Here is a 72,089-nt window from a genome sequence, read left to right on the forward strand (position 1 = left end):
TATATACAGAGCCTAAGGTTGCTGAGCCTGGGTCAGCCCGTGCGCTGGTGGTACCCCAGGACTTCAGAGCCTTCCTACTGGGGCTGGCTCACGATGTGCCATTGGCAGGGCATTTGGGGCAGGACAAGACCTTTGAAAGGCTTGTCACCCACTTTTATTGGCCTCAAATGCGCAGGAGTTCAGATACTCACTGCAGGACATGCCAGACTTGCCAGGCAAGTGGAAAGAGTGGAAGGAAGCAGAAGGCTCCACTCCAGCCATTCCCTGTGGTCGGTACCCCATTCCAGCGAGTGGGGATTGACATTGTAGGGCCACTGGACCCCAGGACAGCGATGGGCAATAGGTTCATCCTGGTCCTGGTGGACCATGCCACCCGGTACCCGGAAGCCATTCCTCTAAGGACAGTGACGGCCCCCGTGGTGGGACGGGCACTGATGGGAATTTTCTCCCGAGTGGGATTCCCTCTAGAAGTGGTGTCTGACCGAGGTACCAATTTCATGTCCAAGTACATGAAATCTCTGTGGCAAGAGTGTGGTGTAACCTACAAGTTCACCACCCCTTACCACCCCCAAGGAAACGGGTTGGTTGAGAGATTCAACCGAACCCTCAAAGGCATGATAATGGGCCTAGAAGGAGCCATGAGGCGTAAGTGGGACGTCCTCTTACCATGCCTTCTCTTCGCTTACCGTGAGGTGCCACAGAAGTCTCTGGGGTTCAGTCCCTTTGAGCTTCTGTATGGCCACCCAGTCAGAGGACCTCTAAGTCTGGTCAAGGAAGGCTGGGAGCAATCTCCCAGGAAGCCTCCCCAGAATGTATATAGTTACATGCTGGCCTTCAGGAATCAGACTAGGCGATTCAGGCAACTTGCTGAGGCAAATCTGGAAGCCAGCCAGGAGGAGATGAAGCGGTGGTACGACCAGAATGCCACTCTGGTAGAGCTTCAGCCTGGACAGAAAGTATGGGTCTTGGCCCCCGTGGAGCCGTGTGCGCTCCAGGATAAGTGGACCGGTCCCTTTGAGGTGGTGGAGCGCAAGAGTCCTGTTACCTACGTGGTGGGCCTGAAGTCTCCTAGGAACCCCTTAAGGGTCCTACATGTCAACCGCCTCAAGCCCCACTTGGAGAGGTCCCAAGTGGGCATGCTCTTGGCAACAGATGCTGGAATGGAAGAGGAGACAGAACCTCTTCCTGACCTCCTGTCAGCCAAGGAGCAAGATGGGTCAGTGGATGGTGTCATCCTCTCTTCCACCCTGACCCCTGAGCAACAGGATGATTGTCGCCAGTTGCTGGGACAGTTTTCTGACCTGTTTTCCCTGGTCCCTGGTGTCACTGATTGGTGCGTCCATGATGTGGACACTGGGGATAGTCCACCTGTGCGGCACAAGGCCTACAGGGTGACTGACAGGGTGAGGACATGCATCAAGGAGGAGGTCTCCAAGATGTTTGCACTCGGGGTAATTGAGTCTTCTAGCAGTCCTTGGGCCAGCCCCGTGGTCTTGGTCCCAAAGGCTGCAGCGCCGGGAGCCACACCCGAACTCCGGTTCTGTGTGGACTACAGAGGACTCAATTCGGTCACTAGGACAGACGCCCACCCCATCCCCAGAGCTGATGAGCTCATCGATCGGCTAGGGGCTGCCAACTACCTCAGCACGTTTGATTTAACGTCTGGGTATTGGCAGATCGCCTTGACCGAGGGGGCCAAAGAGAGGTCAGCATTTTCCACCCCAGATGGGCACTACCAGTTCCGGGTTATGCCATTTGGGATGAAGAATGCCCCTGCCACCTTCCAGAGATTGGTCAACCAGGTGTTGGCTGGGCTGGATTCGTTCAGTGCAGCCTACCTGGATGACATCGCAGTGTTCAGCTCCACTTGGGAGGAACACTTGCGTCACCTCGGGGAAGTGTTGATGGCGCTGCGCAAGGCAGGCCTCACGATCAAGGCGAGTAAGTGCCAGATCGGGCAGGGTTCCGTGGTGTACTTGGGACACCAAGTTGGGAGTGGCCAGGTGGCACCCCTTCAGCCCAAGATAGAAACCATCCTGAATTGGGAGGCGCCCAAAACCCAGACGGAGGTGAGAGCCTTCCTAGGTCTCACCGGGTACTACAGGAGGTTTGTCAAGGGGTATGGCAACATGGTTGCCCCCTTGACAGCGCTGACTTCGAAGAAGCAGCCCAGGAAAGTGATTTGGACTGACACCTGTCAGAAAGCTTTTGAGGCCTTGAAAACTGCTATGTGCACGGCGCCTGTGCTCTTGGCTCCCAACTTCTCCAAAGAGTTTATCGTTCAGACAGACGCTTCAGAGCATGGTGTGGGGGCTGTTCTTTCACAGATTAATGAGGAGGGCCTAGATCAACCCGTAGCCTTTCTTAGCAGGAGGTTACTTCCACGGGAACAAAGGTGGAGTGCTATTGAGCGTGAGGCATTTGCTGTGGTCTGGGCGCTGAAGAAGCTAAGACCCTACTTGTTTGGGTCTCACTTCCGGGTTCAGACGGACCACAGGCCCCTCAGATGGTTGATGCATATGAGGGGTGAGAATCCAAAGCTGTTGAGGTGGTCCATTTCCCTACAGGGTATGGATTTCACGGTGGAACATCGCCCTGGTACAGATCACGCCAATGCTGACGGTCTGTCCAGATTTTTCCGCCTTAGTGACGAGGAACTCCCTGGGGTAGGGTAGTTCTCCCCACTTTTCAGCTGGAGGGGACACGTGTTAGACCTGGCACCTTGGCGTGAGTCTCCCTTCCTCTTTTTGTCGCTGTGCCTCATGTGTTTTTATGGTGTTGGCCGCTCAGCGCGCTGTGCCACTGCCAACCAGTGTCGCGGTGCGAGTGCTCCCTATGTAAATTGTATATGTTGGTTGGATTCCATGATTGGATTGTTTGATTTACTGTCAGACCCCAGTAAAGTGCGCCAGGGGCGCCAGGGCATGTAAATGGAACACCGCTGGTGGGCTTGCAGCACTGGTTGTGCCACCCACAGAAGCGGCCGGTAAAATATGTCTGAGGTCTGCCATCGCAGAACCTGCGTGCAGTCTGGTACTGACATGCTGACCGGCAAGTGCCCACACTTGCCAGTCCCTAAAACCTTCCCTTAGCTGCATGTTAGTCACCCCTCTGGTAGGCCCACGGGCAGGGTGCGTTGTAAGCCTAAGGTAGGACAAGCCTGGATGCGTGGCATGTCCTAGTAGTGAATGACCGCCATCTTGTTGTTCACTACTGCAAGGCTACCCTGTTCTCATAGGCCAGTATGGGCGGCCTGGATTGTTACACCCTATGATCCTAACCGACCCAGGGAACATGGTAGAAGATCGAGTTTAGTATGCCTGAACTCTGAATAGTAAGGTACATCTTTTCGCAAGGTTTATTTTAATATTCCGGGTTTGCAAATGCCGCTTTTAGAAAGTTGGCCTTTGCTTGCCTAAACCTTTCAGCCGCCTCTGCGTGATGTGTATCTGATGTCTGGCTGGTATGAGTGACAGGGCTGGGGGAACCCAGATGGGCAGGGCTATGTAGCCTGGTAATGAATAGGACGATCGACAGGTGGATGGGTGGGAGGAGTGCTCCTAGGCTCTGAATAGGCCAGTGCTCTGCTACCTCAATGCCGGCTCCGCCCCCTGTGGAGCGTCTGATGACTCTGCCCTGCACTCTGAAAGAAGAAGCCTGCATCGCGTAAACAAAGTGCTCAGAAACCGGACTGAACTAGGCAAGGGCCCCCCTGGCCTGGGAGAACAAAAGATTTGCTGTATAAATGGAGGAGCCCTGCTCCTGAGAAACTAGATCCGCTTTTGACCAAGAAGAATCTCTGCCTGAGGAGGAGGCACCGGGAAAGCTGTAGGAGGAAGACTGTCCCTATCCTGGGGGATTGGCCTGCAGTGGTGACCTTGCTGCCAAGGGAGAGAAGAGAAACTGTTGCTGAAGACTTTCACTTTACTTTTACTTTCAAGACTTGTGCTTTTCCAAAAAGATCTCCAAGGGCTTGGAACTGAGCTTGCCCCCTGAACTGAGCCCCAGGACCATTGGGCTCTACCTGATCTTCACTCGCCTGCTGCTGGACTGTGGTGTCCTTTCCCTCGCCGGAGCTGTGACCCTCGTGCCCCAGTCCCTCCTTGAGCCGTGACCAGGACTGCTTAGCCGCCCCTGCCTTGGGAAGAGCCTCGCTCGATCGGAGCCGCTCCCCCTACGCTGTGCTGGGCTGCCCCGTCACCTCGCTCGTTGGAGGCTCGCTGTGCACCTTCACCCTCCCGCCGGAATCGGCGTTTGTGAGCATCTCCAAGCCTCGGACGGCCCGGACGCATCTGCGTGCCCGGCTGCCCCGCTTTGTTCACCCGCCACCTGCAACACCCCGCTCTTGTCGTGAGCCTGAAGATCAGACACCCTCGTGAAGTGTGGGAGCCCCGGACGCCGCCTCGCTCTTCTGTCGAAGAGCCGCTGAAATCCCGCACCCGCCTTTGCGTCAAGAAACAAGGTACTGTACTTACAAACTCGACCGCGAGCTCGCATCGGATCCAGGGTCCGCAACGTTCTTACTTCCCTGTCATCTGCTGTGTGCTCCCTGGGCGCTGCCTCAGCACGAAGTGCGCTGAGGCCTACAGTTACCTTGTGCCCGCCTAAAGAACTTTCCGTAAAACAAAGAGAACTTGACCGTATTTCCAAGAATTGTGGCCCCATCAGTTCAACGTTACTGGGCCTTGTATTTGAATCTGCTGAATCTACATAAAAGCTTATTTTTATATACTTCCTGATTGGTGTCCGTTTGTGGTGCATGCAAGGGGTTTACTGTATGTGTAATTGCATTTGCTTAACCGTGTACGCCTGAGACTTAGCCTAGACTGCTCGCGCCACGCACCTAGAGGGTGAGCAGGGGTTATTCTGGGGAGTCATCCTTCGCCCTGACAAGAAGTAAAGGGTCCCTGCTTGTTGTGGGTTCACACCTGCGTCAACCAGAGCCCCCTCATTTCTAACAGCTTCCTTGATCAAAATGGTGGTACTGCCCCAGGTATTATGCTTGTTTATTAATATTACGTATAATCCAGGTCGGGCCTTTTTCACAATGCTTAAGGCGGAAATGATCAGGCTAGTATGGGGAGGCAAACAGCCTCGTCTGCAGTGGGGAGTGCTCACTAGACCCTTCGCACAGGGTGGCTTTGATATTCCGGATTTTGAGTTATATTACACTTGCGCACAAGCACATTATGCTTATTACTGGTTTCACCCTTCCCGATATATTCCACAAATTGAGGCTGAACATTGGCTGGCGGATCCACTACCACTTGAAGGTATTTTGTTTAACCCCCCTGTGCTCCGAGACGCAGCGCCTACTACACTCACTTGCACATTAAATGCCTGGAACCGCATAATGAAATTGTTGAAGGGCCCCATGCTTTATTCTCCACTTCTTCCATTGGCGTATCATCCGCGCATGCCACTCATGCAAGAAACAGGATTGCATAAATTCAGAAGATGCACTAATATTGCCACTTGGGGTGATCTATACCATAAGGGGAAATTTAGGACACTTGCTCACCTTTTTAAAGACGCTCAACCAACCCCCCTAGAAGTCTTTCTTTATGCACGGTTACATCAAGGTCTTCGATCTGTCACACCAAATTTCCCGCATGAGCCTTCCACATTAGCTCCTTTGCAGCGATTGATACGTGCTGACTCCCGCGACATATGGTTTCTATACTATACTATATGGTGCAGATGGCGTACGTCAGGCCCCCATGCCCTGCTAGAGCATATTGGGATGCAGAATTGGGACTCACCCTCACCGACGATCAGTGGACATACTGTAGCAAGCTCACTGAGAGGGTCGTTGCTAGTCATAAGCTGCGCATCAGACACTACAAATTTTTGCACCGTTTGTACTATACTCCAGTAACATTGTGTAAGTATAAATTGTCTGATTCGGATCATTGTGCCCGCTGTGGTGCCCCGGGGGCGGACTTCTTACACTTGACATGGGACTGCCGTGCAGTTAATGATTATTGGGGCGTGGTGTTTGACGCCCTGGATCTAATGACTATGCAATCCCTGGAACGCACCCCCCTAACCGCTCTACTGGGCTATACTAAACATGTTGCTAAACCCCGTCGTAAATTTCTAGCCATGGCCCTCCTTTTGGCAAAGCGGCGTATCGCATGCAGATGGGGCAGAGGACGTGCACCGAAATTTAAGGAATGGCTCGCCGACTTAATGTACTGTCAGGAGCAATTCACTAATTATTCAGATCTTCTTCCCCGGACATCATGCCCTAGGGATATATGGGACCCCTTTAAAGCATATCTTCTCGCTTATCCTCCACAAGTGTCTGGAGACGCTACACCTGAGCCGCATTCATAGCAACATTCCCTCTTGCTGTCCGGGGACTCCTCAGTGACTTGCCCCCCCGTTTGCATTGTGGCCTGCATTTCATGCATACTTTGAGTCAATATAGAGGAGGACGGATGGGAATTCTACCGTGCCAGTGTTGATTGAGTATTGCTCCAAATCCTTATGCCGGGGGGTATGGTTGCTTCGGGGCTGTGAACTGCCATGTAGGCTGGAATGTGCAATACCCACTGCAGCACGGATGGACGGACTATGCCACTACTGAGGGGAGTGTTTTGTAATGTTTTAGCCATGATGTACTATTATTGGAGCGACATGATATATGAGCGGGTTCATATCACATGTGTATTCATATCTTCTTAAGACTGTAATGTTGTATGTTGGTCATGCTGTAACATGTAAAAATCAAATAAAAACAGTTTACACAAAAAAAAAAACAGATGCCAACACAGCCAACACCCCACCAAAAAAAACGCCCCCCATCCCACACTGCCGCCCAAGAAGCATCTGTCATCCTAACAATAACAGAACACACATAAAATAACATGACTGGAGTCTTCTACTTAGATTGTCCCTATGGAAGCTGAATCGATAGGATAATGGGCTGCTGACAAAGCAAGTCACATCAACTCACATGGCAAGTCCTTGATTCAGCCGGCTTGGTGCTGAACATTGCTCCCCTGAGGAAGAAGTTTTGGCCGCCCAATGTTGAAGTCTTTTGTCAAGACTGTCCGCACCCATGGCAAAGGAGGTGGATGAACCATCTATATGAGCCCTACTCCTGCGGCACCCCCTCTGCCTGGTGTGGCTTCGGGGACAAGCTCTGGCCACATGGCACCTTCCCGGAGCGACGCATCCCAGGATAGAGGGGTATCCATGCAGAATTCGCTGTACCATTACCCATTTCCAAGCTGCCTCAGGAGTATTGAAGAAGAAGGATTTCGAAGCATAAAGAACTTTGAGCTGAGCTGAGAAAAGGAGCATGTATTGGACATTAAAAGACCTCAGCTTCTGTTTGACAGCTTCAAATTATCTCTGAAGCTGCGGGACAAGGCGTGTGTAGCCAGGGAAGATGTAAATCGTGGCAGACTAAAGTTAAGGGGGCCGATTCACAGAACTAACTTAAGACAAAATCCTAAACTTTCTACTTTTGGTATTCACAGAAGTTAGGAATTTGTCTTAAGACAGTCTTAAGACAGTCTTAAGACAGTCTTAAGACAGTCTTAAGACAGTCTTAAGACAGTCTTAAGACAGTCTTAAGACAGACTTAAGACAGACTTAAGACAGACTTAAGACAAAATCCTGTCTTAAGTCTGTCTTAAGACTGTCTTAAGACTGTCTTAAGACTGTCTTAAGACTGTCTTAAGACTGTCTTAAGACTGTCTTAAGACTGTCTTAAGACTGTCTTAAGACTGTCTTAAGACTGTCTTAAGACTGTCTTAAGACTGTCTTAAGTCTGTCTTAAGTCTGTCTTAAGTCCGTCTTAAGACTGTCTTAAGACTGTCTTAAGACTGTCTTAAGTCTGTCTTAAGTCTGTCTTAAGTCTGTCTTAAGTTTGTCTTAAGACAAACTTAAGACAAAATCCTAACTTCTGTGAATACCAAAAGTAGTAAGTTTAGGATTTTGTCTTAAGTTAGTTCTGTCAATCGGGCCCAAGGTGTCCCCTCTCTCTGGCAGAGCAAAGGATGTTACCTCAATCCCAATAATTTAGGATTTTGACAATAAGGGGACGAGGAGGAGGGGGTTCTTTGGCAGTGATCTGTGGGCTCTCCCAATGATGAAGCAGGGCAACAGGAGGCCCTCCGGGACACCAGACAAGAGCCATTGTTCCAAGACGTTTTTGGGGTCCCTCGCCTCAAACTCCTAGGAAACCCCACAAACCTCAGATTGTTTCGCCAGGCTAGGGAGATCTCCGCCTTAAGGGTCATTACGGATTCCTCCAGAACGGATATGCACCCCTCAGTACCCGACATCCAGTCGGCCACACTGCACAAGTCTTGTTGCAGGAGTGCAACGAGGACCTCAACTTCACCAATCTTCATTTCCAGCACCAGCCAGGAGGTCTGAATGGCCTGTAGTATGCCCAAGAAGTCCAGGGGCAAGGCCTTGATACGAAACTGCTGTCCCCACCATCTGATTTGGCAGCCTGGGGGTGGGTAAACTTATCGATTTTGGTCTGTGAGTGAGTCGGTGGGAGACCTCCATGCCTTATGGTGAGCCCTGGAATGGCAGAAGGGCGTAGCAGAATTATCAAGAGAGGGCTGCAATGAAGCAGGAGGCTATAGAACTGTGTGGAAAAGTGGCCAGTCCACTAAATCTAACCAACTGACCAGCTTACTCAAGGACTCGTTTGCGGTCCTGGTAGCACGAGCAGTCGGGGCAAAGTGTTATGGGTCTAGCCACTGCCCAGCTTACCTCACAGTAAACCACAGTTCAGTTATGGATTGCGCGCAATGAGGTATAATGTCAGCTAATGCTGTTTACCATGTGTAAGTGTTTTTTCATAAATTACATATTGTGTAATGTTATGCCCAGAACTGGTTAAAAAAAAACCTTACTATATTTGTTGTATTGATAGCAAGCCGAACACGTGGTAAACACGAGTTGCATACACGAGTATGATAATGTGAGAGGCACTGGCATTCTTCTCCTACACACGCACACGTGTAAACTGTCAAAACGTGCTGCACGTGTAGGAAATCAACAGCCATTGAAGCGAGGGTTTTAAACCGCTCCCACTCTTTGAGACTTGCTTAGCCTCATTGATCGGCACCACTTACCTGACTCAACTTCCTCGTCGGCGGCGTCTCTGCACGGGTTCCCCTTCCTAGCTCTGTCATCCTCCGGCTGTCCTTGCTTCTGGCTGGTGTTCACTCTAGTTTCTTCCTCCTTCCTGTTTCTTGGCTGGAGAGTCACAGACCCTGTTAAAGGAAACACAAAAGAATATAAAACGATCCGAACGGTTGCACAACTAACGCAAGGTAAAACAGTCAACCCACTCCCAATGTATTCCGGTGAGTGAAAACCCTTTCTTTTTCTTTAATTAAGCTCTAAGAGCTCGGACCATTTGTGCATACAGTAAATTAATCTCAAAAGGATTAAGTGACTTTATTACCACTCAAGACAAATATTACGGTGGGGATTAACAAAATAATTATGCTGAACTGAGCACCCAAAGAAATGAGACATTGGCACAAAGACTATTCTCCTGTAAAGACATTATAAGTGTTTGACACTCTGTGCAAGCTTTTATTTGATGTTTATTTGCTTGAATGCATTTTATTCTCTCATCTGAGAAGGTTCTTTAACCAATGATAAAAGAGGTTATATTCAGAGAACAACAACTTGCAATTATATAAAACAATCTAACAATATTAGGTATGCTATATTAAGTGTACTACAGAATATGTAAAACATGCTCTGAGATCTTCATGTAATATCTCATTTGTACCCTCACTCTCTCTTTATGGTCAGTGGCAATACAAAGAACAGTTTCTCTGAACGAGGGTAGTACACGTTCTGAAATTCCTGATTCCCCAAGATCCAAAGTATCTCCAGGTATTCCAAGAGAGAGAACCATCCGGTGCAGGGAGGCTGTCTGGTATTGTCATTTTTCTTGTCTCTCTTTCTAGTCCCAAACCCCTTTACGCCTGGGGGCTTCCGGATTGGCGGTGGGTGTTTATACATATTGCCTTTCCGTTTGGCCCCAGAGAACTGGGGGACTTATCGTCGCCAAAGGAGAACAAGCTGGAGTGCAACCTACAGTTCTTTACTTCAGTTAAACCCCTCACTCCCAGACAAATTAGATAGTTACACTTTTTCAGCGAATTTGACTTCCTCATGACATACCGTCCAGGGAAGAAACAAATTGTATCTGATACCTTGTCCAGGTTAGAGGAAAAGGACAACAAAGATAAGTGATCTCTACCACAAAGTATAATACCTGCTAATAAAGTTGCGGCTATAACACAGACTGACACCTTTTAGCTGGAAGTTAAAAACGTATCTCAAACCATAGATACGCCTAGCATGGTTACAAAAGGCACAGAACACAATAAAAGAAGGATATATTTTCCATGATAACAGATTATTCATTCCACAAGAAAAGCTGACACAACAAATCTTGGTCTGGCATCACGATTCAGGCATTGTAGGGCATCCAGGCATGCATAAAACACTGGAGTTGTGTTTAAGAAACTTCTGATGGGATAACATTCGGAAAGATGTACAGGAATATGTTCAAGCCTGTCCCACTTGTGCCTGTAACAAATCGCAACACATATCCCCAGCCGGTCTGTTGCACTCTTTACCTGTTCCATCTACACCTTGGCATACTATCAGTGTAGATTTCATTACTGACTTGACAAAATCACACAATTACATTACAATTCTAGTAGTGGGAGACTTGGTCTCCAAAATTAGTCATTTCATTCCATTAAAGAAATTACCCACAGACACAGAATTTAGTGATATCTTTCTCCACCAGATAGTAAAATGACATGGTCTTCGAAGCAAAATAATTTCTGATCGAGATCTCCAGTTCACCTCAAAGTTTTGGAAGACCTTAGGTGCAACATTGGGAATTGAAGTAGCCCTGTCATCCACTTTCCATCCGCAAATGGATGGTCAAACAGAAAAGGTAAATCGGTATTTAGAACAAAGCCTACACTGTTTAACATCTACCCTTACTTCTCAATGGGACCAAGCTCTTCCTTTAGCTGAGTTCTCGTATAACAATAGCACTTATGCTACTCTAGGTTGTTCTCCTTTTTATTTCCTAACTGTTTTCACCCACGCTCAATTCTAATCTTACCTCCATCACAAACCAATATCATACCCTCTGTCTCTGAAATATTAAACTAGTTACAGACCATACAGGACAAAGCACGGAAAAGTTTAGCCTGAAATAAAATAAGCACCAAAATACAAACTGACAAACACAGAACTCCCGAACCAGCTTATAACATTGGTGACCTAGTTTGATTGTCCACTCGTAATATCCATCTAGATGGCCCTACAAAGTTGAAACCACAACTTATAGGTCCTTTTCCTATTAAGCAGATCCTGAATCCAGTCACGATACAATTGCGTTTACCAGATGAATATTCAATACATCCAGTATTCCATGTATCCCTCATTAAACCATACCTTCCAATGATGCGTAAAGACAATCCCCCAACTCCAGTCATAGTGAATACTCATCTAGAGTATGAAGTACAACGCATTCTTGATGTCAAAAGAGTGCAGGGCAAATTATACTATTGCCTTGATTGCAAGGGTTATGACGCCTCTGAACGCCCATGGGAGCCTGCGTCTTATGTGCATGCCACTAGGCTAGTCTGACGTTTCCATGCTCTGCATCAAGACAAACCCTGCCCAGTGAGAAGACCTTTGGGGGTGGGGGGAACTGTTATGGGTCTAGCCACTGCCCAGCTTACCTCACAGTAAACCACAGTTCAGTTATGGGTTGTGTACAGTGAGATATAATGGTAGCTAATGCCGTTTACCACGTGCAAGTGACATATTGTTTAATGTTACGCCCAGAACTGGTTAAAAAAACCTTACTACATTTGTTGTATTGATACCAAGCCGAACACAGAGTAAACACGAGTTGCATACACAAGTATGTTAACGTGAAAGGCACTGACATCCTTCTCCTACAAGCGCGCACGTGTAAACTGTCAAAGCGTGCTACATGTGGAGGAAAACGACAGGGGTTGAAGCAAGGGTATTTAAACCGCTCCTGCCCTTTGAGACTTGCTTAGCCTCGTTGATCGGCACCACTTACCTGACTCCAGTTCCTCATCGGCGGCATCTCTGCCCGGGTTCCCCTTCCTAGCTCCGTCATCCTTCGACTGTCCTTGCTTCCAGCTGGTGTTCTCTCCGGCTTCCCCCTCCTTCCTGTTTCTCGGCTGGAGAGTCACAGACCCTGTTCAAGGAAACACAAAAGAATATAAAACGATCTGAATGGTTACACAACTAAAGCAAGGTAAAACAGACAAATCGCTTGCATAGTACTCCGGTGAGTGTAAAAACTTTTCCTTTACTTTAATTAGGCGCTAAGAGCTCGGACCATTTATGCAAAGAGTGAATTCATCTCAAGAGGATTAAGTGGCTTTATTACCACTCAGGTAAAAATAAGATTAACCGTAATTACGCTGAACTGTGAAACCAAGGAATTGAGACATTGGCACAAAGACTATTCTCCTGTGAAGACATTATAAGTGTTTGAAACTCTGTGCAACCTTTTATTTGATGTTTATTTGTTTGGATGCATTCCTTTTGAGAGAACGGCTGAATTAGAAACAGACTACCAGATCTTTGGATAGTAAGTAGGATTGCATATATGATAAGAAGAGAACCTGTAGAAGAAGGAATGCTCTCAGAAGTTATAGGTCTTGATTTTGTTTTTTAGGAAGATTATTCTCTTGTCTGAAAAGGTTCTTTAAGCAATGATAAAAGAGGTTATATTCAGACAACAACAACTTGCAATTATATAAAACAATCTAACAATATTATGTATGATATATTTAGTGTACTACAGAATATGTAAACCATGCTCCGAGATCTTCATGTAATTGCTCATATGTATCCTCTCTCTTTCTCTCTTTATGCTCAGTGGCAATACAAAGAACAGTTTCTCTGAACCAGGGTAGTACACGCTCTGAAATTCCTGATTCCCCAAGATCCAAAGTATCTCTAGGTATTTCAAGAGAGAGAACCATCTGGCGCAGGGAGGCAGTCCAGTATCATTATTTTTCTTGTCTCTCTTTCTCATCCCAATCCCCTTTCCCCCGTGGGCTTCCGGATTGGCGGTGTGTGTTTCTACTTATTGCCTTTCCGTTTGGCCCCAGAGTACTAGAGGACTTATTGTCGCCAAAGAAGAACAACCTGGAGTGCAGGTGAGTGGCCAGTCATAACAAAAAGACTGCCACAGGGGTTCAACATGGCAGAGCTGAGGGTCCCAGAGGCCGGCATCCCCTGTATCCACAGAGGCAGGTCAGTAAAAGTCCATGGTGGCCCGGCTAGGGCCCCCACTATCCACGGATTGCTCCAGCAGGTAACAGGCATAGAAATGGGTGGCCATGATACGGAAACCTATCTTTAGGAAGGTAGGACCCATGACAGCAGATAAGCCAACAGCAGGGGGCTTGAGGCACCGACCCGTCAATCCTGTAGCCCCAGTGGTACAAGCAGTTAATCCCCTTGCGGACTCCCATGGCTCCACCAGGGCTAGATACCCAAGCAGCACTATGTGTAGTCAAAGGCAGGGAAAGGGGCACAGGATGGGGCCTGCCACCCACAGCTTCCAAGAGAGTCACAGAAACAGGGGCCCATCGGCACCCCACCAGCCGCCCAAAGTCTGTGCACCCACCTTTTGGCCCCACGGGCTCCAGGCCTCTAATCCGGTGATACAGTCCCAGACCCTTTAGTTCACAGTGACCCTGTCTCTTCAGCCGAAGTCGAGCAGAAGCCAGTGGGGGCTTGAAGCTCCCAAGGGGATTCAATGCCGTCCAAACGGTGCGGCAGCCGACAGGCCAGGGAGCTATGGGCAGAGCACCAGCCCAGTGTTTACCGTGAGGGCCTCGGCCATGCGGCTCAAGGCGGAGCCCGATGCAACGCACCTCTGGGCTCCACTGGGGCGCCCTAATGGTGGCAGGGCTCTCTCTGCACCCCAGGGAATGCCAGCCAGGATGAATTGGAATCTTCTTCCGAGGAGTCAGGAGCTCAATGAGGGATGACAGCCATCTTGGCCACCCAGGCCACGCCCTCCCCAGATTCTTGTTCATAGGGAACATGGGACGCAACACAAGTTCTAGGCCTAGAGCCCTCACACCTACGGCAGAAGGCAAACCGCAAACCACGCTGATTGCCTTGTCATACTTAGTTAAATGCAAAGGATCCTCCCAAAACCCACTGATAACAAGTGGAAAAATGTTTTGAAAGGGAGTTTTCAATATTAGGTCAAGTGTTAAGCCACTATGCTCTCACTTGTTCTTGATTGATTCTTGGCAAATAATAGTATTTGCTCCACTTTTTCTTTTTCATTGTATGCTATTGAGCTTTTTACAAATAACAAACATAACAAAGACATATAGAATTCAGTGAGACATAAGATTCACATGTGGAATTATTCATAGGTCCGAAGTTATTCCAAGACATTAATAAATGGAACCAAGACTCTGACCTGTTTATCACATAGTAACATTTTAATGCCCATTTGGCTGTCAAGGAAAAACAGATAAAGTATTTCAATTTCCCTTCAATCTTCTATGTCTGACCCATCATCCATGGGGTGATACCCATCATCTTGGAACATACCTAGTAATTGGTCCCAGTGCATTATAGCCTCAGACACCCCATTATCATTGTGTGATAGCCGCATGTGTTGTTCTTCCACAGCCCCCACTCCATTAGGTCTGTGTCAGCAACGTGGCCTTCACCCCCATCCATCAGATGGCCAACCGCCTCTTTGCTAATCATAAGGTTAGCTGGGCTAATCTATAGGGGATCTCGTGACCGCTAGGGCTCACCACCACTCCCAGTAGATAGGCAAGTGGTGTCAGTGGAATACTGGTTACCGTGGTCCCTCCTATGCAGGGTACCACAAGTGCCCAGTATGTTTGAACCTGAGCACACTCACAAGCTAAATGTAGAACAAGCATTGGCATAGCCAATGGGTCTCGCCTTTGGGACCTTATAAGTGTTTAGTTATCCAGCACAATATCCTTGGTGCAACAACATCAACTGGTGCATGGCTAAACACTTATAAGGTCCCAAAGGCAAAACCTATTGGCTCTGCCAATGCTTGTTTAGGTTGTATTATATAGGTTTATTTTGGATGGCCTAAAGAGGTGACTTCGTTATTCAGTCTGTCGACAAAGACATATTTACCCATTTTGGATGTTGTTAACACAGTCCAACCTCAAAGCAGGAATGGAGAACTGTGAGGAGAATGAACTACATCCTCTAAAAACTGATAACGTGGCATAAATAATTTATAACAGAAATGAACATCTCACCCGTAAACATAAACACTAGACAACTGCAGGTTTTCAAAGTATGCTATGACTAAGACCAAAAATCCCATCACCTGATTATGTTAAAAGCGAGAGCTCCTGACCCACTACAGAATGCACCAGCAAATCATTTCTCTCACTCGAAAAATATTCACTATTTAAAAATGACAAATATTTGCAGCGTCCCGCATTCCAACGTCCAAACAATCCCTTTCAACAAATGTCCATTGTAAAGGACAAAACAGGGACTTAGAGTGAAATGGATACTAAGTTGCAAAAAAGGAGCATATCTTTCCATGTAGCAGCCCTTTATCAGCACTAAAGCCGAACATTCAGCAACATCAAGGGGGCAACAATCCTATGAGCTCAGACAAGTGAATCCAGATCTTCATTTGGATGCGTGGAGTGCTGACTGGTCACGCATTGCATTGATATCACGATATTACCACAGAAAATATTGGAGGTGCCTAATTAATACTGTGCTCACTAGGAGAGGTTTGAGTAACAATATTCACTTACTACTTGTTAAAACACTTCTTAAACATCACTATCAGAAAATATCAACACTTTTACCCTTACTAGACGTCTGAGGTGTTGCTATAAGTTAGTTTTAAAAGGGAAGTGGAGTAAAATCATAGCATTGTAGTGCTAAGCCTGTTTCCTTAACTGTAAACTGACAGCACTTAGATGAAGGGCTTACTAACCTGCATTTTTCTGCCTTTCTAATTGGCAGTGAAATTTATGAGCGATTCAAGTGCACCGTGAGCAGCAGGCATGTAGAAAGTCCATGTCTACGGGTGCCTTGCTTTGAAGCCATCATCAGAGCAGCTCCCGCATTAACAGGAGAGGCGAAGTGCTTCAGCAAAAACAGGAGAACTCTGAAAGCAAAGGCGCATTCCCAGTAAAAACTTCCAACGTCGGCTATTACTCAATATGTGCTTGTGCTTTTAACGTGCTCGCTCATCAGGCAATTTTACAGTACATGTACAAAGCACGAATTACATCCAGAAATGCAGAGCATTCAGAAGGGTGGAGTCTGCCACGCTCAAGCAGCACCGTGCAACTTCTCTGAGCTCCAAAGATTAAATGTGTAACAGGCACACACATACACAACATAGACACCCAGGCACATACACCAACTGATTTCCAGGTACCTTTGCTCAAAGCCCAACAGAGATGAAGGGGGCCAAAAGCCATATATACACAGAGCCAGATATATACAGATGGATACATCACTTATGCACACTAATGTTATGATGGATTATTGTAATTACATTTATATAGCGCTTACTACCCCTGATGACGCGTTGAAGCGCTTTTCGGCGAGTAGCACGCTACTCCCGAACACAAAAAGGATTAGTGGTGAATTAGTATAGGGAAATATGAAATGAGTTGCGCTGCTTTGTGCTTTAGTGTAGAGTTGTGAGTTGGTGGTTGAGTGGCACAGGTGGTAATCTACTGCTTGGGACATGTAGGGTGTGTTGAGGTGCTTGAGTTACACCGAAGGGTAGTGGGGTTCGTTGCTGGGATAGGAGTGGTAGTTCAAGGAAGGAGTTGAGGAGTGCTGTTAGTAGTGGGGCAGGGGTGATGCTGGGTGGGGTCAGTGCAGGTTTCCTGCAAAGACTCACAGGTGGGTGACAATACTCAGACCAGCCTTCAGGTCACCTTTAATTGCAGTTACATGAAGTGACGGCCACAGGCAGTGCTGCGGCCGCGTGGCACTGGCATACATCATGCGCTCTCCATTTTCTATCAGGGCGTGTAGAGAAAGTTAGAAAGACTGCGGGCAAGCATTAATATTCCCAAATCTGTTAGGAATTTCAAATTGCTGCTGGGAATTAGGTAAATAATTAATAAGGATAAGGATACAGTATCCGCTCCCGATGCGGCCTTTGATGCACGGTTTGATCGGCCCCTCCCATCGCCTCTCTCAGTTTACTTTGGTCCGAGAAGGGTTTACATATCACACAGCGAACGAAAATAGATCTCCAAAGCTCATGGTTGGAAAAACAGGCAGCCTGCAATTGGAGCAAATAAAGTTAATTTGCAGTTGTCCAAACTTCACAGGGTTCCATGGTATCTCAAAGCTGCATCTTTCTATGAGGGCAACACTAAACGTGTTTAAAAGCTGAGTTTCTAGTCTGGAATGCTCTGATTTGTATGATCTGAGGACACGCCTGATCCCGTAGGGGAGTCAAACCAACTCCACCGGGCTCCAGATTAAAATCCTTCTCAATTATTTCTTGGAGATAAGCTGTGAATCTTTGAAAAAAATCTTTCACTGGTGGTTTTCAGTGGCTGCCGTTTAGGATGGAATTACAATAAGAGAGTTGTGTAATTAACACACTAAGGCAAGCAACGCATAGTAGCATGTACAGTCATATGAATGCACATGCAGACACAAATGAAAGGCAAAACAAAAGGAAAAACCAAGAGATGAAAGGACTGGCGGATGCCGGGTGTGTGGATGGAGAAACAAGTGTTAAAGAGGAGCAAAGTGACTGAGAAAGGGAGATCGCAATAACAGCAAGCATCCGCGAACGAAAGTGAAAGCACCAGGATGTGTAGAGCTTTCCAATATCTTCCGGTCGAGTTCAAACAATATAAAACCTGTTAAAACAAGCGCACGTGCCTCACGCTGAAAGTTTTTTTTAAAAAGCATCAAAGAAAGAAATGGGCGGGAGGGTTGTGAGAGAGTAACAGCAGCTGTGCACACTCGTGCTTTGGCACCATCCGCCTTGTGGGAGCGAGCAACAGCCAATTGGCATGCGCGCCGCTGCTCGCTCCCGCAAGGTGGATGCCACCACAAGCACGAGTATGTGCTTCCAAAAAGAGCAGAGCGACAGCTAAAGGTCCTCCTATGCAGCGCATGCGCGCTGCTTAGGCGAGACCTAAAAATGGCTCCAACCACCCCACAACGTGCACAAGTAGCACCCCTTGTGGGGGTCTATTTTGTTGAGGTTATATGGAGTAACGTATGTGTGATAAAGAAAATAGAAGTGTAAGAGTTTAAACCGGTTGTTACAGGACACAGAACGAACATAGTTTAACGCAGTTTCCCAGTCTGTATCAGAGATGGGAGCTCCTATGTCTCTCTCCCAGGCTTTCCGCATGGGGTACTGTTGCGGTTGCATATCATGCCCAAGGGCTTTGTAAAAATGGGTAATTAGATGGCTCCCCTCTCCCCACCCAATGAGACATTCAAGGACCCACGAGGGTCGAGGGGCTCCCAGGAAGTCCACCTAGAGGTCTTTTGCCACGCTCTCCAGCTTGGCATAATGGAGAACATGTGCTGGTTCCACCCCAAAGAGTCTTGTGCATTTTGAAAGGATATAAAGGTGTCCCCCCGGGGTAAAGGTCACCCGCCTCCAGACATCCCTCCACCTGCCATAGACATGGGGGTGTCAATGCTTCTGAAGAGCTCCGGGTACAATAGCTTCAATTTCCAACTGAAAGGGAAGACTATGTGGACTCTGTTGGTGGAACTCTCTGTCCCAGGTTGCACTGCTGGAGAAGCAGGAGCCCAGCTTACCTGGGCTGCGTCACGCTCTGAAAAGCGCTGCCCCTCTACCATGGAGCAGGAAGACTTTGTGGACTCTGTTGTTGGCAGGACTTTGTGTCCTAGGTTGCACGGCCAAAGCAGGAGGAGCCGAGCTTACACGCACAACGTCGCGCTCTGAAAAGCGCTGCCTCTCTACTGCGGAACGGGACGCACACGGGCCACCCCCGGGAAAACCCACGCCAAGGGCAGGCTCGTCCGTGCCCTTCAGAGGCCGGAGGAGGCCGGGCCACCCTCTTGGTCTCCTGGTTTAACCCTCCACTGTACACACAGCCAGCCATTGAAGAGACACTGAACAGCATCGTAGAGCAGCCGAGAAACTCAAATTCTATCTTCCTTCTGGCACAAAGGTGGCCAAGCTGGGTTGCCTGCTATAGACCGGGTATCAAACATCTCATCGCCTGTGCTGTGTATTAGTCCATGTTCTCCTTTGTCCTTACGTTGGTACAGTCAGGTCCAACCAAGTCCAGGTAGCACCGATATGAGGTTCTTACCCCTGTTGTTCAGCATCCTGCCTTTGACCTATGGGTGCTGTCATAACTGAACTCGGCCTCATGGGGAAATGTAAGACAGCAGTATCAGCCCCTGTGGCTCCGGTGATAACCACAATAGACTCCTCCTTGTTGCACGCCGGCTCTCCCACTCCCCTGCAAAACAGCTGCTCCCCTGCTTACCTAGTCCAGCCTTAATTTTGTGTAGCTCAGAGCTGGTGGAACTGGCTGAGACAGTCGGGGGGGGGGTCCCCTTATATATACTCCCCTGGTCAGAAATTAGTCAGGTTAGCAGATGCTCCTGACGTCATGGATAAGGCTAGCAGGGCACAATCAGTAACAGTGCCAGTGTCTGGTCGTAGCATGAGCACCATCAAGCCAGTGACACCTTACCTTCTTGCCCAGGTGGGGGGTACTAGTGAGGGTACCGCTATTGGGGACAAACAGAAGTGTTCCCTGACAGGGAGTAAGGCAAAGTACCCTAGAACGGAGGCTTTGATGTCTACTTCATTGGGTGCCCAGGATCTGCCTAAAGCTGATCTGGCAGCCATGTTGGAAGCATTTGTGGGTCCTCTTTTGGCAGGATTTGACTCCAAACCGGAACTGATCAAGCTTCATTTGGTCTCCATTGAGAAGGAACTTCTTAATCTGGCTCAGCATAACACGATGGGCAGCAATGCAGATAACAACGGCCCTTTTGCCTCATCGGGACGTTTTACTAATAGGATCGTAACCAGCTTGGTCCATATATCATAAATCAGGAGCAGTGGCGTCACTAGAGGGGTGCGGACCGCACCGGGTGACATCACCACATGGGGTGACAACAAAATGCAAAATATTACTGTCTGTCTATGATTCTATGTCACTCTATGAAATTATTCTTAAGCATTGTTTCACCCAGCAACAGAAATTTATAAAAATATCTCTGTTCTGTTAGTTATAAACACAAAAACGTGTTATAGTTTTGTTTTGCGTCAACCCTAGTGACGCCGCTGCTGAGCCTCTGCTTTAAATCGCTATATAAATCAGGAGGAACCCTTACCTTGTCCAATTAGCTATACGACGTCGGCGTCCGGACGTCGATGACATTCGAAACGTCACTCACATGGCTCCCGGACCCGCCGTTTTCAACGCGTGTGAAGGGTGTTGTCGAAAGGAGCGCGTTTGATTTCCCTTTACATAAGATGCCCGGAGATCACCCTGTGCTTTGAAAGAGGAGCTTTGAATGTTGGATACGGTGCGCGCAGACAGGTAACGTGTTTCTGTTTGTCAACTTCTGGACAGAGCCTCAGAGGGCAACCGTGAAGTTCACTACTCAGAAAGAATACTATGGCAGGAACAGTTGGTACCACTCAAGACGTCTGTTTAAGCACTGCTGTTTTCTCCATGCAGCCAGTAATTGGTTCTGTAGTAAGATTCAAAGTATGACTGCCTGGCAGTGGCACAATTGGAATCGGTGTGTTTTTGCTCCAAAAGTGTGCACCTCTATCTTTGTATTATATTCAGGTTCCCTGTGTTGACCTTGCTTGATTGCCCGTGGGTAACATGTAAATAAAAACAAAGAGAGAAATGCCGGTGGAGCCCATCTTAGATTTCAATCCTTGTGTGCACTATAAGAGTCTTTCGAGAACAGATCATTATTGAACCTCACACGTTAGTCCTTCCTCTTGCAGAAAAGGTGCACGCAGTCAAGAGAAACCTTGTCAAGATCTGTAGCAGGTTTCTCTACTTCTGTCCTTTCACAGGAAGGAACGCTATTGCATAGATAACTCATAACTTAACTCCGAATTGTCATGTGATCAAGTGGAAAGATACTGGTAATGTTTACTGTGCATAATAAGTTGTGAGTTATCCGAGTTTATGTAGCATGTAATGCAAATCTAATCTGTGCTGGACTCATTAATGCAAGAAAGCCTAAAAACACTCGGGCACTGTATATAATGGGCCAGGAGATGCCTATATGTAATCTGCATCAGCATACCTGGGTTGGCAAGTACAGAAGGTCAACAGGGGTAGAACTGTTAGTTGTAGAGCCATGAGTTTACTGGTATCATATTTGTTCTTCTCCTTTTCTCTCATTTATTTAGACTCTCTGTAGGCTGATTTTTAGTCATTCATTTGGATTCATTAAGGGTTATTTTTTATTTTTTTTGTTTACATTTCTTTATTGACATTTAATCAAGAATCTCCACAAGTTGTATGTACAGAATACAAAGGTAAGTATTTTCATAAAGTGGACAATAGAACACTTCCCATCATGTATACAGATCCGGCATTACATATTTGCAAGGGAAGGGAGTCTCGTTTTTACTTAACATGGACTGCATGAATCGTTCAGACAAAAAAACAGTTACAATTATCAAAATTAAGTCTTTGCGTGGTTCTCTAACGGCCCAAACTTCTTTGCATGCCTAGTCACAAGAGGAGCAAGATGGTCAGTATTGAAAGGCCCTTCGAAGATTGTTGGTAGGGATTTTTCCAGAGATTTTTGGTAAAAGCTAAAATGCTTTCCCATCCATGAAAGTGTAAGTTTAGAAGAGTTTAGCCAATCTTAATAAATTGTTTTTATTTTCACCTACAATACTCTTAGGAAGCAATCCCGTCCACACCTCTCAGAGCGCCAGTTCTCAGTGAGCATTCGGATTGGTAGATCTAAAGATGAGTCTCTTTGAGAGTCCACTTCAAAGCGTACGGGGGGGACAGAGTGGTTAAGAACACAGTGGCGAAAAAACATTTATATGCTGCGCCTTTGTTGTCGTGCCCACCTTACTTACAAATGCTTATAAACAGTTTTCTATTATATTTCTACAATTAGTGATTAAACACTTAAACATCCAATAAATGAATGGAAGGAGGGCAGTCAGCAAGCTTTGGCCACCTTCCATGACGATTCCTCAGCTTGTTCCTCTTGTTTGCCTTCTTAACTGCATTGTAGAGCTCTAGCTCTTCAGCCTTCCAGAGTCCTAGATAACCTACTCCTTTTTAACGAAGGTAGAAGGCAGCGTTGCTGGTTGGCCCAAGCCTCATTTTTGTGAGTCAGAAACCTCTTTTTAACTTGGTTGTGCTTTCATCAGCCCACTGCCCACGCCCACTACACATGTTTTAAAACACGCTTTGCTTTGTTTTTGTCGTTGCTGTTGTTGCTGTTTTTAAAGTCGCTGTTTTTTTGGTAATAGTTCAAGGATATATTATATCAATCATGCCACATGGAATACATATATCAAAGAGACCAAGTGGATGCCAGCAAAGAAAAGCAAAAAAGGAAAAAAATGAATCACTCTCAACACTAAGTGGATCCATGCTTCAATATGTCAAGAGACCAGATGATGACCAGGGTTCATCAAAAGACACAGTTCCTCGGCCACCAATTGATAACGCTGATTCTGATGCTAGTGTTGAAATAGAAGAAAGTTTTGCAGAAAAACAAGGAAAGGAAATGGAAATTCAAATGGATGAATTTGAAGCAGAAGAGAGTACTGAAAGTGACTCTAACCATGATACTGTAAATGAGATGATGAATGAGGTTAAGGGGTAAAATTGGAATATTTTAGATGATGCTTCGTTTTGGAATATACCAGTTCCAGATCATTTGCGGGTTGTAATCATCAAAAGAGGAAGTGCTTCTTTCCAGAACAAAGATGGCCCTTTCAGAATTGCGACAAGGCAAGATCTAAAAGCAAAAGGAGATGTTCGCCAGCTATCAAAAGAGTGGTTTTACAAGCTGATGCCAAATGGCGAGAGTGTGTTGCGATCATGGATGGTTTACTCACTTGTCAGTGAGAAATGATATTGTTTTTGCTGCTGACTCCCTGCCGCTAATGCTACAGACACGACATCCAAATTTGTGACTAGGTTTCAGATGTGGTGGAAACTGAGCCCGAAAGTGCATAATCATGAGACATCCGAAGAGCACTTACATTGCCCTGAAAAATGGAAAACATTGGCAGCAGGACTTAGACTGCACAAAACAATTGACGTCGAAAGTATTGCTTTGATGGGCATAGAGAAGAAAAAGTGGAGAGACATCTTCCACAGGTTGCTCGATATCACATTGTTTCTTGCCAAGCAGAATCTGGCATTCCGGAGCCACAATGAAGATGAATTTTCATTGAATAAAGGAAACTTTCTTGAAATGGTTGAGATGCTTTCTAAATATGACCCAGTGCTGAAAGAGCACCCAATGAGATTAAAGCGAAGCACATGTAAACTCAAAGCATCAGTATCTTATCTTGCACCAAAAACTCAGAATGAGTTTATACATGTCCTAGCAAATCATGTGAAGGAGAAGCTTGACATAGATATAAAATCTGCCAGGTATTTTGGGATCATGTTCGATAGCACACCTGACACATCACAAACTGACCAAATGTCCGAAGTGAACAGATATGTAAAAATCCAAAATAGGAAAGTTGAAGTAAGAGAAGTGTTTCTGGGATTTTTCCCTTTAAGGGGGGAAAAAGCTGTTGACCTCAGTTCTGATATTCTTAAAAATCTGGAAAGTGATGGATTCGACATTATGATGTGCCGCGCTCAAGGTTACGATAATGCTGCCACTATGGCTGGAATCCATGGGGGTGTACAAGCCATTTTGAAAAGAAAGAACAGGAAAGTTATTTTTAATGGATGTGTGGACCATTCGCTTAACTTGTGCGGCCAACACTCTTTTGCTGAAAATGCTTTGTGTGTGACTTTTTTTGGAACTCTTGAGACAATGTTTTCCTTCTTTGCTGCTTCCACTCACCGATGGGATGTTTTTATGGACCACACTGGATTCTCAGTGAAAAGACTATCAACAACACTCTGGAGTGCTCATCATGCTGCAGTAAAGGCAGTGAAAGCAGGGAAAGAAATTTGATGAATGTGTTACAGCAATTGAAGCTCTATGTGATCCAGATGAAAATTTAGACACAAGAGGTACAGCCCGAGGTCTTCTGCCTGCTGTCTGCACTTTCACATTTCTGTGCTACCTCTACTTTTGGTGTGATGTACTTGAAGAAGTTAATCTGTACCTTCAGACTAAGGGCTTAACTCTTGACAAGGTGGTGACAAAGCTAGAGACGATAAGACTTTTTCTGTATGAGCAGCACAATCATCTAGTGGAACAGGCAATTGAATAGGATAGGCGCTTTTAAAATCAGACAAATATGGAATTTCAGTAGAGAGCAGACCCAGGTTCAAGAAGAGGATGACAGGTGAAAAGACAAGAGATGCTGGACTAACTCTGCAAGAAGAAAACAAGAGGGCGATGCTTTAGTGTGTTGATCATTTCCATTCTGAACTCCAGATCAGATCAAGAGCCATCACGGAAGTAGCAGCCATGTTTGAGGCTGTTCAAGCCAAGAGTTTGATATCTGCCACTGAAGAAGAGTTACTGGTGTCCATTCCAAAATTGTCCACTTTCTATGATGAGTTATCCGAGGGAGAGCTTTTATTAGAAATACCAAGGCTGAGAAGGCACCTGAAGGCAGCAGAGATTGATCTCAAAGAAGCCAAAGACTGGTCAGTGTTTGATGTTTTGAAATTCATAGCTGAATGGGACTTCCTAGATTCTCTCTCATATCTCTCAGTGGGCCTACAATTATTTCTTACGATCTGTGTGCCTATGGCTTCATGTGAGAGGAGTTTTTCAAAGCTGAAGTTTATAAAGAACTATTTGCGCACTACCATGGGACAGTCAAGGCTTTCTGATCTTGCAATATTATCAATTGAAAGTGATTTGGTGAAAGGAGTTGATTTCGATAAGGAAATTAACAAGTTTGCAGCTTTAAAGGCCAGGAAAGTAAAGTTCTGATTAGTCGAGATTTAATGTGACATTGTAATTTGTATTGTTGCATACTATTCTGCCAGTTGCTGATTGTACAAACCCAATACAGAACGGTTACAACCTTATCTCCTGTAACAGTAAAATTTAAAGTTTAATGTTCAAATAAAAATAAAAAAGTAACATTTTCTATGTAGTTCTTACTTCTTAGTTCTTAACTTCTTACAATCTTTTACCTCCAACCTTGAATTTAATTTTTCTTCTATGGCCTTTGTAAATATAGGACCTAAATTTACAAACGTTACTAAGGATTCTGTATGGTCCCATTATTTGGCGCTGGCGGACTCGGAGGAGGTCCATCATGGGCTAAGTCGTGAAGGGGGTGATACCAACCCTAGTGACGCCGCTGATCAGGAGGCCCCACCGTCTCACCCCCACTTTCAGGAGAGCACCCTCCAGCCCACACGGCCACCCCTGCTTTTGACCACAAAGGAAGGGTCAAAGGAAGAAGCATCCCCTCTAGAGAACCCTCGGATGAAGACCCAACCAGGCAGTAACAGGGCTTCAAGGAGGGAGTCTGGGTTAAGAGGGGCACCCACTCCACTAAATGGAGCACCAAGCATGCAGACTAAGGGCCCAACTACCCTCTAGTTACCACCGGAAGCAACACTGTATGTCGTGGTCCTGGGCAATGTACCCGTGTTAAAGCCTGGTGCCACCAAAGATTTCCATCAGCTAAAGAATAAAGTACTGCACTGGTTGAACAATAACACAATCTCGGGGTTTAGAGTGGAAAGATTCATCAACATGGTGTGGAGAGTTGCCTGGGTTGGGGGTCCAAAAACAATTGTGGTGGTGAAGTGTTATAATCAATTTTAATCTACCACATCTGGCAGAGAGAATTCTTCATGAGGCCAGCTCTTGTACCACCCTGGGCCCTGCCATTTCCATCATGGCCCTCCACTTGCGTTTCTGACCCACGCTACCTGTAACACCTCCAAGATCATGGCGCCCAAGAGGGCCTCCTGGTCCGGCCCATCGTGACTGGCAATTGGTGACCCTACCTGTTCAAGTCTCAAATGTCTTTGCCCATCTGGGGCTCTTAAACAATTGTGACTGACTCCCAGTGTCAGTACCGGTGAACACGACGGTTCCCACTTTGCATCCCAACCTCTTTTATCAGCCTGATCAAGGCAGTCTTGGAGGCAATTTTTTGGACGGTAATTACTGTAATCTCATCTCATGGAACATAGCCGGTCTAGCAAGCAAGTACATGGACCCAAGATGGTGCTGTCTTGTAATAAAGTTTGATGTTATATGTTTGCAGGAGATGTGGGCTATCAAAAACTCCTATTTCTTTGAGGGGTACAAGTCCTTTTTTGTGCCCGCTACCCCTTCGAGGGCTGGTCGACACAAGGGTGGCCTGGTTGTTTATGTTTCCCTTAGGCTGAAATGCAGTATTGTTGTACTGACCACACATAATCCATGTTTGCAGGCTTTGTTATTTTCAAGTGGGTTTCTGAATTTTTATAATGCCACATAGTCACTACCAGAGGTCTATAATATATCCCGTCTGGGCGCTTTCTTGACCAATCTTAACGTCCCCATTCGCCATACGACTCAACTTGTATTGGTGACGATTTTAATATCCATTTATGTTGGGATCCAAGCATGTGGGGTACAGGGGGTTTATCCTGTCTCCGCCTCTCAGGGATGCACTTAGAAAACAGTGGTCAGGGCGATAATTTAAATGCCCTAGTTAGTGAATTTGATCTTTTACCAGCAATGGTCAAACTGGACCCAGGTCAGATTGATATCACCCTCACATTCAAAGGGAACGGTAGCGACTCTTTTATTGATTTAATCTGTGTCTCTTCCCCCCTCTTTTACCTAATCTCGGAATTTACCATTAAAACGAGCATCCATAGTGACCATAACCCTTTGTGTTTGAAAGCCCGCTAGCCCTAGGGAGGGGGGGGCAGGGGGGGGAAGGGGGATTACTGCAAGCCACAGATTGGGTAGAAGGTTTAAATGGGCTCAGATTATTACGATTCTTTCCATGAGACCCTTTTAGTCAAATGTCAAAATGAGTTACAGATCTGTTTGGTCGCGCAGCTTGTGCCCGGAGAGTCTATTGTCAATGCCTTTGTAGCCATTTCCCGCTCCATAGCTGTTGTACTGAAGGCTCCTGTTCCCAAAGGGCACCCAGATAGGGCCCCAAGATTGTTCAATTCCGCCTGCTCGTGTGCAGCTCGATAGCTTAAGAAAGCACTAGGTACCACCCCAAGAGACATCCTCTGAGTAATAACCTGTAGAAAGCAGTATAAAGAAGCCCTGGATAGGCGAAAGGAGGCACTGAAGGATGATGCCTGGAGTAGGCTTATGGAGACTATTACCATAAAGAGCAGCACTAAGTTTTGGAGCATTGTCAATAGTCCCCTCCTGGCATCGGAACCGGCAAATGCCCTTGATGCCCACATTTCCGAGAATGAATGGGTTAGTTATTTCGAGGAAATGTTTTGGTGACCTCCGGCTCAGAGTGCCTCCCATGGAGCGGGAGTGGATAAATCAGCTCTAACAGTTTCTGAGGGTGAAGTCAGGCTGGGAATATCTGGGTTGACCCATAATAAGGCTCAGGACCAGATGGAATCCCCCCGATCTTCACATCTCCAACCTGGAGTTGTGGGCCTCTGTTCTCACCTCAGTTATCGATGCGGCCGTCAGTGTTGGTCCCCTGGCCTCTTGGGCCAACTCCATTATTGTCCCAGTTTTTAGAAAAGGGAACAGAGACAGCACGCACTGCTACAGGCCCATCTCCCTGTTGGACTCTGTGGTCAAAGTGGTTGGACGCATTGTACAAGACAGATTATCAAATTGGGCTCATGAGAATAACATCTTGTCAGAAGTCCAATATGGCTTTCGCCCTGGTCATTCAACCATAGATCAATGCTTATATCTACTTATGATCACAAACAAGTACACAGTAGCCCTCCTGGGTATCATCTATCTGGCCTATATGGACCTGTCCTCCAAGTTTTATTGTGTGAACAGATGCAAGTTGTGGCAGACCTTGCTATCCCTTGAGGTGGACAGGGACATCGTTCTTTTTTTTACAAGATCTCCATCGAGATGCGAAGGCTGCGGTCAGATATTCTAGTGATCTTAAGGTTACGCGCTTGTTTTCTATTCAGAGAGGGGTCCGACAGGGCTGCATCTTAGCTCCTTTTTTATTTAATGTATATATAAACAATCTTGAGAAGGTGTTATTGGAAGGTAGATTATCCCCAGGTGGGACGGCGTGGCCTTCCTGTTCTGCTGTACACAGACTATGCAGTCTTGATGGCCAGGACTGAGAGGGGTCTGCAAACGCTGTTAAACTCTTTTGCTCAATTCATGGAAGATCAGGTTCTGCTAACTCAAAGTCCTATGTGATGCAGGTAGGTGCCCACTCAAGTAGGCACTACACCTTCAAGGTTGGGTCCACCCCGGTCCCGAGGACGAGTGTCTTCTCATATTTGGGGGTTCTGCTGGATGCTAAGATGAACTGGGGGCCCCTAAAAACCCGTAAGAAGAATCACCGTACTAGGGTGACTGCAACTATTTTCAACTTTGCCATGAGACTGAGAAAAAGACCTGTTGGGGCTATATTACAGCTTTATAGGGCCAAGTGCAATACAAAAGAGTTGTATGGGGCTACACCACCTTTGATGACCTCCAAATCACAGAAAATAACTTTTTGAGACGGCTTCTAGCCATTCCCCAGGGTACCTCCACCTTTATTATACATGAAGAGTTGGGCATGACTTATCTCACCGACCTGTTAGCCTACCGCCCGGTGTCATTGTGGTTAAAAAATCTGGACCAGCAAGGGCACATCTTTAAATGAAATGATCCCAAGGGACTTTATGGCCCTTGAACATGCATCCTATGTCCCATGGCTCAAATACATCTAGGAGCGCCTTGTGAGCCTGGGGAGAGGAGATCTCTTTGGTAACCCTGAAGTGAGCACTAGGAAGGACCTGGTTGATGTTAAGGTGGCCTTCTTTAAACAGCAGACTATAGCCATGGAAGACAAGAATCTATTGAAGCCCAGCGTACATAGCTTTATCATGTTAAGAACCACCCAGACGGTTCAACTGTACCTATTAGGGTTTGTGAACTCGTATGATCGTTTTTTACTGGCTAGGTTCCGGTTTGACCTCTTTTACCTTCTCCTCGCCCATCCAAGGGGGCAGAACAAGGGACAAAGTTTGTTGCCCTGTGGCTACGATGGAAAGTCTCCACAGGACATGCTCCATTTTGTGATGTTTTGTAGTTTTTACGACCTACCCAGAAAGTCCTTTAGCGTTCCGATTTTGAAAAAGGCTAATTTTAGGCAAGTATGTCCCGCTTACATTTTTTTTTACAAATGCTTATGGGTAGCTCCGTTTTTTATGTGCTTAGTTTTTAAAACACTGCAGTCAGGTTTAGATCCAGTTGTGATTAAACAGTGTGCTTTTAACATATTATTTATGGTACAATGCAGTTTGTTATGCTTTGCACACTTTTCATGCCTATCAACTGTTTTTACAGGATGTGATTATCTGTTGTTAATCTGAGCAATTCTTCCTTACCTGGCCATGCTTGTGTGACCTTGGTGTTACTTGTATCTTGTTCTTTACATTTAGCCTAGGTCACTAGCTTAATTGATGTTTTTAAAAAAAACATATTTTACAGATTTTCTTAATAGGCAATCCAGCATGACAGCAAGTCAAGTGTTTCAGCGTTCAGATAGGTGTTACATACAGTAGTATGATGGCTAACATTACAATTAACATATGCTTGGCTCAGAGATGAAAACATCATAAAAGTTGTGATGGCAGTGTTATGAATCGCTGTGTCAGTGCTAGCGTCACTAGTTTATACATTCAATCTGCATTAACTGACTACATCACACCCCCCTCACTGTAGCTTGTAACCGAAACAATCCCACCCTCTCCCACCCCTAGACTCACTCCCGTCCTCTCATAATACGATTTATAAGAGGGTTAGTTCTGGCTCATACATACTATCAACAGAATTGATATACTGCAATGTGCGTATTTGGTTTGTTAGTACCTAGGGGGGGATCTACTTCTGGTTGCTACATTTCGCATTGGTAGAAAAATCTCTAAACCACAGCGTCTTACTGTAATGAGTCTTCAGAGGATATAAAGAGCTCAAGTATTGCGTCGCATTCTAGTGAATTTGGGGTGTTTCGTAGGCCTCCTTATTGCCATACTTTTGGCCCTACCCCATTGAACTACCTCTCCGTGCCATGTGAGTATTGCAGGTGGTAATGCAGATTTCCACCTCATAGTAATTGAGCGTTTTGCCAGTATGAGAGCAAAGTTAGCAAATCAGCATTGCACTGCTTGTTTCTTGTGCTTATGGCGTAGCCCGAGTATGTAGTATTCTGCTGTGTCCCCACCTGTTATATCTGCAACAGTTTCTATGATCTTCATTACCTTTGCCCAGAAGGGGGCCAGTCGAGGATAAGCCCATAACTAATGTAGCAGATCAGCAGACTGTACAGAGCATTGGGAACATTTATCTACCACCTCCGGGTAAAAATAATTTTAACGGTGCAGTGTAAGATAGGCCCTGTGCAACACCATGTGTTGAATACGTTTAAATTAAGCCTTGCGGGATACTTTTTGAGGGTATTCCAATATAAGGTCCCACTCTTTGTCAGTTATTTATCTGCCTATATCTGTGTCCCACCTGTCTCTAAGCGCATCCAGTGGAATTGACACTTGGGAGCGAATTCCCTTACATAGCGATCGGGTAAGGTGCCGTCCGTTGCCCATGAGATGTAGTGTGTACTAAGTTGTGCGTGGGGGGCTCTATACCATCTGGCACCCAATATCGTTATATACCTGCTTATGCTTGCATTTAGTATTTGAAGAGAGTGTGGTACTCCTTGTTCTCTAACAAAGTTCTCGTGACATTGTCTGTAAATAGCATCCCCAGGGTATTTACCTCTTCTAGCATCCATCTGCAAATGCTTCTAGATGTAGTTATTCTAGTTGGCAAGGGTTTCTCCATTAATGAAACATTAGGGGCATAGGGGAGCAACCTTTTAGTGTATTGTTGTGCTTTTTTCCAATATGTGAGGGCCACCCTTAGCAAAGGGGGAGCCGCTGCAGGGAACAGTCCTCCAAGCAGTAGGAGGGTATGAAGGATCCCTTGGTCTAGTGTCTGTTGCGTCATCCCAATCTCTTGGAGGTTACGGGCTGCTGTCGAGTATGATAACCATTGGAGTTGGCTCGCATAACAGTATGCTTTAAAATCCGTAACTCCCAGGTCTCCCTGATCGGTACTCAGCTGGGTTTTCGAGAGCCCCACTCTCGTGCGGCCTCCACCCCACTTTAATTCTAATAGCAGTGTGTTCAAGTTCTTGAAGATGCTTGGTGGCACTACTATAGGCAGGTTTGTAAAATAATATAGCAGCCTTGGGTGCATAACCATTTTTTAAATGGCGACTCTCCCTGCCACCCAAAGTGGGAGTGAGGTCCAGAATGAGATCTGGCGTTTAAGTATCTTGGTTGCACGTAATAGATTACCATCTAGCATTTCCTGCGATCCCCTATATATTTGTATACTTAGTTATTTGAAAGTAGTAGCGATACCAAAGGGGATGATGGACGGAGCGTTTGAGCAAATCAAACACTCACCCCCAGTCAACCGATCTGGGTTTAATCCATCATCATTCTTTAGCTCACTCCACCACCCCAGTTCAGACATGGCCATATGCAAATCATTCTGACCCTGTGCCTTATGGGAACAGTCCAGCCCTTACTGCCAAGCCACGTCTTCTCTGGACCAGAAACAGGCATCCTAGGACCTGTTTCAGGTTCATAACCCTCATCAGCCAGGCTTTCTTGAATCCAGTGGCAAAGTGAGCAAGGGGCCCACATCTGGGCATACCCTGCCAACTTAGGGCGTACAAAGCGATACCAAAGGGGATGATGGACGGAGCGTTTGAGCAAATCAAACACTCACCCCCAGTCAACTGATCTGGGTTTAATCCATCATCATTCTTTAGCTCACTCCACCACCCCAGTTCAGACATGGCCATATGCAAATTAGTCTGACCTTGTGCCTCATGGGAACAGTCCAGCCCGAACTGCCAAGCCATGTCTTCCCTGGACCGGAAACAAGCATCCTGGGACCGGTTTCGGGTTCATAACCCTCATCAGCCAGGCTATCTTGAATCCAGTGGCAAAGTGAGCAAGGGACCCACGTCTGGGCATACCCTGCCAACTTAGGGAGAACAAAGCGATACCAAACCGGGTCCTAGGATGCTTGTTTCCAGTCCAGGGTGGACCCGGCTGGGCAGTTCGGGCTGGACTGTTCCCATGAGGCACAGGGTCAAGACTGATTTGCATATGGCTGGGTTCAAACTGGAATGACATGGAGCAAAAAAACGATGTATTTAGGCCCAGATCTCTGTACTGGGGTGAATGTATGACATTGTTCTGCATTCTGTCCATCTACTGTTGTTTTTGCATTTGTCACCTCGAGTGGGAAGGGCATACCCAGACGTGGGTCCCGTGCTCTCCATGCCACTGGAATCAAGCTATCCTGGTTGAAGAGGGGTGAAATCCCGAAACCAGTCCTGGGATGCTTGTTTCCAGTCCAGGGAGTACCCGGCTTGGCAGTTCGGGCTAGACTGTTACCATGAGACACAGGGTCAAGACTGATTTGCATATGGCTGGGTTCAAACTGGAATGGCATGGTTAGCAAAACAACGATGGATTTTGGCCCAGATCTCTGTACTGGGGTGAATGTATGACATTGTTCTGCATTCTGTCCATCAACTGTTGTTTTTGCATTTATTTGAAAGTAGTAGGCGCAACTGGAAATGTCCTGGGGCCGAAGTGGATCGGCTCCACTCGTGCTGTGTCACTGAAGTAATAAGCATACAATTTGGACTCATTAATGGCACGGCCTGAGAGATTCTGCAAGAGGGCAAACTCACTTGGGATGAATTCAAGATCACCTTGCAGGTTGTTTAAATAAAGAATAAAATCATCTGTGTATGATGAGAGAGCATGGGTAGTTTTACCGATTTCAACTCCTTTCTCTGTGGCAACAGAATGAAATTTGATGGCTAATGTTCGAATGCTAATACAAATAATAGTGGGGACAGTGGGCACCCCTGCCTTGTGGCCGGAGTAGGATTGTGAGATATGGGCTTCCGTGTGAGCTCGCCCAGTAGGTGCCGTATATATTATAATAACCCATCTCACAAACTCCTGCGGGATACCAAACTTTGAGAGGGTGATTAGCATATATTTCCAATTTAGTGTATCGAACGCTTGCTTCAGGTCTAGTGAAATGCAGCCAGCTCCAGCATTATCTGCCATTGTGGAAGTCAATACATGATATCTCTTAATATTTAGGGAGGTACTGCGGCCAGGCATGAAACCGTATTGATCTATATGTATTAGTTTTGGCAAGTAATAAATTAATCTGCGGGCTAAAATTTTGCTTAATATTTGGTCTTTAGTAAATAAAGAGGTTGGTATCTGGACATATACGCTGGGTTCCTGCCTAGCTTTGCGAGGGATGTGACCAGTGCTTGTCGCATGGTGAGGGGAGACCCTGTGTTTAGAGCTTCTTGGTGTAGGCGCTATAGTTGGGGGACCTATGCTGACTAGAATGTCTCATGAAGCTCTACTGGGAGGCCATCCAACCCAGGGGTTTTATTTCTTGGGAGTTCTTTAAACGCTTCTTTAATTTCAGTTCTTGTAATGGGTTCTGCTAACTCTTTTTGGTGTGTTTCTGATAATTGAGGGAATATGAGGTCATCAAGTAACGCCTCCACTGCCTCTTCCTTGGGGTCGCCAGATGAAGCATATAGTGTTTCATAATATTTCATGAATGCAGTGTTTATGTCCGATTGCGTGCGTACTGTAGTTCCCTCTATCGTGTTGATCACCTGTATGGGGGTAGAAAATGGAGCATCTTTCAAAATCCTGGCTAGGAGGGAGCCAGACTTATCTGCCTCCATAAAAAAGGAACAAGGGAACTCTTATAGTCAGAAGGGACCAAGGGTAATAGTAGATTATTAGAGACAATGGTCCCTTTCAATGAGAATCACTATAGATAACCCCAATACTTAAATCAGGATCGGGTCTGTTCGTGTCCAATTGGACAATATTTAGAATTTATTTACACATATTTAAAGCAATACATAAACATTAAGTGAGCAGGACGTGACGGGGTATTAGGAAATCAGCAGATTTCCTTACCACAGGCAAGTGACTTCAAAGTGACTCTTGGTGAAAATATAAAATAACAGTTATGTATCTTCTCCACGCTGAAGAACTCGTTCAGGCCCTCCAGGGCGATCTTATCTTGGAGCCATTGTTCTACAAATTGCGTTGGGTTTGATCCTTCGCTCCATTACGGAAGTTCCACTATTCTCACATTATTCCGCCGTGAACGGCCATTAGCGTCATCTACCCTGTCTTGTAGGCTGGACACTTGGCACCTCAGTTGTTCTATCTGCTTTGGGTGGGCTTTGTGTTGCGATAATATTTCCAAAAGGAGCATTTTATTGCTTTTTACAGTTGTGGCTATTTTGTCATAATTGGTCTCAAGAGCGTGAAGCCCGTTGTTATTGTGTTCTTTAGTTGCTCAATCGCCCTCCTCGATTCCCGGACTTCTTGTAGTATAATATCTAGTTTATCTGGAGGATCTCTCATGGCTGTCTGCAGAATGCAGTCTGGCTCAGGTACGTGAGATGTGGCTCCCGGCTTGTTGTGCTCAGATCTCCCCAACGCGGAAGGGTCCGGTTGCTTCCCCCTTGTGCAGTAATTGTGCTGTAACGTGGGTGGAGAGGTAGGTATCATGTAGGATAATGTCTCTGCTTTCCTCCCCCTAGGTTAGTTCTTGCAATCCGTGTGAGGTGATTTGCTGGAGAACCCTCAAATATAGCAATCGGGTCCCTATCTGGTGATGGGATCTTGTTCGCCAGACGCTACCACCAGTGGAGGACGCTGGTGTCAGTTTAGTAGTGCCTGCTCAGGGGGGTACCTTACAATTATACATGCATACTGGTGACCAACGTCAAAATTGGTTAAGGGCCCCGGGAACAGTACACAGTCCCCCCCATGCGAGGCACTCACCGCCTGTTGGGGGTCCAGTTAGCAGCACGTAATGCATGTCACTCTTCGTTTGTTCAGGGCCCACAAGTGGCAGACCCCAGGGCTTGACTGTTTAGAACCAGTCTGTTCACCTGCGTTTTACAGCGAAGAGGCCCGAGGCTCAAGGCGTTCTCCCCCTCCGCAGTTCACCTCCTCTCTCCCACTGAGAGGGTCTCTCACAGGCGCAGGCAGACAGCAGAGCACAGAGCAGTCCCAGCCCGGCAGCCTGACTTACCTGTTGTTGATCGAGACCTGGTACTGTGTGGGCCTCCTGTGTCCCAAAGAGGCGGCACGGCCCAGCGGCTCAGAACCGCACCAGCCTTGGCAGACTCCAGTCCATAGCGGTGAATGGCTATCATGATTTGCCACTGGTTTCTCTGTTCCCCTCAGCAGCCACTTCGCTGCGGGAGTCCCTCGGAATCCCCATTGTCAAGTATAGTGCCGGTGCAGCCCCCGGTACACCTCGGCCGGGGTCTGTCAAGGCCCCAGGGAACCCAACAGGGGGCCGCATCAGGTCGGCCCCGCGCCTGAGGGCCGATCTAAAAATCAATTGCTCTGCAGCAGGGCACGGTTGTATTCTTCGCACCGGCTGCCTTGTCTTTCACCCCAGCCAATTTAAACAGAAATCGCAGGGCCCAATGGGGGTTCAAGCAGCAGGGTGGGATATTTCAGCTCACGTCACCTCCTCTGCACCTCATGGTTGCAGCAAACATACACTGCATGGGGGTGGTTGCCGGTCCAACTCCGACCAGGGGCGAAGATTAGGGAGTCCGGGGGCAGTGTCCTCTCCTGGCACTGTCCCGGCAGCCCAGTTCCGGGGAGTCTCTCACCGCCGTCCTGGAGAGGGATCTTAATCCCATGGCGGTCGACCAGTTCGTCATTGAAGCGGATCCTATACGTCCCGGCAGCAGTCCGTGTCCGGTAAGTGTTGAATAGACTTGGTACTCAGTACAGCATAGGATATACCGCTCTAGGTCTTCGCTCAGTGTGCTCATGCTGGGCCTCTCCAGGTCACAGTGGCTTTCATGCCCATAGTGCGTGCCTAGTGCGGCTACCTCTGCTCCGCGTAACAGGAATCAATTTTTCTGTCTATGTTTGTGTGCCCCTGAGCTTCAGGAGTCTGTCCGCCAGTCTGTGACTCTGGATGGCCTTGCAATGACGCAGTTTCTATCAGGATGCAAGGCCTGGCCCGGAACTCAGCTAAAAAACGTTCGCCATGTTTGGCGGTTAGCCACGCCCCCCTTAATTGATATGGTTTATTGAAGAATGATTTATTTACACAATACGTGCTTTTATGGTTTTAATATATGAAACCGAATAAAGACTAATTTGATTTGATTTATTGAAGGGAGCACTGCAAATTATTTTCTGGACCACTTTTTCTCATATCTACACCATGGGGATGACCAGGTATGGAATAGGCCTGGGCCAAAATTCCGTTCCGTTCGCGGAAGTTGCGATATTTTGGCATTCTCGCGTTCCGCGGAAAGCGCGAAAATGTCAAAATTTCCGCATTCCGCAGCTTAGCGATAATTTTTTTCTTGCTCGCGCTGTAAAACAATACATTCTCGCGCGCGCGCGATCGCCTTACCTGAATCCCTGCGTTCTCCGACAACTTTTCTTGACCCGGTCGCGTTCTCCACGAGATGTTGGATTTTGGTAGCCATTTTGCGCTGTCTCGCGAGAGTTCGCGGCCGCATTCAAGTCATTTTTCACGCGATCACGTCATTTGTCGCGCGATCAGGTCTTTCTTCTCGCGATCATGCACCGCGCGAGTATGAGAAGATTGAGATCTCGAACATGTCATTCTACATCGCGAGCCAGAGAATGAGGACGCGGGCACATGAAATCGAACGCGAACAGGAGAAAGAGACCGCGAACACGTCATATCCAACGCGACAGGGACAAAGAAGAGAACGCGATCATATCGTTTTCGACACGCCGGCGGAAGTAATGTGAAGCTGGAGAACTCAACAACGTAAAATTTACAATTTGGAGAGGAATATCGGCTCTAGCAGCATGAAACCATCTGCAAATACTGATTTTGGATGAAAAGAACTCCTTACATTCACATTTGGCTTTCCTTTTTTGTGCAAGGACTCCAGGAGTCATTTTTTTTTTACAAAGTGGAGAGAGGGAGGAAGTGACACAGATTCTCCAACTTCCTGTTCCTGTCCAGCAGGCTCCTCCCAGTGCTTTGTCCATCTCCTGCTCATTCTGCCTTTGGATTTGGAGCTGGAAAGATCTCTCTTTTTGTCTGCTGCATCATTGCAATTGGATTTCAGGATTTTTGGAATAGGATATTTTACAAGTAAGTGGTTGTTGTGTTTGATTGTGGGCATTGCAGTTGTTGTGTAACTACAATTTATTTTTGATAATTAATTATCATCATTCCTTTTTTTTTTTTTAATTTATTTTAATTTTGTGGGTTGTAGTAGTAGGCCCGAGCTAGCCATGGGCATGGCCTCATGGGTGTGTGTGTGCATGATGAAGCAACTGTTCCTTTTGTTTTTTGAATATATTTCATTTTCAATCACATTTAGGGCATGGATGGCATTGGATTGAGTTGGGGAAGTGTGTTTTTTGGGGTGGCCTTGCTGATGTTGTTGGGCCTGGACATGTGGCTGGTGGCCATTTTGAGGCCTAGGCCTGCAAGCTTGCCTGGCCTTGTCTGCCAGCAGGCCTGCTTTCATCCACTGCTACCAGAGCAGGTAGCCACAGCTTTAGTAATCTACTGTTTTCTGTGTGCTCTGTTGAATTTAGACATCATTTTGGGCATGGATGCCATTGGATTGAGTTGGGGAAGTGTGTATTTTGGGGTGGCCTTGCTGATGTTGTTGGGGCTCTCCATGTGGCTGGTGGCCATTTTGAGGCCTAGGCCTGCAAGCTTGCCTGGCCTTGTCTGCCAACAGGCCTGCTTTCATCCACTGCTACCAGAGCAGGTAGCCACAGCTTTAGTAATCTACTGTTTTCTGTGTGTTCTGTTGATTTTAGACATCATTTTGGGCATGGATGGCATTGGATTGAGTTGGGGAAGTGTGTATTTTGGGGTGGCCTTGCTGATGTTGTTGGGGCTCGCCATGTGGCTGGTGGCCATTTTGAGGCCTAGGCCTGCAAGCTTGCCTGGCCTTGTCTGCCAGCAGGCCTGCTTTCATCCACTGCTACCAGAGCAGGTAGCCACAGCTTTAGTAATCTACTGTTTTCTGTGTGTTCTGTTGATTTTAGACATCATTTTGGGCATGGATGGCATTGGATTGAGTTGGGGAAGTGTGTATTTTGGGGTGGCCTTGCTGATGTTGTTGGGGCTCGCCATGTGGCTGGTGGCCATTTTGAGGCCTAGGCCTGCAAGCTTGCCTGGCCTTGTCTGCCAGCAGGCCTGCTTTCATCCACTGCTACCAGAGCAGGTAGCCACAGCTTTAGTAATCTACTGTTTTCTGTGTGTTCTGTTGATTTTAGACATCATTTTGGGCATGGATGGCATTGGATTGAGTTGGGGAAGTGTGTATTTTGGGGTGGCCTTGCTGATGTTGTTGGGGCTCGCCATGTGGCTGGTGGCCATTTTGAGGCCTAGGCCTGCAAGCTTGCCTGGCCTTGTCTGCCAGCAGGCCTGCTTTCATCCACTGCTACCAGAGCAGGTAGCCACAGCTTTAGTAATCTACTGTTTTCTGTGTGTTCTGTTGATTTTAGACATCATTTTGGGCATGGATGGCATTGGATTGAGTTGGGGAAGTGTGTATTTTGGGGTGGCCTTGCTGATGTTGTTGGGGCTCGCCATGTGGCTGGTGGCCATTTTGAGGCCTAGGCCTGCAAGCTTGCCTGGCCTTGTCTGCCAGCAGGCCTGCTTTCATCCACTGCTACCAGAGCAGGTAGCCACAGCTTTAGTAATCTACTGTTTTCTGTGTGTTCTGTTGATTTTAGACATCATTTTGGGCATGGATGGCATTGGATTGAGTTGGGGAAGTGTGTATTTTGGGGTGGCCTTGCTGATGTTGTTGGGGCTCGCCATGTGGCTGGTGGCCATTTTGAGGCCTAGGCCTGCAAGCTTGCCTGGCCTTGTCTGCCAGCAGGCCTGCTTTCATCCACTGCTACCAGAGCAGGTAGCCACAGCTTTAGTAATCTACTGTTTTCTGTGTGTTCTGTTGATTTTAGACATCATTTTGGGCATGGATGGCATTGGATTGAGTTGGGGAAGTGTGTATTTTGGGTGGCCTTGCTGATGTTGTTGGGGCTCGCCATGTGGCTGGTGGCCATTTTGAGGCCTAGGCCTGCAAGCTTGCCTGGCCTTGTCTGCCAACAGGCCTGCTTTCATCCACTGCTACCAGAGCAGGTAGCCACAGCTTTAGTAATCTACTGTTTTCTGTGTGTTCTGTTGATTTTAGACATCATTTTGGGCATGGATGGCATTGGATTGAGTTGGGGAAGTGTGTATTTTGGGGTGGCCTTGCTGATGTTGTTGGGGCTCGCCATGTGGCTGGTGGCCATTTTGAGGCCTAGGCCTGCAAGCTTGCCTGGCCTTGTCTGCCAGCAGGCCTGCTTTCATCCACTGCTACCAGAGCAGGTAGCCACAGCTTTATTGATCAAGTGTTTTCTATGTGATCTGTTGAATTTTTAGACATCACCTTCCTGAGAGTGTAGTGTGGCTGTACACAGTACTAGTAGTATAACATAGCTCTAGTTAAAAAAAATTCATAAATGGCTAGACTATCTTTTGTTTGCACTAGTACAGTACTAAGTAACTGAACCACAAAAACAAATGCAACATTTCACTGATGTTCTTCTCCTGTCTTCTTTGCTTTTAGGTGCACAAAAGACAGAGTAGGAGGTGTCATCGGCATCACCTGGCTACCCGTTGTACTGCCAGCCAGACAGAAGTCCTGCTGCGCATCACGCCCACGTGTGACCAGAACTTGTTGTGCATCTGCCTCCTGCCTGACGTCGGAATAAGATGGCCCCAAAGAAAGGTACCAGGTCCAGTACCAAGAAAGTTGCTGGTGAGAAGAAGGAACAGAAAAAGGAAGTGCCATTAACCACGACTGGTGGTGTGCCGGCCAAGGTTTTTTTTGGCACCAAAGCGTTGTCCGGGAACCAAGCTGGGAGCAGCACAGCGGTCCAGCAACCCCACCAACCTAGGCCCAAGGGCTTTACTGTCGCAGAGGTAGCCAGTCTACTAACGGGCAGCGATGTTGAAGAAATGTCATTACCGCAAAGTAGTACACAATCAAGTTCAACGCAGGCGCAAACTCAGCAGATCAGTGTGCAGCCGGCGCAACAAGAACAGCAGCAGCAGCCGGCGCAACCAGAACAGCAGCAGCAGCCGGCGCAACCAGAACAGCAGCAGCAGCCGGCGCAACCAGAACAGCAGCAGCAGCAGCCGGCGCAACCAGAACAGCAGCAGCAGCCGGCGCAACCAGAACAGCAGCAGCAGCCGGCGCAACCAGAACAGCAGCAGCAGCCGGCGCAACCAGAACAGCAGCAGCAGCCGCCGCAACCAGAACAGCAGCAGCCGCCGCAACCAGACCAGCGGCAGCAGCCGCCGCAACCAGAACAGCAGCAGCAGCCGCCGCAACCAGAACAGCAGCAGCCGCCACAACAGCCCACCATAGTAGTTGTTGCTCCTGACGTAGGGGCATTTCAGGAAATCGAGCTTCCTGCAGACAAAGCGGAGCGAAGTCAAACCACTGTTTCAGAACATCTATTGTCTTCCAGACCACCAGCAAGGAAAAGGAGGCTTAGTCCATCATCTTCTTCTTCAAGCCCCGCTTCTGATGATCGTGATGACACTTGGGTCCCACCAGCTCGGTCTGAGAGTGAAGTACGCCACAAGACATTGCTTCTGAAAAGGAAGGTCCCAGAAAAACTTAGAGTTATGGAGGTAGATGTAGAAGAGGGGGGTGATGATGTTGATGAAGACGAGCCAGTCATCACGCACATTACTCCCGCCCCAAAGGGATTGGAGACCGACATTCTAACCCTATCCAGAAAGGCTGCTACTGAGTGGGATGCAGCACGGATCTCACCAACACAGGTTACACCACCACTACCTCCAGCTGCCATATTTTCCAAGGTCCGCCAGGGACCTACATCCAGCTCAACCACCTCAGTAGGAAGAGGTAGTAAAAGTCACAGTGTAGGTGGACAGGGTCACATATTTTCAAGGACCCCCTCAAGTTCATCTGGTGTTGAAAGTGGCACATCCAGCAGTGCCAGAAAGTTCTCCTCCCCAGTTTGGGACTTCTTTTCTGTTAGCGCCAAGGAGGAGAACATTGCTATATGCGCAATTTGTCGGCAAGGTGTTCGGCGTGGTAAGCTTGGTACAAACTATGGTACCGGAGGACAAGCAAGTCATCTCAGAATACACCACACTATTGTGTGGGAGGATCACCTACTTAAGTTAAAAGAAAGTAGGAAAACTAAACCCTTTGAAGTTGGTCAGGAATCAGGGAGCGATATTATTGTGGTGGCAGGTGAAGAACAGGGAGGCATTTCTAGCCCTGTCTCCAGTAGTGCAGTCACTGCAGTGGTAACGCCCACATCCTCCTCAGTAACATCAGAGTGGCACCGCAGTAAGAGCCATACTCAGAGTGTGGGTGAGACACCAAGGCGACCGGCGGCGAGTACCTCAATGAGACAATCTGTGTCGTTGAGCCTTAGTGGGTTAATGGCACCACTAAGGAAAGTAAGCCAGCCTACCATTGACAGCATGTTTAGGTTGGAGGGGCAGTTCCAACGCAACCACCCAACGGCACGATTGTACAATGCGAAGCTGGCTAAAATGTTAGCGCTGGACCTTCTTCCTTTTTCATTTGTGGAAGGGGTGGGTTTCCTTGAATTTGTGTCTGCCATCTGCCCGAAATGGAAAGTTCCAAGCCGGTCCTATTTCGCAAGAATTGCTGTTCCGGCACTACATCATGATGTGCTGGAATTGGTTGGACAAGCTTTGCAGAAGAGTGCTGTGCACAATATCCACCTGACAACAGACATGTGGACCAGTTGCCAAGCCACAGATTACATGTGTATCACTGCACACTGGATCTCTTTTGTGGGGGTTAAAGATCAACTATCTGCACGAGGTGTTGTTGACACAGCTGCGATTTTTGAAGGTACTCGGAAACATGCAACTGTAGCCATGTTCGCCATGGAGAAATCTCATACGGCTGAAAACATTTTAGAAGAGTTTCGCACCAAGGTTTTGGAATGGCTGCAGCCCAGAGGGCTTGGTATTGGTTTTGTTGCCACAGACAATGGCAGTAATGTACTTAAGGCCATGGAACTTGGTTCCTATTTCAGGGTTCCGTGTTTGGCACACTGCATAAACATTATAGTGCAAGACTTTCTGAAAAAAGAACCCATAGTAAGCAATTTACTGTCCATCTGCCGAAGAATATGCACTCATTTCAGCCATTCTTTTAAAGCTCGGAAGCAGCTGAGGATCCTCCAACGTGAGCGTAGGGTGCCAGTCAAGGCACTCATCCAGGAGGTGGCAACACGTTGGAACTCAACGTATTACATGCTTGATCGTCTGTACGAACAGCACAGGTCACTCAATGATTATGTCTGGTACAGAAGCAGTGATGCTAGTGTTAAAGGCATGACCCTTCAGAGGGAGCAATGGACCCTAATTCAATGCCTGACTGAGATGCTGTCTCCTTTTGAGGTCTTCACACGTGAAGTCAGCAAGGAGGACTGTACAATGGGCCAAGCGATCCCATTGTTGCAAATGCTAGAGCATGAGCTGAATAATGTGTCTGAATCCTACAAAGGTGTAGAGGACAGAAGGCAAGCCCATGACTTGGTGGAGAGCTTATCCAGGCGCTTATCAGAAAATGTAAGGATACAAAATAAAATTTTGTCACAAGACCATTACATTTGTGCCACAATTCTGGATCCACGTGCAAAATTAGGACTATTCCGTTCTTTTTCCGACACTGATGTTGCCCGCTACAAAAGTTGTATAGCTGAAGCAGCCATCAAGTTTGAAAACGAAGGGCTGCTAATTAAAAGCCCGCCACATCAACCCACAACAAGTACTGATACTGAAGCAGGCCATGCAGAATCAAGTGCAACTTCGTCGGCTGAGGGCAGTGCGGTTGGCTCACAATCGCAACACTCACCATCACCATCGACTACAAAAACAATAACTGGATCATTCTGCCGAGTACAATCATTATCAGATTGGTATGTAAAGATGGGCTTTAAGCACAGTGCTGATGCACAGAAAAAACAGCACAAAAGCTTACCAGCAGCAACCCTGAACATTGAGCGGATGGTCCAGGCCTATCTGGACGACCAAACAGAGGTGTACGTTGATCAAAACCCAGTGCAGTATTGGTATAGGAAAAGGTCTGAATGGCCACAGCTCAGCAGGCTGGCGATAAGCTATCTGGCTTGCCCTGTCGCAAGTGTCTCTTCCGAACGTGTTTTCAGTGCTGCTGGTTCCATTGTAACCTTGAGAAGGACCAGTCTATCTCCCAAAAACGTGGAGAGGTTAACAATGATCAAAATGAATCAGCACTTCATACCACCGAAGTACACAATGCATGAATCAACAGAGGAAGATGAGGACAGCGGCTCAGGTGACGGAAGTATTGTGTCAGATGATTACCTACTACTGGACGATCCCCCAGAGTTTGAGGACGAGCTATACTTCCCTGACAATTAGGCTCGCACTTACTGTCTTCCTCCCTTTTTTCCCCCTTTGTTTGTGTCTGTTGTTCCGGTTATAAACTTGTGAATCGCAACCAATGCATTATCACCGTCTTCTAATCTTCTAATTTAAGATACAAGTTTCAGGTGTCTGCCATTTGACACTACAGTCCTCAGAATCCAGCTCCTCCGCTCGATCATACTGCATCTCCTGGTCAATTCCATTTCCCTCATGAATGATGATTGGATGATGGTAACAACAAATTCAAACTTTCCTCGTCCTTCCAAAACAAGTGGACCATGAATCTGATGACTTCTATAGCTATCCTCCTTCAGAGCCGAGAGAGACTGGCCATTAACTGAAAATAAGATGCAACAGGTAATGATTGATGCCATGCATTGTCCGCAGAAAAGCAGACTGAGTGATGTAGATTTTGTTGTGTGTGTTGCGCATGAATGAATTGATGTAATTGTGCACTGCCACTAATCAACTTTCTACAGAACACACTAGTAATTACTAATTTTCCTCTTCTGGCAAACAAGAAATGTGTACTTCTCTCCTGCATCTTGGTGATACATTGCTTTTAATTCAATACAGGAAGGGCACTCACTCAATCTGCGCAATGCAAATGACTGTGACTTAACAGCACCGTCCATCATGATGATGGCGAAAGAGACGGCCTGCAGCGTTAACGAGATGAGATGCAACAGGTAATGATTGATGCCATGCATTGGCCGCAGAATAGCAGACTGAATGATGTAGATTTTGTGGTGTGTTTCGCATGAATTGATGTAATTGTGCACTGCCACTAATCAACTTTCTACAGAACACACTAGTAATTACTAATTTTCCTCTTCTGGCAAACAAGAAATGTGTACTTCTCCTGCATCTTGGTGATACATTGCTTTTAATTCAATACAGGAAGGGGACTCACTCAATCTGCTGCGCAATGCAAATGACTGTGACTTAAACAGCACCGTCCGTCATGATGATGGCGAAAGAGACGGCCCGTTAACTTAAGATGAGAAGTAACAGGTAATAAATGATGATAATTAATGGCATGCATTGGACACCTGACTCTGAGCTATTGATCTTTGTGTTTGCGTTGTTTGTTGTGCACAAAGTGAATGATGTCAAAGTGTACTAGTGTTAATCTATCTTTCTGTACACAATAAAGAATGACTCAAGTCAGTAATATTTATATTTCTACTCTTGTTGTGTTCTAAAAATTACACTTGTACTGCAGGCCGATCTTCAGTCAGTAGAAGTATCAGAGCTGATGATGAAGTCAGGAGGATGTTTTATGAGTGGCATAAAACGGAAAAGCCTAAAGGTAAACACGTGAACCACAACCACAGCACACCCAAATGTCTGTGTAGAAGTTGAATAGAGTGTAGCGGTGGGATGACTGCAGTGCATTGATTTTACTAACTTTAACTGTAAAATGCTATGTCTGGAATGGATAATGTGCTTTGCGTTTGTCCAACTCTTTGAGAGAAAAAAAAAAAGGACTCTAAAGTGTTAACGTAGGATGTGCTAATGGTAAGCACTGTGGGCCTGATCTCTCCTGTTACTGTTGAAGGTCTATGCTGGAAACAGACTACAGTAGAGATGATGCATATGCATACATGCCACCTCGGAAAGTGTTCTTGTTGCACTACACCATCACTTGTGCATTTGTTTTCACTTTCTTTCTGAATATCCCCTTTGGTTTTCAATCTAAAATTACAGGCCGGGCCTTGTCCAAAACTTTGTAAAACATTACAATGCATATTAATTACCTTACCAATCAATCACCTTTTTATTCCAGCCGGGCAGTGGCGAGTGGTGAGGCGACACACCCAAGATTGATGGACGAGAGGAGCAAGAGGAATGCCGAGATGCAAAAAACCAGTCCACATTTTTGACCAGGATAAGACAGTAACAGTATCCACTTTTCACTTCTTTTAAATAATTTGATTAATATCTTGTATACATTCTTTACAACAGTGTGTTCTTGGAGTTGTTATTATCAATCATCATTACGTTTGCTCTGTGTTTACGATTCTTCACTACCAATATTTAAAATTTCTATTTGCTATCTGTTAAAGTTTTAAGGCCGGAACAGAACAAGAAATAGAAGTGTATGTAATCCGGGTCTCATCATGCATGCATTTCCTTTTTTATACCTTAACATATGGAATGGATATGGTATGGTAGTCTTCAATGATTGTCGTTTGTTTGTCTATGTATGCATACTGTTTTTCTATGTCAAACCTTTCCCAAAATCCCCCTTCCCATCCAATCAACGGACCCTAACCCTCTTCCCCCGGGCTGTGTGACTTATTGTCGAGGTGTAACTAAATTAAATGTACACCAATACTTAATCACACACTTGCTGGGGCGGATGTGGTGAAAGCAACACTACTTCAATTTCAATGCAGAGCGATGATCTTCTTCTGCTTGCCCACCCATGAGTAGGATATTTCACAGGTTATTTTATTTAACAAAGGAACATATACCTCAGCATGAATTGCCGGCATTGATTTGATTTGTTTGTTGTCATTCCTCATATACAGCACTAACTGTTAGACTGTAGGCATAGCCAAGTCGACAAAACTATAGTTTGTAACTCTGTCTAGTAGGCTATCCTCATAATATCCAGCATTCATTTTTTTTGTCAAATATTTGAGCATATAATTGTTGCTCGGTAAATTCTGTGATGTACTTCATTCAGCTACTCCTCTAACAGTCTCTCAAAGGCGATTGACTATCTCCTTTTCTTTTTTTGGAAATGCTGCTACCCTGCCAGTGTATACTACTACTATACTACCACCACCACCCCAATCATGGCATGTATGAAAAAGGAAACCATCTTCACCATGCAGCCAGTGCTGTGCCACAGTTGGACATAAACATCAAGCACCGGTAAGAGAGAAGTTTGGGGGAGGCAGAATCAATAATGGACATGTTGTCAATGATGTCAGTTTCAAACACCACTCCAAAGAATGCATAGTAGGACCAGTCAATGAGTGAGGTGTGTCGCATCTATCTGTTTGTGTCTTATACAGTCAGCAAATTATTGAAATCAAACACACGCTATGGGCGGCCATGCACCAGCAAAGAAACAGTGTGATGTAAAACAGTTACCCCACCTACAAAACATTAACAACATTGCATGTAACATAGAAAAATATATTTAATTGACCCTAACAAATAAACTAAACCCACAAAAGCTGACCCACCCCCCTCCCTAACCCCAACGACTGTCCATAGAAATAGAGTACGCCCAAACGAGTGAGGAAACAAACAGGAATTAAAAAAGGGGCAGTGACAGGGACTAACTGGTGGGGCGGGACTGGAGGAGGACACGAATCTGGTCCTCTAAATGGGCGACGCGGCGTCTAAGGCCGCGGCAGTTGCAACCACAGTGGGGGGGGGCACCGGAGATGGCACGGTGGCGGCGGGCAGCCGCCAGACGGTGGCGCCGTACCGCTGGAGGGCGGTGGCTGGGGCCCGGGGCACTGGAGGAGGCTTCAATTGCTGCTGCACTCTCCTCCTCCTCCTCGGCTAGGACCACCAGCCGCCGGTATTCCTGCTGGATTGCCTCCAGCTTCCGGCGCCGTGCCTTGGCGGCCAACTCCTTCCGGTTGATTTTCGGAGTAGCTGTGTATCAAAAAGAAAAAAACAAGACAATTGTAAAATATAGTCTTAATAAAACAGTAGGACAAGGTAATTATTTATACACATAGTGGCATGGTAGAGTAGCACTATAAAATAAAGCACAGTAGTACATAACATTTTAAATGTCGCCCGTCCTTCTTCCTTCCACCTGTCTTACACTTTTTAGTTGAACAGTGCACCAGGTGCTCTTCTCCATAAAACTTTCAAAGCGGAGTTGAAATCAGATAGATGAGGCCATTGGTTACTCAATACTCTGGCTCCTAGTCCTATACCAATTAAAGGGAATTCTAGTCTTCTAGTTCACTCTTCAAACGTCCCCAAGAACTCATACTTACTTACGACATCGGATAGCGGGCGGACTTTGTCCGCCCGCCATCCGACTGCTAAAAAGGGTGGGGGTCCCGTGGGGACAATTAATTAGGATGATGCGCCCGGCACAGTGGCGGGCGCACCCTGTTATTTTAAATTTAAATTCTGGTTGGCTTTGCTGAAAGCAATGCTAAAATGTTGTGCTGCTTTTCCAAGCACAACATGACGGGCCTCGCACGGAGCCTGTCACGTTTTGCTTTGAAAGTCGGGGGGTACCATAGCATCGGTAGGTACCCTCCATGGGGGCCCCCAAGCATACTCTGCAATGTGTGCATGCCTTTCCGTGGCGGACGGTAATGCCGCCACGCAAAGGCATTCCAAAATGCAGATTATATGGCTGCCGGTGTGGTGAGAGAGACACCACCGCCATATTGAACCCTTTTCCGCCTAGACATGTCTGAATATTTTCTACAGGGATGGCGGGAGGTTTGCCCCTGCTGTGACGGCAGTGAATTCCAGCCAGCCCGGCGGGGGCAATACGCCCACCATCCTAATGGGGCCCTAATTCACAACTTTACAGTATACATATACATACAGTACACCCTTGCAGTGAGTGTGCTGTCAAGTTCAACAATAGTTAAAGATTATGAATCTAACTTACCACCGCCTGCCACTGGTGCTGCCACTCCCCCTCCGTTGCTATCTGCAACTGCCGCATCCTCGCCCTCTGCGTCGCCTTCGCTGGCCCCAGCAATGGTGGTCGGTAGTGCGCCTAGAAAACATTACACATTTATTAGGCAACATATACACCTCCCCCCTATTGATCAGTAGCAAGGTTGAAAAATGAGTTAATACTAACATAAATCACTAGTACAAATCAGGTAGTAGTAGAGTAGACACTAAGTTATATGATCATTGTAGCATTTGCTTGATTAGCCCTAGCCATGCACATGTGACGTTACCTTTACCTTGCAGCTTCTTAAGACACCTTTGAGCCCACATGACCTGCCTCACACTGCTACTGTCTAGTCTACGCGCTGCGTACAGGCGGTCAACAAACATTAACAAGCCACTTTTTTAGGAAGAACTGGTGTACTACTGTTACTGTTAGTCCATATTGCTTATCCATAGATGCTACACTTTTTGGCACGGCTGAGAAATGCTTGCAAGTTGCAATATACTAACGCACACCATTTCCTTTTTTCGCATTACAGACGCAAGATTCGCTTCTACGAACCAGAGCTTCTGAACGATGCACCAACTACCAGTACTAGGTTCTTCTGAGGTGAGGGGTCCCTTCACTCACATCTTCATTTATAAATGTATATAAACTAAATTGCTATGGGATGGTGGTGCTGCCTTCCACCACTTCAGTTATCATGATTTAATTCCCAACTGTATTAGTGTAACAATGTATTTTGTTTTAATGTTATTGATTTGCCGGTTGGTGCTGCTAAGATAACAGTGTACAGACCTTCTCAAATTGAAATAAAAATTTTAAACTTACATAGACTTTGTGGTATTTGGTGTGAAGTGGACTAACTTACACGATTGAGCAAATTAAAGTAAGGGTGTGCATGTGAATTGCTTCCACGACAGAGGTTGGGTGTGTTAATGTTCTGGGTTGTCTACTTGTTGGTTGTCTTGGGGGGAGGGTTCCGAGACCTAATAGGTATGACAAGACAGTACTATAGTCAAGCAGTGGAATTGTGGTGGGTGCGGAATTTCTGATTGAGGTGTGCAAGGAAGGTCCAACCTACCATCACCAACATCCTATTTTCTGGTGCAAATGTATGTGCAAGATCCCTACAACAGTTGTATGTCCTATAGGGTATCATATCAAAATATTAAGAAATCTGGTAGGGCTGTTGCTGTGAATTTTCAAAGCCTAAACATCAACAAGAGTAAAAAGTAGTACAAGACAACGACCCAACGGATTGTACGAGCTACTGGTGAATATGAGTTTTATATTACAACCTTTCACAAAGAGTGGCACTGGGCAAGACTAGCTACTACAGTACAGACAGACAGACTGATAGTATGTAGTAGTACTCAGTCATCATAGCGGAGGCAGGGATAAGCTTTTTGAAACCGTACAGATCGAAGGATAATTGGTGGTAAAAAAATAGCATTTGGAAACACACTATAGTTCGGGAGAAATGGGGCAGTAAAAGTTATGGAATAAGAAATATTATTAAAAACAAGAAGACTTACTGGGGCCAGCAGAGGAGCCCTCAGCGGTGTCCTCCTCGTGGTGTTCCTGTCCCGCCGACTGCCCAGTCCCTGCCCGTCTGCCCCTGGGTGCTGATGAACAGGAAAGATATAAGAAAGACAAACATTGATGGATGGTGTCAACTTAAGCAAATACAATTTTTTTCAACAACGGTCAAAAAACACTTATGTAAACAATTGCAATAACTACATTGACCGATCTCATCTGGTCAACATGTAATATCGGGGGATTCGCAGTTCGACTACTTAAGTTACTATTTATCAACAGTAATCCATTCTTCCATTCTGATTCCAGAAAACTAAGTTACAAGTAAGCCTAAGTATTAGTACAACCTACCACCCAACCTAGCCCACCTATTCCAGGCATGCCAATTGTACATTAAGTATGCATTTCGACTGTATTCCTCAACAATGTGTATGATCCAATCATGGAGGACACATTAACATGACTACATTTTTTGTATATACACAATTTTGGTTTGATTGATGCTCATCTGCTACTGCTAAGTAACTGCAAAGCCTACCTCCACTCATTGAACAAACTAGAAAGGTTCTAAAGACTGGCGTACTAGCAGCACGTCACGTAACTGAGTGAGGGGGCATCACGCATACCACTAACCAATTAGAAGCTCATACAAAGTACCTAAACCTATGTATCAATCCGCCCCTATCTATTAGTGACAGGACAAAGTAAGGAGTGGACATGAGTCACTGTAGCATTACGTAACTTAATTTCTCTAAAATAAACTCGTAAAGAATCACGCTAAGCAAGCGCAAACGCAAAGCTGCAAACAAGTAAGATTAGTAGTAGCGCAGAAGAGCACCTGTGTCATAATCACAGAAGACTTTTAAACATTATTAACCTGGAATGTATTGCAAGCAGCAACATTCTATCTGGTTGGAAGGAAAAAAAGATATTCGCAATATATAACAGAGCAGAAGAACAGACACAAAGTTGTAATAATTAAATAGGTACTCACCAAGCCCCGGGACCTCCACTCCTAGCAGGTCCAGCAGGTCCTGCTCACGGTCCAGGATGTCGGACCACCGGTGCGTCAGCTGTGCCTGGGTGCGCCGGACCCCAGAGATGCGAGACACTGCCCGGCGCACCTTCCCCCACCGCTGCCGACGCTCCCGGAGGCCGTACCCGGACCCAGGCCTGCCACCTGCTGCCAGGGTTGAGGGGAGGTGGCGCTGCACAAAGAAAATTAGTGCAGCCAACTCCGCCTCCCCAAATAAGGCCCGTGCATGCACCCCTTGTGGGCGCCGCCTTCCGCAAGGAAGGCGGTCGCGGCTCTGGCTGCGCCGGCGAACAGCCCTGCCCTTGGACATGGTTCTGGGGACGGGGCGGGAAAGAAAAGGTAAAATAAATAAAGGAGTAAAGGAAATAAATAGCAGGCAATACAAAGAGAAAAAGTAGCTAAAAAACAAAAAAAAAGGTACACAAAAACCAAAAATATAGAGGCAGGAAAATAGTTAGAGAAATAATAAGTAATAAAGATCCGAAAAAAGTGGCTATAAACAAAGGATTGAAAAGATTTAGGGAGGATTGAAAATCAGGCCCCAGAACCATGCAATAGAGTGGAAAACAAGATGGCCGCGCCCGTTGCGACCACGTGCGCAAGTTCGCGCGATATTTTCTCCCTGAGCAAGCAAAAAGCAACGCGATCAAGTAAAAGCGATCGCGAACAGGAAATATCGACCGCGAACATGCATTGCGCGACCCGGAACAGGAAGTAAACAACGCCAGAGGGCGGGACAAGTGAAAACAAGATGGCCGCGCCCGTGAGCGACCGCATGGGTAAGTTGGCGACCCGCGAACACGCAAAAAATACCGCGAACAGGCGGCAAAAAACTTCCGCATCTTCGCGATATTTCCGGCGTGTTTGCGGAGATTTTCTGCATTCTCGCGATAATTTGCGGAGGTTAATTCCGCAAATTCCGCCCACCCCTAGTATGGAATCGGGAATTCTAATCTCTCCCTGCATCATCAACTGTGTTTGGGTATCCCCTCCAAACTTTGTCCCCAGGAGCTGCTTCTCCCAGTTATTCGCCTCCGTGAGCCAGCGGGCTGCGTGTTGTATGTGGGCTGCATAATAAATTGTACATCCGGGACTGCCAAACTCCTGTTCTCCATGTCCCGTTTCAGTGTTGCAAGTGCCACCTTGCTGCATCACCCACCCATAGGAGTGTCACCAACATGCTATCCAACTGACAAAAAACCCAATCCATCAGTGGAAACAGAGAGTTTTGTACAAAATACAGGCATCGTGTACCATTTTTAGGTTGAGGCTAGGCTGCGCATATGCCCTGTCTGCAAGACCTGGTGTAATCCCTCAATTGACTTTCATCCCTCCTATTGGCTTTTAATTGGTTACCTGCACTGTCCTTTAGAAAGCTTTGCTTTCTATTGGATAATGTTTCGTTTTCGTACTGCCTTTGGGTGCTTGGTTCTGCCCCAGGTAATTTCACTCATTCCTTCTGGTTGGCCAGTGTTTACGGTTCCTCCAGGTCGGCCATTGCTATGCTGTGTTGGTTATTTATTTTGTTTTATCGGCACTCCTATTATTTTTCTTTAATGGGCATTCCTCATTTTGTTTCATTGTGTTGTTTTAGTGACATTCGTTTTTCTTTTTTGAAAGCACAATTACCGACGCCAAGAACCGAACCCAGTTCCCCATGTCGGCAGCTCTGGAGGTTATGCCACAGCCTCTCACTGTCAAATATAGCAAAAAATATTCATAAGGTCACCTAAGCCCACGTGTGATTGCTAATATCCATGCAGAGTGAGGGAACAGTGGAAATGATCGCAATGGTTGCACTGACTTTGCCAAGATTCCATCTTGGTTAAAAAAAAAAAAAATCTTACACAGTAAGTGGCAGTAATTGGGCAAGCTGTGCACGCACAGGGGTTAAGAATCTTGACGAACATTTTGCAAATTTCTATTCATGGAGCTGGGAAGGAGAGCACAGGACAGCAGTGAAGCCTTACATTAGGGAGACAGAGAAGATGCTTGGTGCGTGGCAGGTCTCCATACTGACCACAGTGGCCCCGCCCACTGCATTGCCTGCAGTCAGGAGTGCTAAACCGGGAGTCTGGTTTGACGTGAATCCACAGGACAATGGGCTCCAGAAGACCCTGACCTTTGCCATGCTTGAGTACAACGAGGGCAGCAACAGCATATAGAAGGCAAATCCTGACCATTATCAAAGCCAGGAAGCAGGTCAGCACATTGTGGTAATACCTATGGTTGGAGGGTGGTGGAGGCGCTGGGTGCTTGGGTTTAGTGATAGTGCTCTTGCCTTCTTTGTTGTACACACTTGTTTTTGGTGATCCATATTCGTCAGGGTTTGTGCTTGTGATATAGAATTATAAAGCCATCGCAACCTAGATGAAGAACTGCTGCCTGAAACTCAACTCGGAGAAAACGGAAGTCCTCAACTTCGGTTCCACCCCCTCTGCATGGGATGACACCTGGTGGCCCCCTGCCCTTGGAAACACACCCACCCCAACAGACCATGCACGCAACCTCGGCATCATACTGGACTCCTCACACACCATGAATCGCCAGATCAACCCCATCTCCTCCGCATGCTTCAACACCCACCGCATACTACGCAAGACGTTCAAGTGGATCAACCCTGACTCCAGGAAAACCTTCATTCACACACTCATCACCAGCAGACTAGACTACAGCAACAGCCACTATGCCGGAATCAACAAAAAACTCCTCTGCAAACAGCAGAACGTCCAGAATGCCGCAGCCTTACTAATCCTCGATATCCCACGGCACAACCACATCACCCAACACCTCTGTGACCTCCACTGGCTCCCTGTCGAAAGAAGAATAACTTTCAAGCTGCTCAGGCACGCCTACAAGGCCCTCCACAACACCGGAACCCAATACCTGAATGACTGAATTTCCTACCATGCCCCCAAGAAAAACCTCCGCTCAGCTGGCCTCTCTCTAGCTACCTTCCCAGGCTTCTACAGGACCAGAGCAGGTGGAAGATCCTTCTCCTACCTCGCAGCAAAGACCTGGAACGAACTCTCCCTTCACCACTGACGAAGCCCGACACTGCAACAATTCAGGAAGGACCTGGCTCTTCAAATGACCCTAACGGAGCTGCCCAGCAGCTTGAGGCCCTCATAGGCGAGTAGTGCGCTTTAACAATCACTGATTGATTGATAAAGAATATATTGGAAAATAGCACTGCATAATAAGTTGTTTGGACACATATAAATTCAAATATAAAAAGTAACTAATAAGGTCTTGTAGGTATACTCCTCATCCCTTTAGGAGAGGGTCAGACTTCTCCTAATTCAAGTGTGACCATTATCTGGTATTACTCAGACACCATCTTCTTCATTTCGAATATCAGTCACTGTATTTTAGAGTACAGGTTATTTGGTTCTGCCATCATGTTTGGGTTTATTGTGTTCCCAAATCTGAGGACATAAATACCAGGGATCTTCATCCCAGTTGATAGACCACATGCAAGCTTGTTGACCACAAGGGTTGCGGCTGATTGTATTGGGATAGCAATTTCTACAAATTTAATTTTCCTTTGCACTAGTAAATCTGGTAGTGGCAGGGAGTATTTTGAATTTGTTTTTTATCACCAGACAAATGCAAAAACAACAGTTGATTGACAGAATGCAGAACAATGTCATACATTCACCCCAGTACAGAGATCTGGGCCTGAATCCATCGTTTTATTGCTCACCATGCCATTCCGGTTTGAACCCAGCCATATGCAAATCAGTCTTGACCCTGTGCCTCATGGGAACAGTCCAGCCTGAACCGCCAAGCCAGGTCCTCCCTGGACTGGAAACAAGCATCTAGGCTCACTGTGCCACTGGAATCAAGCTATCCAGGCTGAAGAGGGGTGAAACCCCGAAACTGGTCCTAGGAGGCTTGTTTCTGGTCCAGGAGGGACCTGGCTTGGCAGTTCAGGCTCGACTGTTCCCATGAGGCACAGGGTCAAGACAGATTTGCATATGGCCAGGTCTAAACTGGGGTGGCATAGTGAGCAATAGCATCATGGATTTAACCCAGATCTCTTGACTGGGGGTGAATGTTTTGATTTGTTCTGCATTCCGTCCATCAATTGTGTGTCTTTTGTTTCATCACCAGATAGCCAGAGGGGAGTACTTTTAGGAAAGGGTTCCCAAAGCTGTGTTCCCAAAGGTTCAGGCGCAAAGTGCCCGCTTGATTCTGTACACTCCATAAAGGAGTTATTAGGAGAGTCCGGTTCAGATTATATTTCGGCAATAGTAGTACACCTTCAACAGTGTTCTAGTCATCACAACCAGGTGGTCACTTTGAAGGAGTGGCATTATGTTCTGGAATCTCTACATGTATGGAGCAAGTTCCACAGTACACCGAAGTTAGCTCCAGAGCTGGATTTCAGTGCCCCGGGCTAAATTATATTTTGCTATATGGGCACTTCATTTTGCCATGTAAACAAGTCATTTTGTGACCTGTGTTGTAACCTGGCACCCTCTTCAGTTTATTATCAGTGGCATCGAAAGACTGCTGCATACAGTGGCTTTAAAATATACCAGCCCTGATTAAGGTTTATGAGTAATTTTTCATAAAGCATTATGATTGTGTGTTGCTGTGTGTGTCGATCACCAGATTTGTTAGCATAATGCTTATTTTATAATGTCTCCTGATATTTAACGTGAAAGTGAAATTAGGTCGATCCAGATAAGAATCAATGTAATGTGATGCGTGGATGGATGGGTGTGCTAAATGACTTGGCTCTTTTTCTTTGAACTGCGTGGTAGATTGTCCATGCCAGCCTGTGAAGTTTGTTTTCAAGAGACTACCATTGCTAGATAAAGTTATATGTATGGTAGATGATGTGTCTAGTTGGAATGTTACAGCTTACTATATTTGAATGGCTCGATGATCCATTTTGAGAGGGTGAGTGAAATATTATTATTCAATTAGCTGCGCGCGCGCACACAGCATCCTCTCACGTCGCTGCTGGAGAGGCCACACATTTGATGATCACCCCGTGGAGTCTCTGATGCTGTTATGCAGATGCGAGATGGGCAGATGGAGTGTTTGCTTCTGAGGGGTTACATTAGTAAGCAGGAGAGTGATGTGATCTTGTGCACTGACTGCACCCCTGCCCACTCTGTGGGTCACTTCAGCTGCTTTCTCTTGCTATGTTATGTTAAAGTAGATTTATAGAGCGCACGGCTACTCAGAAGAGTGTCCCGGCGCAAAGACAGAAAAGCAAACAAGAGGACCAGAGGAAGGGAAAGTGAAGGAAAAAAAAAAGATGAATTAAATTGTTTTAAATTGTTTGTTCTTCCTCGTTCCAAAGAGAAGCAGCAGGCAGTAGGCTGCATCTCATTATAGCTGACTGTGCAGGTTAGCGGGTCCAAGCCCCTTCCGCAGAACTCCATGTATAGTGCGATACTTTCATCATCACGTTTGACTGCATCAGCCTGTTATCCTTCCGAAGTAAAAAAACTAAAAAAAGAGATCCACGGAGACAGCTGTTTCACGACTCTACAAGGCTTTGCATCTGGAAAAAGCTATGAAAAATACAGGGACGCGTTACTGTCATTCAACCTCCCATGCCCCACACCTCCAAGAGCAGAGAATTTGGCAAGGCAAGGCTCCCATGCTCAAGAGATTGGACCTCATACAGGGCACCAATACCCAACACCTTGTGTAGTGTACCTGGGGTTAATGTTAAGCGCTTCAAAACCTATAAGTCTAGTTTGTGCTATATAAAACTGCAACAACAAAAAAAATTCAACATTAAAAAACCTTAGATATTGTAGCACCCAGAATAATGTGCTGCATAGCTAAAAACTTATAAGGTCCCAAAGGCAAGACCTATTGCATTGGAAATGCTTGTAGCTATTGCTGCCCTGCTCATTAGGGGCAGAGGGAGCTGGTTCCAAAAGCCAATGGAGTTCTCCAGGCTGGTCAGCACCATGTCCACATTCTGACACTGGTATTGGGCCTCTGTGTAAGTGACCCAAATCCCCAAATGTCGAAACCCTTCCAATTTCCACCAGAGTCCCACAGCTGGTAGCTGGTGGGGTTGTCTCCCAGCCAATCCTCCCAAGCAGAATACGAACGATAAGCGGAAGTTTAGTTTGAGGCCTGAGACATCACCAAAATTATCCAGATGACTCATCAACAGTGGAATGGACTCCCTAGGCGAGTTCACACACACCAATGTATCATCCGCATATAGTGAGTCTACATGGTTGTTGTTCCCTACCCAGATCCCTCAGAATGCCAGTTCCATGTGCAGCAGTAACGCAAGGGGCTCGATCGCCACTGTGAACAATAGGGGCAAGAGGGGACAGCCCGGACGAGTGCCCCTTCCCACGGCCAGGTCTCTAAGAGTTCTCCCCCCACCTTTATGAGTATTGAGGGTTCAGTGTACAACAATCAAATCCAGGCACAGAAATTAGGACCAAACCTCATGCTTCTCAGCACTGCTGTCAAAAAGGTCCATTCCACTGTATCAAATGCATTTTCAAGATCCAGGGAGATCAGGGCCTTCTCCCCCTTCCCATCCATGGCATTGTGCAGCATGTGTCAATCTACAATGGTTGTGCGTAGTACTATATGCCTGCATAAAACCACATTGGTCCTCGTGAATCAGGTCCGAGATAGCTCCACTCAATCATGTTGCCAGCATTTTGCACAAAACTTTGAGATCGGTGTTAAGCATAGATAGGGGTATGTATGCGGATGGATCCACAGGGTCCCCACCAGGCTTCAGCATTAAACACACCACCCCCTCTCATAGTTGGCAGCAATATGCATTTATCCCTTGCCTCGAAATAAACCTCTTAACAGTTTCTCCCTAAGAGCCGGCTGAACAGGCATGATAGAACTCTGCTGGGAATACTTCACTGCCAGAGGCCTTAGAATTATTTAGCGCCTTAATGGCAGCTCCAACCAGAGAGTTCCTCCTCCGACTCTAACTTGGCTTCTCTCTAATGTTTGGGGAGTCCCAACCTGGTCAGGGATTCTTCTACCTTCAACATCTAGTGGGCCAGCACTATAAACTAGTTTAAAGTGGTCCAGTAGTGTTGTCAGGATATTCTGCCGCCGGGATTTTCAAGTGGCCCTGCGCATTCCTTATGGATACAATGGGGGGTATCTCTGTTTCTCGTCTAAGAATCCATGTCGGAAGTATACTTGATTTGTCGCCCTCTCCGTGTAGCAACTGCCGGTAGGTCCTTAGACCTGTTTTGTCCAAACTGTCCCAGAGGTAGCAAACCTCTCTTTGAGCCGCCAGCGCAGCTGCACACACCCCAGCTGTGTATACCTCATGTTCCTAAAGGTTTGCCAATAGATCCTCCTGGATCTTTAAATCCGCAATTAGTTTTCTACACACTCCACAGTTAGTGCTCATGCATTCCCCCTGAACGCTGCCTTTAGAGCCTCCCACTCAATTGCCCTGGTGTCCATCATCTCCCAGTTGTTAATGGTGTACATTTCTATGACAATCTGAAAATCCTCCCTGTATGTGGGATCCGATAATAAGTAATGTTTAGCATCCATCCCACCTCAGTCCGGTGTTAACAGTGTCGAGGCATGATCGGACAGGAACCTGACCATATATGTCACAGTGTTGATCCGGGAGTGATCCAATCCACCCACCAAAAAACAGCCCAACCGGCTATGAGTATTATGGATTTGAGAGTGGAATGTATACTCTCGACTGTCTTGATGCAAGAGGCGCCAGCCCCAAGTTCTGCATCATCCTCCCAGAGCACCCATCATCAGTGTCTTGGTACCATCCCAGGGTGGGTAGCAATCCCCTCTCCATTCAGAACACAATTAAAATCACCCACCCATATGATGGAGATCCCACAATATAAATAATTCATCCTGCAACCTCTCAAAAAAGAACGTGTCATCTATGTTGGGGGCATATGAATTTAGCAATGGAATCTCTTTCCCATCTAGGGAACCTTAAATCAGAACATATCTCCCCTCCACATACACCTCACTGCAGGTAAGCCTAAAGGGGATCCCGGGGGCCACCCAAATGGAGGAGTAGGAAGCAGAAAACTCTTGACCCCTCCACTTTTTTTTGTGCAATTTTTGTGCCTCAGTAGTCCCAAAGTGCGTCTCAGGCAAACAAGCAATCTGAATCTTATGGCGTCTGAGAAAGGAATGTACCCTGTAGCATTTGGCATAATCTCGGAGCCTCCTGGACATTCCAAGTAACAATGTTGATTCGTTCAGTCATTCAGACTGTGGGTATTCCCTCTCAATTCTCCTGTCACCCAGAATAACCAACATAAGGGCCGGAAGGCCAATAACACTTTGCACTGCTGTGAAACACATACCATAACAACAATAACGGTTGACCCCAACACTTAGCCCTGACACGGGCTTCGACGTTCGCCGCCTCAGTGCACCTGTATGGCAGCAGGTTGAGGACCTCGCCGCTGCAGCATCAGGACTCCCGATGACCGCCCTGCAAGCCGCATCTCCTCACCAATGGGTAGTGCATTTCCTAGCTGTGGTCACCCCTCGCAGGCTCTGTCTGCCATTTTGCTAAGTCGAGGCTCATCCCTCATAGCACTCCCAGGGGGGCCCCAGATTTACCGTGATTCCGGGAGGTGGTCTGTATGTGCCCTGGTATGCAAATAGTTCACGATTACTGCTGGTTTAGCGCAAAACAACAGGCTCACGTGACCGCCATCTTCAGCTTTCAAGCCACACCCTTCCATACAGCACTTGCATTTAACATGAACGCACTGCACCGTCATGTATTGTACCACTCACAGTCACATATACTCACAGCACATGCATTTATACTGCACAGCACTAGATCCTTGTACTACTCAAGGTTCATCACTCAGCCCTACTCTTTTCAATGCCTACATGATCCCCCCGGCCAACATCGTCAGAACTCATTGACTGAACATCATCTTCTACACAGACGACAACTGGCTCATTCTATCTCTCTCTGAAGACCTATCCACTATGAGGGCCAACTTCCACTTATTAATGACCAGTGTTGCCGACTAGATGCAAAACTGCCTCAAACTCAACACAGAAGTACTGATATTTGGGAACAACACCTCACTGTGGAACGACTCCTGGAGGCCAGCTGAACTGGGACCCTCACTCACTCCTACAGGCCATGCCCGGAACCTTGGCATCATCCTGGACAGCAAACTCACCATGAAAAAACAGGTCAACGCAGCCTCCTGCGCCTCACTCTTCGCATGCTCCGAAAAATCTTGTCTGATGGCTCCCAATCACCATCAGACACACCGTCACTCAAGCCCTCGCCACGAGCCGCTTGCACTGATGCAACCGAGGAATTACCGCACACCCAGAAGAGGCTGGAAACCATAGAGAAGTAAGCAACCAGACTCATCTTCAATCTCCCCAAACGGACCCACAGCACCCCGCATCTTAACAAACGCCACAGGCTCCTCGTCCACAAGAGATGCCAATTGAAGATCCTAACCTATGCCTACAAAGCCATGCACAACCGAAGATCAGCATACATCAAACACTGTCTGAGCTTCCACCAACCCTCCAGATAGCTGAGCTTTGCCTCCCTCTCTCTTGCATCGGCCGAATCAACTGTGGAGGATGCTCCTTCTACCTCTTTGCGAAGTCCTGAAACAGCCTCCCCTTCCACCTCCTGACCTCACCAGCTCTTCATGAATTAAAAAGGTAACTCAAGACTTAGTTATCCAACTGATTCCCCCCTAGCAGCTTGGATTTCAGTGCTTGCATACCCTCGCGGGTGACAAGCAGAGCTCTACAAATCCTGTTTGACTGATTAATTGACTCATAGGCCCATGTACATTCCGTACATGCATACACCATACACACACTGCTTAGTACTATGGAAAACAGCCTTCACTACGCAGCCAGAACTACGCAGTACCATTACAGCATGGGCAATACAACGAATGCAGTGTTACCACGCGTTCCATTGCCTCACGTTCCATTACCACGCAAGTCGTTACAACGACTTGCATTAGGGAATGTGTTGTTGGATTTTGAATCCAAAACCTTCCCTATTGTTGCACAGACTGGGTTTGGAATAGTAATATATACTATTCCAAAGTCCAGCGCTTCCCTAAGGCAAGTCGTTGTAAAGACTTGCGTAGTAATGGAACGCGTGGTAACAACGCATTTGTTGTATTGCCCGTGTTGCAATAGCATGCGTTGTAAAAGTATGCGTGATTGTGTCATACATCCCTACACTATCCTTATATTGTACCCTTCCCAGGCACACATACTCCCAGAGTAGATACACCACTTTTGTGCTGAGCAGCACTTCACAACAATCTGATGTAGTTGAAGGGTGTGTTAAGATCACAGTAGTGGAACTTTAAAAAGTGAGTGAGCCTGTAGGCCTCACTCCTGTGACAGGTTAAAAAGGACCTGTCCGCTCCTACTGATCACATCACAGTATGCCATCACCACTGTGCTCGTGCTGCTTAACCTGGTGAAGGCGGCTCATGTGGCATTAGGGAGGTGGGTGAACCCACAAGACTTCCATGGGAGCTGTTCATCCAACTTGTCCCCCTTCTAGAAGGGACAGAAGATCAGCACAGGAGTAAATCAGCAGTAAGGGGGAGGGGGCGGTCGACCCACTGGTATCTGAGGCTCAATACTACAGTGCCCAAGAGGCACAGAAAATGGGCGCACATACCATTTGTGCTACCCCTGGCCACTGTATGAAATGCAGTCCAAGATGCAAAAACGTAATGATTGATTTAATATTAATTTCACTTACTTCTCCTATTTCTGGCTAACAAGAGAACAAGTTCATCAGAACCAAAACGTATAGAGAGAACACATTCATAAATGGGCCGTGTGAGATCAAAGGAAACTTACTCCCATGGTTCTAAAGGGAGTTCCCTACACAGCATAGATTGTGTCTGTATTTTCTCTAAGGAAACAATTCATATAATCCCTGACTACTCTCTCAACCTGTAAATACATTCCTAGTTACCAATAGTCGAGACGAAACCATTCTTTGGTATTGGAAACTCTAAGATGTCAAGAATGTGCAAAATGTATCAATCTTTTACCTATACTTCCAAGCAGAAATAAACAAGTTCCTCTAAACAATAACGTTTTGCACTGATATTCACCCCATACAAACCAGGATGGGCCCATTTTCTTGTTCTTGACCCACAGTGAAACAATCATTCTTAACACTCAAATACAGGTACCATTTCTTTCTCCTTTACCATTTCACTTGTCCATTCTTCCTCTATAACAATCAGTATTAAGACAAATCTTGAGTGCTTCTTCCTCAAATAAGCTATGCTCCAATTCGTTTCCCTCCAGTCAGTTACACTTCACTAATGTTGACAGCCAATCTGCTGCCTTTGTCTTTCACAGAGATGTACACATCAAATACAAAATCCTGGAAGGCTAACATCCATTTATATATCCATGCAGATAGCATCAAATCTTTTCTTCATGAAAATCTTCTTCAGTGACTTACGATAAGTGAGTATGTCAAAAGTCAACCCCACAAAAAATTCTTAAGTTTCCTCACAGTCCAAAAACAGCGAGAGCTTCTCTACTGATTAGAGACTCTTTTGCACCAGCACCTCAGAGGGCTCTTGAAGCAAAGGTGGTGGTATTCTCTCCTGCATCTTTCTTTTGCTTCAACACAGCCCCATCACCTTTCTCCCTCACCTCAAAGGTCACGCTACACCTCACCCCAAGAATAATACTCTAAAGTTTGAGGGCATTGCTGGGTTTTCTCTTAGTGTCACAGAATTCTTCCTCATAGTCTTTGGACCATTCTCCAAAGGTGTGGAACGACCTCCCACTCTACATCAGAGCCTTCTACTCGCTTCTTGAATTCAGCAAAAAGCTGAAGACCTGGCTTTTCAATTAACAAACCTATCCTAGGCAGGACTAGGCACACACACCTTCTCAGTGGCAGGAAACCCTTACAGGTAATAGAGCGTGTTACAAATACATATAATATAGCATACCATAACTAAACAAATGCAACACCTTTTTGAGAAGAGGCTATTTTGCAGGCAAAATCTTCAACAAACCTTGAATAAAACCTCTGATGCATTTCTTGACATGGCAATCATCTATACCTTTTCGAAGCGGGACATATCGTCAGTGATTTTCACTCTGTCATAGTTAGAATTTAGCTGAAGAGTGTGATCATATTATCTCAATAACAAGATGCCCCTTTAAAGTCAACCCACTCTGAGTATAATTGCTACCCCTTTCACCCTCTCATCAAGTTCACTATGGGCTCTGCCAAAGACCAGAACATCGTCCTGGAAAAACATCACTCAGTCATACCCTTAACAAATGTGAACAACACACTCTGGAAAACTAATGCTGCAGAATATAACCCAAAGGTATGCTGTGAAATCTGTATACAACAAACTGTGATTTAAAAAAAATCAAACTCTTTAAATCCTCATAAAGTCTTACCAGCTGGTAAGCTGATGTCAAATTTGATGCAGAAAATATTATAGCACCAACTAGCATGCTTTCAATCTCCGTGATGTTAGGCATGGGAAACCTGTCCTCAATTGCACACATGCTTAATTCCTTTAGATGAATGCATGCTCAAGACTTATCACTCCATTGGCCTTGTGAGCTACCACTATGCGAACCAATCATTTTGCTGCTTTACCTTGTTAAGTTATGCAAGATTCATGCAGAGTATCCAACAGCTTCACTGTTTCCCTAACATTCATAGGAACGTTTCTTACTTTGCTTGGCACAGGAATTACATTTTTCTATACAAGTATGTATCTGTGCTGTTTGTCTGTTTGGGTAGCACAGCATTGGGGTTGACTGCTGAGCCATCCAATCTTTGGTGTGGCCAACGCAACACATTATCTCCCAGACCTGAGGCATACACTTAACCTCCTGCTTTTCTACGGCTAAAATGTATCTCAGCATCAAAAAGTCTGCTTAGCTCAAATGGGTTTCCCCCATACATATGGGTTTGGCATCAGCTTCCATAAGTATCATCTTTTTGTCAAACTCTACCTGAGTGTTCTGCTGAGCATTCCCTTCCTTGCTCAAAAAGGACCTAGAACTGGAAAAAAGTGGAGTGGCTTGGGTCCCACTTTTGTACACATTTTCTAGACAGTGGATGGAGATCCATTGCCTCAATCTTCAGAACTGGATCTTTTTTCAGTTGTCCCACTCCTCCAGACACAGACTTTGTGTAGAATGATGCTTCTCACAGCACATAGCAAGGGGCTCTCACCATACTGGGGCATCCACAACATGATCCCAATGTAGTGCTGGGACTCTCTACCTGGCTGTGATTAGCCTCACTGGAGCAGTAATCAGTGGTAGGTAAAAGGGCAAGCCTGACCTAGATACTTCCTCATCGAATAACAAAAACTCAAATCCCAGCCAGCAACCAAACTGCTGTGCCCATGAGGAACTAATCAGCAGCCCTTCTGCTAACATATATCCTCATGGAATTTCTAAAAGTAATGTGGCACCATCTTTCTTACTTCAGTGCTTGGATCTCCACTCTTGAGCCACAGGAATACAGCCCCAATGTGCCCCAGAATCCATCATCATGTCAACCTCGACTTCATTCAGTCTGACAGTGTCAATTGGAGGACAATGAAGCACTGCATTCTTTGATTTTTCTCATCTTGGCCCGTTTCTCAGTTTTTGCACATATGTATGTATAGGCATCATTGGTCAACGACCTATATGAACTTTCGTAACATTAATATGCATTTACCTATTGATATTAGAAATCCTGTTGCCCTTCTACCCACCACTGAGATGAGTCAATAAGAACTGTTCTATTAAAGCACGATGCATTTAATGCAAACCCAATCTGTGTGGAGTGCACCTCACGTCATATCACCATCACTGTGTGAGTTTGTCACCAGTGTGAGCACTATTTTTCCTTTTATTTTTTGTGTTTCTCTGCATATGTTAAGGTGTGATATACCATGCTAATCGGCTCTAATCTTTATCCAAGCCAGATCCCCTTTTTTGAAGTATAGTTGGTGACCCATTAGAAAAGGTAAAGAGGTATGTTTTTTTGTACTTGATATGGAATGGTGCACCGGTGATATTCTTATCCAAAATAATAAGCCAGGTTATTTTGTGATGTAAATTCTTTTTTATTTTATTTTCTGATCGTTTATCATATAAAACATCCGGCTGGCTGGATGTTTTATATGAAAAAAGATAATAAAATAAAAAAAGAATATCCATCACAAAACTACCTGGATTATTATTTTGGATAATAATATCACCGGTGCACCATTCCAAATCGAGTACAATTCTCTATTCTGCAGAGCAGCTGTACCAAACAATGGCAGGTACAGGAATTGTTGTGCACGGACAGTTTAATCAAGAAGAAACAGAAAGTGGTGTGCAGTATCTATGGTCCACCATTGTGGTTTTAAAGAGGTATGGTTTTGCCTGATTTGAGAGGACAAACTCTCCCAAGCACCTTTCCGAAATAAATACATTTAGGCTTCTATTGAATTGTGAACTCTCATTCATTCACTCTTTAAATGTATGCAGTGTTGATGACTGTTAACCAATTGCTGTCAGTATTGCCTGAAACATTCCCACTCCTCCTGGCCAACCATGAGATGGTGATGACAAAACCACTGCTGACAGAATCCCTGAAGAATATAACATAACATGCACTGGTCTACCAAGCAAACTAAGCCAGGATACAAAGCCTAGAAAACTAGGTGGCTCAAAAGTGGCTAACCTTCTAAAAATATGACCCTCATAAAACTTACCCTAAAAGCACGGGATTTCATGAGGAAGTACTCAAGCATCATGTTCAGAGTACTCTCCACTATCCTGAAAGTCTGTTGTGGTAATGGGCCACTATGTTTTTTTAAACCAGCATGCAACAATGTAGTGGATCAATCAAAGGACCTTCCAGTGCTGAAACTCAGATCCACTGCACTTCGCCTTGCTCCTCTGAGAGTAGAACCAGACTAGAGGGCATATTTATCAAAAAATCATGCAGTTCAGCAGGCCATCTTGCTATAGTGCCATATTTAACATTATACAGTGCATTTCTGTCCATTACTGCGCTGGTGCACGTGTTGCCTAGCGCCAACGCAGGCACCATTGTCCCATTGGAAACAGGGAGCGGGTGACGGAAAGATGTGACCGGGACCCAGAGAGATATATGATTGAACTTATCATGGTCCTGTGCTTTGTGTAATGAGGGTACGTCTAACTGCCAGAGATACTGGTGCGGATATTTTCAATCATAAATAAGCATCACAAAATGAACTAGGACTTTCTAGAGCAATTTTCAAAGAATCCAGTGGTTAAACAATTCTTTCCATTGAGATGTTTGAATTGGAAGATATAACATCTATACAAATGGAGTAAGCCCTGAGAAAGCCCAGGAGGGCGAAACGCGCGTCGGCTGCCGTTGTTATAAGAAATAAAAGTGATTTTGGAATAATTCTTCAGCTGCGGATCATTTACTGTGGACTGTGTATATGGAATTTGATCTATTAACTTGGATGCCCTTATAGACAGTGCATAACGCACTAAGGAGTAGAGTAACTATATTTTGGTGTGCTCTGGTCTCTTTGTGATAGTATTGTTTCTGGACTACGGCTGTAGGTCCAGTATTGTAATACTCAAGGTGGGTGAGTATTCGGCACCTAGGGAGCACCCAATACAAAATAAATGAGAACAATTTGCGGTTGATTATACTACTAATATAAACTTGTTGATGTGCAGGTCAAGAAAGCATATCCACCAGTTGTTTTTTGATTGTTACCATTGTGCAAGGGTGCCTGCGTTGTTCACAGGATTGTTTTGTGCAAGAAGGGATACCTTCTGTCACAAAAACAACCCCTTGACTTATTTTCATCTTTCTACTTGTGCTGCAGAATGCAGCTCACGTAGAAAAAAACGAGGAAAAATAAAGATGGTTCTCCTCGTTACACCTCACCTGAGAAGGCATAGAATTTTGACGCATTCTCAGGTCTACCAGTAATGGTAAATTTGGTAATGCACCAAAAAAACATGGGTGGATGCGTTGGAAAATCCACTCTCCACCCATGGAATGCCTTTCTGGGGCAGAGTAATGCAACACGGTGATTTGTGCTGCGTTGCATTACTCCAGATTTATCAAGCCACTCCGGTCCACACAAGGTGGACTTGCGTGGCTTGATGAATCTTACTTAGTAGTTGTGTTGCCCTTTGCCCCCATTCCGTGGCGCAAGGGCGATGCAACTCCTTGATAACTAAGCCCCTATATGTGGTACAGTAAACACCTAAACACCAAACCATTAAACCTTGTTTGACTAATCTGCAAACAGAACAAAAGTTTTAACTGAGGAAAAACAGGCATGTTGGATAAGGATTCCAATCTAATCTCAAATGGAATCAAAAGCACCCTAACCATGCCTAACTTGTGTCATAGACTCTTGTTCTATGAAAGGACCAAATAGAGAAACACAACAATTTACAAAACTAGTCATTAACAAATACAGATGGTGACCAATGATGATTAAACAAGGAACCGCTGACTTAAGTAGCATGGTTAAAACAATAAATACAACTTGCTGGCAAATTTTGAGAAGGAGTTAAACTTTGAAACAAATTGAGCAAGAGTGTAGGCATGTTTGCCAGATAATCGACAAAAATAGGGATGTGTAGTTTTTTTTTTTTTTATTGTCCACTTAATTTTGAAAAGAAAAAAAAAATCGAGCTCATCACTAAATTAAATATGTGTAAAGTATTCGGTATACAGTACAGGAAAAAAGAATAGCAAAGTGTGAGAAACAATACTGATAATGAAGATCATTTGATGACATGTTAACTAACGTCAGGTCGTCAACATGAAATATTGAAACGTCTCAAAAGACATGTTAAGGACACCAGAGGGCGCTATTTGATTAAATAAGAAGCAATAGCAGTCCAATTCGAGAATATAATGTAAGACTACACTAGTATTTAGAAGATTACGGCTCAAATTCACAAAGGTTTAGCTTTGGGTTAGCATTACTTTTATAACGGTAACCCCATGCCAAACCTATCTGGGGATTAACAAATCAATGCTAATTTGTATAGCGTTGGTTAGTATAGAAAAGTAATGCAAAGCAGCGCGAAAAGCTGCTTTGCATTACTTTGCCTCAAGTGCGAGTTACAGGGGTGGTACATGTGCATTCTCATGCAACCACCCATGCTTTTGACGCTAAACCCTATCTGCTAACATTAGTAGACACAGTTTAGTGTCAAAAATGAACCCGCTGACATTGGCTTCAATATGGGACCGTGTACGGGAGGATCTTAAGACTTGGTAGATCGGACATCTTCAAGATGGTCTCGCTCCCCGCTTACTCTACCATCTGCAAAATCACCCCTATTGGATCCCTCCCAGATGGTTGAGACAGGTCAACGTGGCCCTGGGACAGTTTTTATGGGCCGGAGGAGTGGCGAGAGTTGCATTACCGACTTGTTTTCAATGTACATACTGTGGGGGCTGGCGACCTCTGAAATTGTATCGTACTATATGGCCTTGCACCTGCTTGTCCTAAATGAATGGTGGTATGGGGATAGGGCCAACCCTGCTTATGCTGTCGAACGGAGGTGCATGGGGGATCTCTCTTTACACACTATACTATACTCTGCACCACTGCGCAACTCCTTGTCGTCTGTTACGAAGGTTGTATTCCAAATCTGGCAGCAGGCTCTACGGAGAATGGGCTGGTGGAATAGACTGACGCGGGAGACTCCCTTCTGGCACAATGGGCGACTGCCGCAATTGGCTACTCTACCTTGGTTTCGAGGCTGGGATAGTATTGGCATCTGTACTCTGGGTGACGTAATGCTGGGGCCGGTCCTGAAGTCCTTTCAAGACCTACAGAAAGATTTCCATATGCCGAAAACCCTCATTCCGGCACGCTATTTCCCCTAGCTTGGAGGGCTTAGAGTAGTTAGACGAGTTTAGCCCGATTGAGGCGAAGGTGTTCATGGGAGATCTCCAAGATCACAAGATCTCAAAAATCTACCAATCCCTGGTTACTCATAGCTCCCCACGCTTCAGAAGCTCAGAGAGGCCTGGGAGGATGACGTGGGCCCACTGGAGGAGGAGGACTGGACAGAGACCCTGGCCTCCTTGCTGGGGGCTGCCATAGCCGTAAGTCTACGTCTTATACAGTTCAAGTACCTTCATCAGGTATACTTCACCAGGGTTAGGTTGTGGAGGGCAGGTTTGGTGGCCTCCCCTGTGTGTCTCAGATGCGAGCGGGAGGAGGGTACCCTGATGCATACAGTCTGGCACTGCTCTGCCTTGGCAGGATTCTGGAGGGGAGTTATGGCCTGCCTCTCAGATGTGTTAGGTTGGGACCTTCCCTGCTCGCTGAAGCTGGTACTCCTACACGTTATGGACGGGGTTGGGGGCAACATATATAAACGCCATCTTATGCTGTTGGGGTTCACTCTGGCTAAAAGAGATATTGCCAGAGTGTGGAAGGCACCGGTAGCGCCCTCAGTGTCCACATGGAAGAACAGCTTGGACTACTGCATAGGCCTGGAGATTCCCATATCCATGGCAATAGGGTGCCCGCTTAAACATTTTAAAACTGGAAGCGATGGGCGGACTACCGAGGCTTGAAGCTGGAGCCCGTCTCTACGGCAGGGCCCCTCGACCCGGCTTAAATCTCTATTTTGTTGATGCAGGACATAGTCTCATATGCAATGACTGTAGGAGAGTAGGATCTGCACTTATGTTGCCCCCAATTTTTTTCTGATGTATACACTGGTTTCTAGCTATAGTCTGGCTGGGTCCCTGCTAATCAGGGCCCCAGTCTCTGTGTTCTCTCTAAACGACTTGCTGTGCATATTAGATGCACTAGTGATTGGATACTGTGGTACTTCACAGGCCTACCAGGGGCTGCAGCATGTATTATGCCACCTCTGGGAAGCAGACTAAATCTGACACCACAGGCCTGCTACTGCAGCCTGTGCGAGGTAGTGTTAGCACTCCTCACTGAGATATAGGTTTCTATATCTCACCATGCACACACATATAAACCTATCAGCCACCCCTATTGCAGACCCTAACAACCCTGAGGGCAGGGTGCTTGGTTTACAATGTGAGGGGGTGCCTCTGCCTGAGCAGGGCCCCTCTGCAGCTACCAGAGTCTATTCTCTATGGCTGTTTGTGGATGCGGTTAAACCATATACTCTTAAGTGTATTAAAATGCTAACTTTGAAATGACTGCATCAAAACATGTCGTGTTTGGTGTCAAACAACTTGGAATCATACCCCCACATCAGTCCATGATGTGGGAGCATGATCCCACCCTTCTAGAGGGGACGACATGTAAAACGACAAATCTGAAAGAGCCCTGGCATCACAAAATGGATGCCACCAGCACAGACACTGGGCTGCCCTGCTGCTGCTGACTCGCAGTGGAGGAAGCCCAACAAAAGGCATCCTGTCACAGGGAGGTGTCACCACCTTCCAGACAGGATTTAGTGTATTGGGGCTGGGTGGGTGCACTCCTAGAATGCTTTGAAGTCCTGCACTGGGGGAGCAGTAGGCTCCTCTGTGCATATGCCAGCTCAAACCGGTTCAGGGGCTACCTGTCCCTGCTCTGGCGCAAAACTGGACAAAGGGAAGTGGGTGTAACCACCCCCTCCCCTGACCCTCCTAGAGGAGTGGTCATAGAGCTAGTCCCTCCCCTATCTTCACTATAAGATAGCAAACTATGCCATTGCAAAACAGATAACCCTGGACGACGCCCTACAAAGAATAATCCTGGCCCTTCGACGTTCCACTACCTTTGGAAGACAGAAGTATCTCTCTTGGAGTCAAGGAGTGACTCCCCTGCTTGGCAGGCACCAAAAACCTTAATCAATGGTTGCAAACTTTCCCGCTCCCGCCGGAGTTCGAAGTCCCTGTAGCCCCGGAAGTGGATTTTCTGACTTCTCAATGGCCATAGTGAGTCCCCAGCAGAGCTGTGGCGAGTGGACCCCACGAGTGACGAGGAACAGCAATACCCAGGGACCGTGCACTATTGTCAAGTGCAAACCCTTCACAACATTCTACGAACTTGTGCATTGGACCGTTTGTGGCCCAGGCCTCCAGCAGGTTTTGCAGTGAAAATCAGAGGTCTACCCCGTCCCAAGTGACCGTGGGCTCCTGTGAAGCATTTCCTGAAGAGGCGTCTTTGCGATCCCTTGCCTGTTGGCTGGTGGGTCCCCCGAAGACTTTCTTATCAACTCAAAGGGCTCCCCTGGTTGCTCCAGGCCTGCCCTCACTTACCATTGCTGGGTGAGTCCCTCAGACCTTGCTGGTCTGCACCATCGTCTTTCTTCACTCCACACAAGACTTGCAGTTGCCAAGGCTTGTTGGCACCAATCCAGTTGCAGACACTGCCATCAGCCGCAGACGTTGTGGGCCACTCCGAATCCAGCTGCTGGTCATCGTCTATCCCTCCTGGACCTCATGAGCGAAGAGTCAAAACACCATTGACGACCTGAAATCACCCGACATCCATGGTCATCCATCTTCCTGGCCACCGGTCACTGACAAGTGACTTTGAACACTGTCCCTTCAATTTTCAGGTTGCCTCCATCTTGAATCCACCCTTGGATTCCACCGGACACTTCCTCAGTCGACGCAAGCAGCAAGTCTTCTTTGGTCTCCATAGAAAACAGCGACGCGACCCGACACCAAAAGACACCTATGCACCCGGCTTCCCTGGGTGAGGTAACTCGTGCACTCCGGTGCCCTAGTGTGTGTTGGCCCTCGAAGTACTTACCCTGTAAGTGGCTTGCTTGTAGACTTCCTCGAAGTACCCTAAAACTTTAAAAATCAAACCGCGACTTGCACCATTATAATCAATAGGGAACCCGCGGCTGTGTTCACACACTGTACACATCTCCCGTGGG

The 72,089-nt window shown here is 46.3% G+C and overlaps 1 protein-coding gene across 1 annotated transcript; it reads left to right on the forward strand.

The window, feature by feature from the left end:
• The first annotated feature begins 22,695 nt into the window (after positions 1–22,695).
• On the forward strand, positions 22,696–24,252 carry LOC146817786 (zinc finger MYM-type protein 1-like). Its single transcript, XM_085609684.1, is given in 2 exon segments — positions 22,696–22,870; positions 22,949–24,252. Coding segments are annotated over 2 exon segments (1,479 nt in total).
• Positions 24,253–72,089: the final 47,837 nt, after the last annotated feature.

Source organism: Triturus cristatus, chromosome 6 (assembly GCF_964204655.1).
Source record: "Triturus cristatus chromosome 6, aTriCri1.1, whole genome shotgun sequence".
Classification (NCBI taxonomy): Eukaryota; Metazoa; Chordata; class Amphibia; order Caudata; family Salamandridae; genus Triturus; species Triturus cristatus.